Source organism: Euleptes europaea, chromosome 3 (assembly GCF_029931775.1).
Source record: "Euleptes europaea isolate rEulEur1 chromosome 3, rEulEur1.hap1, whole genome shotgun sequence".
NCBI classification, from domain to species: Eukaryota; Metazoa; Chordata; class Lepidosauria; order Squamata; family Sphaerodactylidae; genus Euleptes; species Euleptes europaea.
The window spans coordinates 9,930,341-9,999,830 of NC_079314.1; the positions used below are offsets into that span (position 1 = coordinate 9,930,341).

The 69,490-nt window shown below is 51.4% G+C and overlaps 3 protein-coding genes and 1 long non-coding RNA gene across 5 annotated transcripts; 2 read left to right on the forward strand and 2 right to left on the reverse strand.

Annotated features, from left to right (window-relative positions):
- Window positions 1-792: 792 nt before the first annotated feature.
- On the forward strand, window positions 793-10,170 carry POLR1G (RNA polymerase I subunit G). Its single transcript, XM_056846314.1, has 4 exons — window positions 793-807; window positions 6,703-6,760; window positions 8,117-8,255; window positions 8,490-10,170. The coding sequence occupies exons 1-4, from the start codon at window positions 793-795 to the stop codon at window positions 10,168-10,170; spliced, it is 1,893 nt and encodes a 630-aa protein (XP_056702292.1).
- Window positions 10,171-14,496: 4,326 nt separating this feature from the next.
- On the reverse strand, window positions 14,497-21,953 carry ERCC1 (ERCC excision repair 1, endonuclease non-catalytic subunit). 2 transcript variants are annotated; one of them, XM_056847164.1, is made up of 9 exons: window positions 21,854-21,953; window positions 21,478-21,756; window positions 20,592-20,695; window positions 18,988-19,087; window positions 18,655-18,731; window positions 17,525-17,624; window positions 16,923-16,994; window positions 15,962-16,030; window positions 14,497-14,578 (listed from the first exon to the last, which is right to left on the reverse strand). In XM_056847164.1, exons 1-9 carry the CDS (start codon window positions 21,938-21,940, stop codon window positions 14,525-14,527), a joined length of 942 nt encoding a protein of 313 aa, XP_056703142.1. In that variant the 5' UTR covers window positions 21,941-21,953; the 3' UTR covers window positions 14,497-14,524. The 2 variants fall into 2 exon arrangements, with proteins under 2 accessions (XP_056703142.1, XP_056703143.1); XM_056847165.1 differs by having other exon boundaries at window positions 14,503-14,578; window positions 18,997-19,087; window positions 20,592-20,725.
- A 7,702-nt stretch (window positions 21,954-29,655) lies between these two features.
- LOC130474621 (CLOCK-interacting pacemaker-like) lies at window positions 29,656-32,622 on the reverse strand. Its single transcript, XM_056846315.1, has 3 exons — window positions 32,418-32,622; window positions 30,776-30,957; window positions 29,656-30,531 (listed from the first exon to the last, which is right to left on the reverse strand). The coding sequence occupies exons 1-3, from the start codon at window positions 32,614-32,616 to the stop codon at window positions 29,656-29,658; spliced, it is 1,257 nt and encodes a 418-aa protein (XP_056702293.1). The 5' UTR covers window positions 32,617-32,622.
- A 23,082-nt stretch (window positions 32,623-55,704) lies between these two features.
- On the forward strand, window positions 55,705-57,833 carry LOC130474278 (uncharacterized). Its single transcript, XR_008933228.1, has 3 exons — window positions 55,705-55,975; window positions 57,184-57,217; window positions 57,786-57,833. It is a non-coding gene; the product is annotated as an uncharacterized LOC130474278 (long non-coding RNA).
- Window positions 57,834-69,490: the final 11,657 nt, after the last annotated feature.

Genomic DNA, 69,490 nt, shown 5'->3' on the forward strand with positions numbered 1-69,490 from the left:
GTTAAGCTGAACACACACACACACACACACACACACATGCAGGGCCATGTTCGGGGGATTGGCAGATTCAGGGATCTTGACCGGCATCCCACCGGGAATCTGTGGCAGAGGCAGCAGCTCCGGCCCCCTTTCCTGCAGCTTCTGGCTGGGAAAGGACTACTTTAAGCAGCCCACACCGGGGCTCCCCTTCCTAAAGATCTGTGGTGACACATCTCCGTCCCGGGGAGGACAGACAGCCTTGGGGAAAGAAATACGGCTTTCCTGACTGAACGGGGAAAGAGGGTCTGACGGAGAGGCAGGAAATGCTTAATCGGAATGCGGGTGGCTCTGACGTCGGGACCGATGGGGCAACCAGGCGTGGCAGCCGATGGTGCAGGGCAGAAGTGTGTGTGTGCTGGGGGAGGGGGGGAGGTCATTCTTATGGCTCCATATTTCTTCAAGTGTCAGGAAGTTCCAGAGACGGCCTTTGAGAGGATCCCTTTTCTTGTACAAAACAAACCGTTGAGACCAAGGGTGTTTTTGTCGGATGTACAAAATAGGGAAGCTGGGCACAGAATACAAGGCAAGCCCCCCTTCAGAGTCAGTCCTTAAAGCAACTGCAGCCCCTACCACCACCACCCCCAGTGAAAGGCAGGCTGGCCGGGCAGTCTGTGCTCCCCCTGCCTATCTACTTCTGTCGGCTCCTGTGTGTGGAGGAGGGGGGGAAACAGCCACCATCCATAAATGCTCAGTGCCCCTGACGGAAACCTCTTTCCTGGGGATGCTTCTGGATGCTGGGAACACCCCATGACGATGCAACAACCCCAGGTTTGGAGATGGTTCCCCCGCTCGGGAGGCAACTGCGCTCAGCTCCTGTCTCCAATCGTATTAATTAAATTGGGGGCAGAATCATTGCCAGCAGTATCAGTGCCTGGCTTGGCATAAGTGATGTAACGAAAAGGCGTCAAGCAAACAAATGGATGGGAACCACCAGCAGTGAGCGTGGGCGAAACGGTCGGGCTCATAAGAAGGACTTGGACAGGCCGGCCCAAAATCCTGTGCTGTTTGATCTTGCTTGGCCTTGGCAACTCCTTCACGACCATGACAACTTTTCCCTCTGATCTGGGCAAGGGGGAGAGGGGTCAGAGAAGCCCCGCTTGCTTTACCATCTTCCCCCCCCAAAAAAAACGACACAAAAAGCCACTCCTCTGGCCTAGAGGAAGGGGACAGTCAGCAGAGAGCTGGGAGGGGACCTGGGAACTGGAGAAGGGGTTTGTCAAGGGTTACGTTTAAAAACCGAATTTGGGCGACTCTGTCCTTGGCTCACCCCACAGCCGCAGGGAGGTGCGGAGCTTCCTCCAGGGCAGGCCTCTCACGCCGGGGATGTGTCTCGAAATAGTGCGGGGCTGTTCCTGTTTCCTTGTTTTGTTGTCTCTGGTTCCCAAGCGCGATTGCGGCCTGCAGAGGTTTGGGGCAAGGGGGCTTTCAGGCAGACGGCCTGCTCTGGGGGGGGGGAGGACAGGACACAGCAGCTCTTTCGAGGGGGGAAATCACAGCCCAGGGGGGGAGCACTGGTTGGGAAAGTTGCATGCCAAGGCCAGATGGACAGTGGGCTGGCCACAAACTCCATCAGCGGGTGGGGTTGTCCCCCCCCCACAACGGCAGTGCTGACACTGAACCTATATTAGCTGCAGGTTGGGGGTGGGGAGGCATGCTCTGTTAAGAAATGTGTCTGGATTAGTGCAGAAAAGAGCAACCGAAATGATTAGGGGACTAGAGCAACTGTCCTATGGGGAGCTGTTAAGACGCTTAGGGCTTGGAAAGAAGGCGGCTGAGGGGAGACGTGATAGAGGTCTAAAAAATTATGCATGGTTTGGAGAGAGTGGATAGGGAGACGTTTTTCTCCTTCTCCCATAATACTAGAACACGGGGTCATCTGCTAAAGCTGGAGGGTGAGAGATTCAAAACAGATAAAAGGAAGTATTTTTTCACACAATGCATCGTTAAATTGTGGAACTCCCTGCCCCAGGATGTAGTGATGGCTGCCAGGTTGGAGGGCTTTAAGAAGGGAGGGGACATGTTCATGGAGGAGAGGGGTATTCATGGGTACTAGTAAAAATGGATACTAGTCATGATGCATCCCTATTCTCTCCTGGATCAGAGAAGCGGGCCAAATATATTAGGTGCTGTGAAACACAGGTAGGATAGATGCTGCTGCAGTCATCTTGCTTGTGGGCTTCCTAGAGGCACCTGGTTGGCCACTGTGTGAACAGACTGCTGGACTTGATGGGCCTTGGTCTGACCCAGCAGGGCCTTTCTTATGTTCTTATGTTTAGTCTTGGAGTTATTAGCAGGGCTGCCAACTTTAATTCGCGAGGCCGTCTACTGATCTGGGAGGCAAAAAGTTGGTGGGGCGTTTGTGGGTCTGGCTAATGTCTCCGGAGGGAGCCGAAGGAACATTTCTCGACAGCTGGTCCTTCGAGCCACACGGGAGAGTCCTTGCTGCCCAACTGCCCATTCGCGCACTTCCTTGCATGCCCCAGCAAAGCCCTGATACTGAGATCTGACCCCATCAAACCAAAGGTTGATTCAACCAGCTCCCAGAAAGATCATACCCAGAAATCTTCAGACTCTTCAGTGTGTTCGTTTAATCTCACCTGAGAGTATGAGCGTGAAAGAGAAGCCGACAGGCAAACTCATCCACGGCATCCATGCATGCCCCCTTCCTTCCCCATGTGCCCTCTGGGGGTGAGGATGTGCCCAGAGGCTCAGGCAGCTTGATGCAAGGTCACAGTGCGCACAGACTGCACATCCAGTCACATGAACACATGAAGCTGCTTTCTACTGAATCAGACCCCCCTTGGTCCATCAAAGTCAGTATTGTCTACTCAGACCGGCAGCGGCTCTCCAGGGTCTCAGGCAGAGGTCTTTCACATCACCCACCTGCCTAGTCCCTCTAACTGGAGATGCCAGGGATTGAACCAAGCAGATGCTCTACCACTGAGCCACGATATTCCGTATGACGAGAAAGAAGTGCACCGAAGAGAAATTAAGTTCTCCGCTGCAAATCTCTCCCACCCCATGAATGGTCCTCTCCTTGGCTGGGAGGGGCTGGCCAGCCAAGCCCCATGGCCCAGTGGAGAGCCTGCTGTCTCCAAATGCAGCAAAAGTCCCACAGACCCAGGACAGAATTCCAGGGAAGGGTCAGACGACGACCGGGAGCATGTGGTGAGCTCTCCGTGCCAAACCAAATATGGTGGTCTGCCACCACACCGCAGAGAGGACAGGTCATTGGTGGGGCACCCTAGTGCCCTCCCACAGCTGGCAAAGAGAGCCAGGACAAACATTTTTGTGGGAGAAAAATTACAGGGAAGCTCACAGACCCTGCCCGAAAAAGAGATACTGTCCGGTTCTGAATAAATGCAGCAAAAATGGTCTCTATAAAAATCTGCTTGGCAAAGAATTCACTTAAGGCGTGAATAAATAGACCCAGCAACCAGAATATGAAAAAACTGCAGGCATCCCACGAATCTCTCTCTGTCTCTCCCCTTGTGCCAAAATCATCTCTCCGCAAACTGGCAGAGAAAACTTTTCTAGCAGCACACGGGGTTGCCCAAGGAAATTGTCTGGCAGTTTTCTTTAAGGCAGAGACTAAAGAAAGAACTCTGCAGCCGCTATGGATATGTTGTGAAACTCCCTGCTCCGAGAGGTGAGGTCAGGTGGCTTTAAAAGAGGATTAGGCAAATGCACAACAGAGCCTATCAGCCACCGTAGCCAGAGGTTGCCAGGGTTGGGGGAGCAGCTGCCCACGTCTCGCCCGTGGTTTTTTTTCTGGAGGCTCCCAACTGGCCGCAGCTCTCAGCCTCGGTCTGGGGCGAAATACCTAAAAACAAACCCTGGTTTGTGCAAAATCGCCCAGAAACTCCTGGACTGGTTTCCAAAGCCGACACGTCAGCGACATCTGGTGGCTACTAACGAAATTGCAAGGCAAGACAGCATTAAAGGGGGAGAGCAGAGACCCACTCCAATCAGGGTCGACTACCCCGTTGATGGGAATCGCCAGGCGCCACCCTGGAAAACCCAGCGGCCTGCCTGCTTCTAGTGGAAGAGCAGTGAAGGGTGTCTGGCCATGCACCCCAGCTAAGGGAAGAAAGCAGCCCTCCTCAGTCCCCAAGGTGGCTTACATAGTTCTCCTCTATTCTCTCTTCCTCACAACAACCCTAAGAGGTAGGCTAGAGGCTGAGAATGTGTGACTGTCCCGAGGTCGCCCAATGAACTTCCATGGCAGAGAGGGGATTTGAACCTGGGTCTCCCAGACCCTAACCCAACACTCTAACCACTACACTATGCTGGCACTCATCTGCACTCCTTCCCCCCCCCATGCCACCCTGGCCCTGCAGTTTCCTCCTCTGCACTGGCAAAAGGCCTCCTCCTCCCTTAAACACCTGAGCCAAGGCTCCTGTGCTGCCCCTTGTACCCGGAGCACCGTCCCATGGACCCCCCCCCAAAAAAAGTGGTGTGGTGGTTAAGAGGGGTGGACTCTAATCTGGAAAATCGGGTTTGATTCCCCACTCCTCCACATGAATGGCAGAGGCTAATCTGGTGAGCTGGATTTGTTTCCCCGCTCCTCCACATGAAGCCTACTGGGTGACCTTGGGCTAGTCACAGCTCTCTTAGAGTTCTCTCAGCCCCACCTACCTCATAGGGTGTCTGTTGTGGGGAGGGGAAGGAAAGGTGATTGTAAGCCGGTTTGATTCTCCCTTGAGTAGTAGAGAAAGTTGGCATATAAAAACCAACTCTTTTTCTTCTTCATAGCTGGCTGCCTCCAGCCAGCCATACCCCTCTCAATGAGGAGGGTGCTGGGGGCAGGTGAAGTGTGGCCCCCAAAGCAGGCTGAAGCCACAGTAGCTCTTCTTCTTTTCCACCTCCCCATGGCCAGAGGCATATCTGGCAGGGGTGGAAGTTGGGAAGATCCAACCAGCTGTTAGCCTGTGACTTGCAGCCGGGCCAGGGGGTGGGGGGCTGCATTTGCTAACCCAGAGACTCAAGGCCTGCCTAGGACGTGAAGTTTTTTTTTTTTTGCTTATTTTAATTGCACTGTTTAAATACAACCAGCGTGGTGTCACGGCTAAGAGCAGTAGGCTCTAATCTGGAGAACCGTGTTGGATTCCTTGCTCCTCCACATGCAGCCTGCTGGGGTGACCAGAACCCTCTGAACCCTCTCAGCCCATGCAGAGGAAGGCAGTGGCAAACCATCTCTGAATGTGTCGCTTGCCTTGAAAACCCTATGGGGGTCACCATAAGTCAGCTGTGACTTGACGGCACACACACATACACACACTGTTGGAATTTGTTGGTTTTTGGTTTTTTTTAGAACACTCAGTAAGCTGCTTTGAGTCCCTTCGGGAAGAAAAACACAATAAAGCACCCTAACAAACGAAAGTAGTTTCCCCACTTGCCAGGTGGCTGAAGATTGTGCAACTAACATCTGGACATGAGAGCAACTGCCCTGCTGGATCAGGCCACTGAGGGTCCCTCCAGTCCAGCCCCCGGCCTCACCCCATGGCCAGCCAGTCCCTCTGGGGGGCCCAGCAACAGGGCAGAGAGGCCAAGGCCTTCCCCTGATGTTGCCTCCTGCCACTGGGATTCAGAGGTTGACTGCCTCTGTAGATGGAGGTTCCCCCTAGTCCCTTGACAGATTTCTCCTCCAAAAATCTCTCTAACCCCCCTATAAAGCCACCTGTGCTTATGGCCATCACTATGGCAGAGAATTCTGCTATTTAATTACTCACTGGATAAAAGAGCCAGACTCCAGTAGCACCTTAAAGGCTAACAAAATTTCTGGCAGGGTATGAATTTTCGTGAGCCTGTGTACCCTGCCACAAAAGCTTGCACCCTGCCACAAATGTTGTTAGTCTTTAAGGTGCTACTAGACTCTGGCTCTTTTCTACTGCTAGTGACAGACTAACACGGCTACCCATCGTGACCTATCTCACTGGATAAAGGAGTACTTCCTTTTGTCCGTTCTGAATCGCTTGCCCATCCTCTTCGCTGGGTGGCCCTGAGCTCTGGGACAGGGAGCAAAAGTTCTCTCTGGGCCCTTCCTCCCCCCCGGGCATTTCTAAACCTCTTTCCTGATCCCCACCTTGGGTGCCCCTCCCGGCCCCCCATCATCTCCTGGTGGGGAAGCTGCTCCACATCAGCTTGGCTGCCTTCTTCAGCAACCCCCTCCCCTCGCCAGACTCCATCGTCTACTACCTGAGCAGAGCCTGCGAGCCCTTCAGGGCAGAGACCCCCCCCCCCCAATTTGTTGATGGGGTGTGTGTGTAGCCGCCATCCTGACTCACAGAGGCAGCCCTGCCCCACTCCCCTTCTCTGGCTCCAACCCTAGGGCCGGATCCCAGGGATTCGGGGGAGCTCAGCCCCAAGGACAAGCCCTCCTAGGTCCGAACCCGGCGCTCTAACCACTGCTCCGCATTGCCTCTGCCTGCGTCACCTGTCCTCCCCTCCCCAACGCTCCCTCCGGCTATTCATGGGCAGCCCGGTCTCTCGGGCAGCTCGGCGGGTGTAAAAAAGGCCCGCGTCCCCTTTAAGGCGCCAGACTGTGCCAACTCGAGCAGTCCGAGGGACGTTGGTGACGTCACCCCAGAGGCGTGCTACTCAGAGCGAGGACGGTACCAAGGGGGCGTCCCCCTTGCCCGTCGGTTGAATGGAATTGCCCAGGAGAAGCCGGAAGCGGCGGCGGCGAGGGCGGCGCACGTGGGCATGGAGTCTCCCGAGGGTGAGCGGAGGGCGCGGAGCGCGTTTACTAATAATTCCCAGTGGGTCGCCGTGTTAGTCTGTCTGCAGTAGTAGAAAAGGGCAAGAGTCCAGTAGCACCTGAAAGATTAACAAAAATATTTTCTGGTAGGGTATGAGCTTTCGTGAGCCACAGCTCACTTCTTCAGGTATCTGAAGGTATTCTTCAGGTATCTGAAGAAGTGAGCTGTGGCTCACGAAAGCTCATACCCTACCAGAAAATATTTTTGTTAGTCTTTAAGGTGCTCCTGGACTCTTGCCCTTTTCTACATTTACTAATAGGAGGCGCTTTTCAGAAAAGTGGACCAGAAGGGTGGCTACATGGCCGGGGAGGTAGATCTCCCCTGGGCCGCGGGCTCAGTGAAGCCTCCAGCTTCGGAGGCAGTGTACCTCTGGGTGCAAACATTTTGGGCAGACAGACCGCTTCTGTTGGGGGGTGGAGGGTTATCGAATAGGGAGGAGGGGTGGCAGCCTTGGGTAACAGGCTGCTTAAGGGGCTCGGGGGGGGGGCTTTGTATGCGGTGCCTGCGGTAGGACCCACCCACCCCCCACTGTCGGGAGACTCGGTATAAGGCCGTTTCTGAGAGGGGCCCGCAACAGCCCCGCGAGGTGCCCTTGCCGGTGAAGCGGAGTCCTAGGGACGGTCGTCCAGCTCACTCTTGTCCGCCTGGGCTTGAAGCGGCTCCAGTTTATAAGCAAAGCCATATTTCCCAGGGGTGGGGTGAAGCAGGGCCGTCTTAACAGCATGATAGGCCCCCCCGGGCAAAGCAGTGCCCTGGGGCCCCTACCTACACAACCACTCACAGGAATAAAAATGTAAAGGGTCGATAAAACTAAAGATATATTTATTGGTACTTCCAACAAAATCAGTGTTTCAACATTAAAAAAAAAACATGTGCAGCAAAGTCTAATCAACACAAACGTTTGAACAGTATAACATGATATCTATAGTTTATAATATGTATAGTTTAGTATAGTATTTATTTATTCATTGACAGCAAGTCACAACATACATAGATTAGCATGGGGCCCCTATGCTCTTGGGGCCCATGGGCAACTGCCCAGCGTGCCCATGCGCTAAGACAGCCCTGGGGTGGGGTGGGGTGGAGGCAGAGATCCCATTAGGGAGGGGTCCCCAACCCTCTTTGTTGAGATTCAGTGGCAGGGTTGGGAGGGGCGTTTATTGGCGCTCTAACATGGCATTACTGACCCCCAATGAATGAAATTGCATGTCTGTGGGTCTCTGCCTCCTCACTGGAGACTTGGGGGAGGAAAAGGGGTGGATTGACATGGTGGGGCTCTCCTGTCTGACCTCTCTCCCCATTTTCTCTCTCCACAGGACCTCTGCGCTTCACATGCCCCTCAGATTTCTCAGCCCATCCGGTCTGCCCTGGGTTCCCCTTCTCCCCAGATACACTGCAGGGCCCTTCCAAGGAGCTCTGGTTGATCCGAGCCCCGGACAGCTTCAGCCCGGAGAGGTGGGTTTCTGTGTGCCCTCAGGGCCCTAGACACCCGGGGGGGGGTGGTTTGCGTTCCTCAAAGAAACAGGACTGTAAGTGGTACACGGTGCTCTTTGTAATGGGTGGCCCAGGGGTGGTGGTGGTGGTGGTGGTCTTTGGCTGTTTAGGAGGGAGCCCAGATCCGGCGGGTGGGGGAAGGGGGGAAGCTGTTGCGTGTTGTGCTGCTTGTAATGTTGGGCTGTTTCTCCCCAGCCTCGATGGCCACTCTGTGCCGTTGCTCTGCTCCCGGACTCTGACGGTGACGCAGCCACACCGCAAAAAGATCTGCGTTCAAACGACCCTGGAGCATCTAGCCGGTGCTCAGCTGCTGGTCCCTTCGGGCCACAGAGGCCACCTCACCTGCTCCCTCCCTTTCAGCAACTCCCTGAGCATCTGTGAGAGATATGGGGACCCCAGTGACAACCAGCCCCTTTCCCCAGTGGTGGCCAGAACAGCCCCAGAAAGCCTTAAGCAACGCTTGCTGTCCTTCGAGTACCACCCAGAGAGAGGTCCGCTGCCCGGAGCAGTGGAGGAGCTTCCCAAGAAGAAGAGGAAGATGGCAAAGAACCACCGGCTTGGAAAGGAGGACCCTGAGGAAGAGCTGGCTCTCTTGGGGATGCCTTTGTGGCCAGCTACAGGAGGCGGCAAGGCAGAGGCTGCGCAGCAGCATGAGTGGGACGGGGCAGCCCCGTTGGCAAATGGCTCCCAACCAATCTCCGCAGCTGTTGCTCAAGATGGTCTCCTCTCTTGCGAGGCGGAGGCTGCAAGTCCCGGAAGCAAGAAGAAGAAGAGGAAGAAAAGGAAGGAGGACAGAGAACTGAAGAAGATGGGGGGAGAAGCAGAGGCCGGACGCCAGCACGAGGAGGAGGGGGCTGCCTCGTGGGCAGTCGGCTCCCTCCCAGAGGTCCAGCCAAACTCTGAATTTGCCCAGGATGGTCTCCTCTCTGGCGAGGTGGAGGCTGCAGGTCCCAGAAGCAAGAAGAGGAAGAAGAAAAGGGAGGACCGAGAAGTGAAGGATGAGGTGGAGGCAGGGGCCACACCCTCCCACAAGGAGAACGGATCAACCCCGTGGGCAATCGGCTTCCAGCCAAGCTCTGAACCCATTGCCCAGGACGGTCTCTTCTCTGGCAAGGCAGAGGATCCAACTCCCATAAGCAAGAAGAAGAAGAAGAAGAAAAGGAAGGAGGACCGAGAAGTGAAGGGTGAGACGGAGGCAGAGGCCTCCTGCCCGCTCGAGGAGAATGGGACAACCCCATGGGCAATCACCCCCCAGCCAAGCACTGAACCCATCGCACAGGATGGTCTCTTGTCTGGCAAGGCAGAGGGTCCAGGCCCCATAAGCATAAAGAAGAAGAAAAGGAAGAAGGACCGAGAAGTGAAGGACAAGATAGAGGGAGAGGGACTGCTGGATCTTAGCTCCTGCCAGGGAGGGGGCTCTGAGCCCCATGCAGGAGAGGACAGTCTCCCAGGGATGGAGGAAGTGACCCAGTGCACACACAAGGGAAATAGGAAAGAGAAGGCAGCAGCAGCTGAGGCCGCCTCCAATGAGGAAGAAACTGCTGGGGTGCTGTGGGACTTTAGCAGCCCGGGGGCCACCCCTGCAGGCAGGCTGGTGGCCCAGGAGGAACCCGGGGTGGGCAACTCAAGTCACAAAGCCAAGAAGAAGAGGAAGAAGGAGAAGCTGGAGGAAGGAGCCCAGGAGCTGGGAGGACGGCCCACTCCGCCGGAGGTGGAGGGCTGGGCTCAGCTGGGCACCCCCCTGGGGGCAGGAGGAGGGCAGGAGGCAGAGCCTGGCGTGGAGGAGCTGAGCCAGAGGCCCAAGAAGAAAAAGCATCACAGGCAGGAGGCTGCCAAGCAGGGGCTGGCCAGGGTGACGGAGCAGGGGCACTCCTAGCGGCAGGAGCGTGCTGGCCCAGGCCAGACGCCTCAGTGGGGGGCAAGACTTCACCCCCCTGAGTAGGCCCTCTCCTCTGGTGCACGGAGTCTTCTGTTGACATCAGAGATTCTTAATCGGCTGTGAATTGACTGGGCCCACAGGATCCAACCCCTTGTATTTTAAAAAGAGAACAAAACCTCTTCCTGGGACAACTATCTGGCCAGCTTGCCTGGTTTTTTTTGGGGGGGGGGTGTTTCCAGCTTTATAGTCTCTGTAGAGCTTGTTGAGAGGGTTTGATCCTGCTGGTCTCTGTGCGCCTTCCGGCAGCTGCTCACAACTAGCTCGTGCTGTGCCCTCTGCTGCCGACTGCACTGAAGTCCTTGCCCATAAAACACTGGTTACTAAAGCCACCTGGTCTGTTGTGTCTCGCTGAAGTTCCCGAGGTGGTCCAGCCCCAATCCCCGTGACCCGCTCCAGACTGCCTCCTGCAGAGAATGTTTCTTTTCTCTAGATTTAACAGCCACTGGCTATCCATCAACCACGTCACACTATAAAAAGGGGAGATGAAATTTAATTTTTCCTTGACACTATAAAGAGAAAAGTTGCCACGTCTCTCACGCAATTCACTGATCTATTTGACAGCAGTATCCACTTCTCAGAAAGTGTCTTTAGCTGTATTATCTATTTGTATTTATTTCGTGCAATATTGTTTTGTGGACATGCTAAAACAATGTGGGCTAGGGAGTAGGTTTTTTTTAATCAATTTATTTAAACTTTTAAAGGATACAGAAAGGAAAAAACGGGGAAGGGAAAAAGGAATCCATCTGAAGTATACATAAACAAAAGATGTAATTATTTCAAATAGTAAATTCAAAGAAACTTTTTAAGAGTTTATCAAATTTAAATTTCCATTTACTGCATATAGCATCTTTAACATTGAACATATATTAGTACTGTTATACTGTTAAACTAACTAGTGATTAGTTCTCTTCTTATACTATATTGCATATATGTATAAGTTTGTTGATATATAATCATAAAATAACTTCCATTTTTCATTGAATTGTTCTAGTGTTTCATTTGTAAAGGGATTCATCATAAAAGTCATTTTGGCTATATTAGCATAGTCGAGCAGTTTGTCCTTCCATTCTCCTATATCAGGTATGGCTGTTTGTTTCCAGGATCTTGCCAAAACAATTCTTACTGCCGTTGTAGCATATTTAAAGATTTCTTCCGATCTTGGGGGCAGGTCGGATGGTAATATACTCAATAAAAAATATTTAGGGTCCAACATTAGTTTTGTTCTGGTTATATTCTGAAGTTCATGATAGATTTCCTTCCAGTACGTTTGTACCTTTGGGCACGTCCACCAGACATGAAAATAGGAACCGTCCATCTGCTGACATTTCCAACAAGCCCCTTTTTTCTCTTTCGGATTGGCCATTTGGGAGATCATATTGGGTGTCATATACCATCTGTGGAACGTCTTGTACCAATTTGGCAAGGGAGTAGGTTTGATCCAGATAAAAAGGGCATTTCTGTTTTTCTGCAATAATTTTATTGTATTGCCCTTGTGTCTCGGCTGAGTCTAGGGCATTACATCTTGCTAATAAGAAAGCTTGTCTGAACTTATGAATTTCTGACAAGCAGGAATAATCTGGCAAGGAGAAAGTTCTGTTGAAGGGTGTCTGGAAGAAGCGATTTATGATTTGCGTCCTTTTTACCATTTTATGATTTTACCATTTGCGATTTGTGTCCTTAAACACTAAGGACCAGTCCTCATTTAAGATCTTATTTTATAATTGTTTACAGCTTGCTTTCCGAGTACTATTCCTTGCAGCTTTCAGTCACTCTATTGGGAGGGAAAATCTTTTGTCTAACCTACTAGTCCAGGTGGACACGGAGATATCTGAGATTAACAACTGAAACATGTCAGGAGCAGTCGATGAGAGACTACTGAAATTTAATGACAGATTGATATATAATATATGATAAGTTTGGGAGCCCCAGTTCTAACCATATAGCGGAGGAGGAGATGCATCGCGGAATACCCAGCAAGCTTCTAAAAAATTTAACTTGAAGACTATCAAGATGTTCTATATGGCCAGTGTACCAAACTGGAGCAGCATATCTAACAATTGAATGTATGATTGCTCTATATAGGATTATAAGGGCTGGTACAAATTGCTCTCCTTAGCAAAAGTAGAATTTGTTAAGGAAGATAAATGATGAATATAACTTTTGCATTAACATATGAATATGCAAGTCCCAAGACTGATTGTGTGTAAACATGACCCCGAGGTACTTAAAATTTCTTACTATTTCTATAGAATTTCCCCACAGGGATAAGAAATACACCCTTTTCAGTTTAGATTTAGTGAAGATTAAAACCTTAGGTTTGTCAAAATTTATTTCTAAATATTCTTTAGTGTAATAATCATAAAACTCATTTAAAATTTTCAGAATACCTGGGGGTGTACAGGCTAACAATACTAGATCGTCTGCACATGCTAAGTGTTGTATTGGCTGGCCACTTAGCTGAGGAGAACAGGACCTACAATCTTGGCTAGGCAGAAAGTCATTTATGTATAAACTGAATAGACGTGGGGCCAGAATGCAGCCCTGGCTCACACTTTACCTTGATTGGTTTCGAGAGGGGTAGAACTACCTGGTATAAGAATCTGTATCAGATTTTCAGAATATAAATTCCTAATAAGCATCAATAATCAGCCAGGCAAGCCCATATTAAAGAGTTTTTCCCAAAGTCTAACCAGAGATATGGAATTGAATACACCACAAACATCAATAAATGAAGACTATAGAACACTGCCAGCTGCTCATGTCTTTGTTGGCCAGTGATGATAACATGAAGCAATGGTGCAAACAATAATGTTTTTTTCCTAAATCCATATTGGGCATTGCTTAAGATGTTTTGAGTCCTCCATCCACACTTTCAGCCTATTGGCTAGGTGGCTAGTGTAAAATTGGCCCTGACGGAGTAAGCTTATCAGACAATAAATAGCTGGATCATTTTTTGTTCCCTTTTTGATTGCTAATTTCCATCTATAATTGCTAATTTCCAAATATTTGTTATTTCCCCAGTCTGATTTATCTCAGTAAGTAAAGGTGCCAAAAAGGAAAACCACTAGACTGGATCAAGTGTGAGCAACTCAGGTGGAATATAGTCACATCCTGGAGACTTCCCTGGTTTTACAGCTTTTATTAGACTGACTACCTGGTTGGCCACTGTGTGAACAGACTGCTGGACTTCATGGGCCTTGGTCTGATACAGCAGGGCTTTTCTTATGTTTTTATGTACTTCCCTTTTTGTATCATCTGGCCAGCTTGGAAATGTTGAAATCCTTAAATTAAGTGGGGTTTCTGATTTATTCCTAGCTGTGGCAAAACCTTTTCTGTAATGTTGGTCTCATTTAGAAGAGGGAATTGGAGGTGTAGGATCCACATGGGAACTAAAGATCTCATGTTCATGCCAAAAATCTGTGAGGTTTCTTTCTTTTTGCAAGAATTATCTTGACTATTCTTTCTTGCAAGATTCTTTCTTTTTAGTTTTAAGTATACAGCTGCAATGTTGCCTAATCTGCAGAAACCTTTGATAATTTAAGGGGGTAGGATGTTTCTTAAGTATAGCATAAGATTTCTTAAGCATTCTTTTTTGCAGTCTACAATCCCCATCAAACCAGTGCTTCCTACTGTATCTATCCCTCTTCAAAACTGTTTTGGTCAAAATTGGGGTAAACAATTTAACTCTCGCTTCCAGTTTAAATAAGAGGTTCGCAATGCTGGGTACTTCAGGTGCTATTGCCACAATCTGATTTACTTCTTGCTGCCTCATAATTCCTGCAGAGAATGTTTTGGGGCCTCTGTTCAAGAGCACTTCCTTATTTGTGGGGGTGCATTGCTGGGATCCTCAGGAAGCACTTTGTGGGGAAACTTCTCTGCAGGCCTGCATGGCAGGGAGGGCCAATGGGCTGGTCTGGGGTGACTCCTGTGGTCTGCAGCTGAAGGGGGAGCTGAGAGTGTCGGGTTCAGGGCTGGGATCCCTCGTCCTCTCAGGCATAAGCACCTTCCCCTGCAGGGCTGCCCCTGCCCTCCTTCCCAATAAACAACAAAAGGCTGCCTTGGGGATTTTGCCAATTGTGGTCCTTTTATTGCATGGTGTGATGTGCTTATTTCATCCCTGTCAGCCACGGGCAGAAGGCAGCTTCTCTTCCCTTCCAGGAGCCTGTGCCAGCTGAACCTGTTGGCTTTCCAGAAGACATTGCTGGCGAGGGGCTGCTTAGGCAGGGAGGGAGAACCAGACCTGCCCCCAAGCACACACGCCTTCCACTCGTCTGGTCAGGGAGCCCTCCGCTCATTTGGGGACTTTGAGAAACGGCTCATGAAGGATGTCAAAAAGCCTCTTGGCCTGGAAGGAAAGCAGAAGCAGGGGGAAGAGGGGTAGCATTCCCGCAGGCCTTGAATGCAAGAGGCAGGCAGGGCTGCATCTTTAGCCTGTTTCCCCCCTCTCTTTGGGACCCGGAAGAGACCCCACACACACACATTTGGATGACCCCCCCAGGAATTCTGCTACAACAGACTCAGACTGCTTCTCCTCTGTGGTTGATAAGGGAAACTCGTCCATACTCTAATAGCACCTGGGCATCACCATACTATGTATGGGTGTGAAAGCTGGACAGTGAAGAAAGCTGATAGGAAGAAAATAGATTCCTTTGAAATGTGGTGTTGGAGGAGAGTGTTACGGATACCGTGGACAGCCAACATAACAAATTAGTGGGTTATCGATCAAATCAAGCCTGAACTGACCCTAGAAGAAGCTAAAATGACTAAACTGAGGCTATCGTATTTTGGTCACATGATGAAAAGACAAGAGTCACTGGAAAAGACAGTCATGCTAGGAAAAGTTGAGGGCAGCAGGAAAAGACCCAACAAGACATGGGTTGATTCAATAATGGAAGCCACAGCCCTCAATCTGCAAGATCTGAGCAAGGCTGTCAAGGATAGGACATTTTGGAGGACACTGATTCATAGGGTCACCATGAGTCGGAAGCGACTTGACGGCTCTTCACACACACACATCACCTCTTCTCCCCACAGTACTGCAAGCTTTGGCTCTGGTGTTCATCAGTTGCAAGCCCCTATCAGTCATTGCTGATATTCACCACACGGGTGTGTGTGTGAGAGGTTTAAATCCCCTGGTTCTCAAAGGACCCCCTCCCTCCCAGCTGTTCCGTACCTCCGGGGAAACCTGCAGGCACAGGAGGGGCTGCCTCTGTGTTTCCCCCTGCATGTTTGTGTGAGGGGGAATGGCTGCTTTTCACAAAGGGAAAGAGGGCTGGAGATCCAGCAGTGGATCCTTGGGGGTCTCACTGCATTCAGCAGTGAGTGGAAAGTGCCTCTTCTCCTTCGCTCTTAACCCCCTCAGATTGTTTCCCACCACTGTGAAGCCCCCCCGCAACATCCTCCTACCCATAACCTGTTCAGTTTTTTATCCCCAAATCTCCCCTAGACCCACTGGGAGAACAATCCGATGGTCTGGGCCGTATGGACTATGGCTCCAACAATGGGCTCCAACAATGTTACCACTCAAGGTCTGCCTAGGCTCTGCTCCACGCCCTCCTCTTCCCGTTCACAAATATTCCAGCCTTTTGTTAAGTCCTGGGGGCTGGACCTTGACTGTCATTCCCAGAGGGCTTTGAAAAGCATCCTGGTGAGGAGGGCAACATCTTACCCGGCCTCTGAGAAGGCTGGGTGACGGGGTCAGGAGCCCGAGCACACGTTCCCTCCTTACCTTCTGGGGCCCGATCCCTGGGCAGAGGGACAGCTCTTCCTTGGAAGCTTCACCTATGCTGGCCAGGGACTGCAAGGCAAGAGAGAAGACCTTGAAATTAAGTAGGGCAAGGAGGACAGAACCTGCAGGCACAGTTTGAGGGTTGTGGAGGGTAAAAGGAATGCTGATACTGAGAGGTGGAATAGAGATCGTCCTAAATACATACATAAGGGATAAATGAGAGGAAGAGAGACCTGGAAATGATTGAGATGGGGGCTAAAGCAGGATTTAGTGTGCCACAGGCCTTAGTCCTGACTTGGATGGCCCAGGTGAGCCTGATTGTGTCAGCTCTTGGAAGCTAAGCTAGGCCAGCCTTGGTTAGTATTTAGATGGGAGACCACCAAGGGAGTCCGGGGTTGCTCTGCAGGGACAGGCAATGGCAAACCACCTCTGTTCATCTCTTGCCTTGATCTGGATGGCACAGGCTGGCTTGACCTCATCAGATATGGGAAGCGAAGCAGGGTCGGCCCCGGTTAGTACTTGGATGGGAGACAGCCAAGGAAGTCCAGGGTTGCTACGCAGAGGCAGGCAATGGCAAACCACCTCTGTTCTGTCTCTTGCCTTGAAAATCCCATAAGAAGCTGCCAGAAGTCAGCTGCGACTTGACGGCACTTTCCACCACCAACAGGGCTTAGTCCCAGAACTATTGTAAAGGTGGCAACTTAATCCTAGTGTGTGAAAAACTGAAGCCCCACAGACTGCCTCTGAGTTAACTTGGAATTCTCCCTCCCTTGTTCTGGGCCTCAAAGGAAGGTGGGGTGTGGGGTGAGGATCTTTGGGAATGAAGTAGCAGGGAGGAGAGAGGATGACTCTGAAAGGGGAGGTGCGTGACCTGAACTCTGTCCCTTTATACAAGGCACTCTGAAGGTGGCAGGGGGTCTCCCCTCTATATCCAACCCCAGAAGAAAGAGAAGCTGCTCACTCCAAAAGTGGAGAGGAGGCTCAGCGTGTCGGTCTTGTTCACTGACTTCACGCTGGTCAGGCAGTCGGTCACCTGGAAAAAGAGAGCAGAACCACCTCAGCGCCTGACCTCTGGCAAAGCTTATCTCACTTCGAAAGCTGTTACAACCCTACTGGTTGTGGACTGTAATAATAAAGAACGGAACTGAAAGCTGTTGCAATGCCAAATTCTTGGTAGGAACTCTGGTAGGCCTCAGAGAGGCAGAAAGGCTAAGTTGGATTTTATGGGCCAGTGACTCCACAAAGAAGCCGAACTTGGGAACCCAGGGGTGGGGGGTGGGGCATCAGGCCTTCTGGACACTGAGGCCCATTAGTGACTGTCCTTCCCCTCTCCGGTCAGGAACAGCCACGTAGGCCCATCTTGTGGGAAGTGGTGCCAGATGCCAGGCAAGGTACAACGGAAGTGGTGGAGCTGGGGAGGTCAGAATGGGCCAGGCCCCCGGCTTTCTCGCCACCAGGATTTGAGGTTTGACTGTTTTATTCTGGTCTCATCTGAAATGTTTTTAACTATCATTGTAAGTCGCCATGAGGAAAGGCAGAGGATATCAATAAAGGGGCTCTTACTCGAGACAGGTAATTCTGGTCCACCTTCTCCTTCAGCAGGTCTGCTGGCTTCTGTTCATAGGCCTTGTAAGTTTCAAGGTAGCGGCCAGCTTCCTCGGGGCTACAGATTGTAAAAAGGAGCCAAGGGTGAGAGATCCTCCCCGGGACGCACCACAGTCTTCTGCATAGCTACTCCGAGTCAAGGGTTTCCTGGTGGGGGAACGCGCAGCTCCCCAGAGCCATTTCAGGTTAGGAGAAGAGCATGTGTGAGGGATCAAGTCCCTCTTCCTGCACACCACGGCCCCAGCCAGAACAGGGCTTGTGCAGGCCACTGAGCTGCAGAACGAGGCAGCTCTCCTTCCAAACTTATACAGGCCTCTGAAGTCATGGGTGGGGATCTCTGCTGCACCATATTTAACATCTATCACCTTCTCTAAATACCGATGGGCTTTCTCCAGAGCTCGGTTTAACGCCTTTCCATCAGCCCTGCTTAGTGGAAGATTCCAATGCTGGGCTATGGAGGCATGGTTATGCCCCTGCAGTGCCAATGCGATCGAGTCAATTGCCCATATTTTACTAAACTATGGATTCTATAGGGATGTCAGAAATCGCCTAATCTCGCCTCTGCTGTCCAGGTTCCCTGGATACACTAGCCACTCTAGTCATGATAGTCCCTTCATGGAGAATTTCTACTTGAAGATGAGAATCCCACCATCTCACATAACAGTAGCAAAGTTTGTGAGATGGTGGGATTGCCACCAGAATACGGAGATCGTTGCTGCTATATGAAACAGCTCACTAATTGTACTATTGTATGATTGTGTGCTACTGTGATTGCTCCTTTTAAAATTTTTATTGTTACGCTGTGTTTAATCAATCTAAATCCGCTTGTGCATGCCTGGAAATGGAGTTCATTAATTATGCACAGAACTCACCAGGCAGGCCTGACGGCACAGACCTGGAGAAGATGCGAGGGAAATGTACTGTGTTGCTGAGCCCTGAATTATGGCTCTGATGCCCAGCAAGCAGGATGAGATGGTTCTGGTACAATTCTGCCCCCCTCCCTCGCCACCTCCTGGCCAGTGTAGCTCTTTTATTGGCTGCATGGAGAAAGTCCCCATCGCCATTGCTGCCAGAGTTTTCGCCCTCACCTCCATGCTAAGACCAGGGTGCAGTCCGCCAGGATGCAGATCTTTGCCAGTTCCTTCAGGGCCTGGTGCGGGTCTTTCTAAAGGAGGCAAGGGGGGCAAACTGAGCCATCCGGGTCTGAAGGAGCAGACAGGGGAGAAGAGCTAGGGGAGAGATGGTGGCGGCAGCAGCAGCACAGGGCTACTGCAGTCCGAGGAAGGAGGCCGTGGGCTGAGAATGCAGAAGCCAGACAGGGCAGAGGTCATCTGCACCAGGGGAGCTCCAGCATAGGGCAGGAGTGAGCAGCAAAACCTAAGGGGGGGCAAGCGGGGTTCCCAGGCTCCCCAGTCTCTCACCACGTCAACCTGGATCAGCAGCACCTGCAGCATGTAGGTCTTGCCCAGCGTCTGAAGGCATTCATGAATGTAGTTGGGCTTCAGGTTGTGGTAGCGGAGGCTGTGGGCGGCAGAGAGAGAGAGAGAGAGAGAGAGACGGGCACCAGTCAGGGCATAAGGACATGGTTGAAACTGGCATGCATATCTCATATGGAAGGCTAACACAGCCCAGAAATAGAAAAAGTATTCCATGTCAGTGGGCTCTTTAATTTTACAAATTTGATAGAATATATTGGGCACAAATTGGAATACATCCCTATATACACAGCTGGGTTGTTGTTATTATTTTGCTATAATACAGTTGTAATATGTATTGGTGTGCATAAGTGATGTTGTTAGACAACTGATGAAGGCCAGGTGGTTGAAACGCATTTGGATTGTGGTTTTAGTTTATCAGTATTAGTTGCCATTATGTTTTTAATATAGATATCAGCGCCTTAAAATAAATATATTTCTATGCATAATTGAGTCTTTTCCCACCTAACCTTTGGGTACCCAGCATAAGCAGGAGAAACGGTGCCTGTGTGTGTCAGGATGGCATTTCTGCCAAATGAGGACCAGCTCCATGCAACTCGGCCCCAAAAGTTTCTACGGGCATAATTTCATCTTGACCTGAATGTAAGAGGGCTCCCTCCCCACAACAAAAAAAAGGTTACACATGAGATTTTCTTTTATTACTACACGTACCCGTAACTTACATGCGAACTGAGGAGTGCCTCCTATTTTTCTGGACCACCACCTTGGGGGAAAATCCTAGTCTTCCTTTCAGGTAAACAGTGCACCTGATTCGCCTTTTAAGGTGCCACAAGAGTCTCATTTTGTTCTGTTTGGGGCTTTCACTGCAACAAACTGACTGGGTTTAAGGGAATGACTTTGCTTTTCTCAAAAGGGGGTCAACCATATATCAAGATGGGGCTCCCCAGCGCTCAAGCACCCCCTCCCCCCCAGCTGTTGGATCAGACTGGGGACTCATGCCCTTCCCCCCAAGGCACTAGCCGAATGAGGCCAGGTTGATGGTTCAAGGCAGAGGGCCAAGCTCTTTCATGAGAATGGCTGTCGGCGTGCCCCCCACCCACCATGAAAAATAATCAGGGAGTGACCTCCTCAGAAAAACTCCTGTCTAAATGAATTTATTGGGGCTTTAAGAGCTAATGGATTAAAATCCTGGCTCTCTCCTGTTCTTTGGAACTGGGAATCAATTTTATTTTGATGGTGGGCCCTAGTAGGAATTGCCACTCGCCTAGCTGTAAATTCCACCAGCCATGGGGAAACCACAGCGATGCTGTCATAGAATGTTCACAAACATTCCAATATCAGAGTGCTGAGGCACAGGTTTGACCAGAAAATCCTCACCCAGTGGGAGGGGTTGTGTGCTCTTGGCAGGGAAGGAGGCAGTGAGGAAGAGCGATGAAGGTTGTGGGCTAAAGAGGCCAGGAGCATTGAATTTCACATTATTTCAGTGGAAACCAAGCAAGTCTTATTCTAGAGAGGCAGCCAAATGACTCTGGAACAGGGATAGCTGCTTGTATGTGTGTGTTTGTGAGACACTGTGCGTGAATTATCACCTCAGGAAAAGGGCGCAGGTGCTCTGGCCTAGGACATAATCTGGGACAATCTCACCAAACTCCCAAGGCACGTTGCGGATAAACTTCAGGATGGGGTTGCCCCTCTGAGGAAAGAAAGAAAGCCCAGTCAGGGTCTGATGGGGAACAAGGGAGATGGGAGAGACCACCTAGCGCTAACTCCCCTGGCCACCGCATCAGGATCACCCAAGGGGAGAAAAACCTGCAGGAGAGGGAGGTAAAGTGTGGCCTAGTTATCTGTGTTTGGCCTGGTGACACTTTCCTCAGGAACTGGGACTTTGCTGGAATATTTATAACATTCCCTCTACAACCAGGAGGCTGAAAAACTCAAGCTTAGCCTGGCCCAGATGAACCACCGGCAAAGATAAGATGACCTCTGATCACATGCAGAGTGCCTTCTGCTCATTGTCAAGATGCCAAAAGGCACCCTTGCTAAGGGATAGTTTCAGAGGGTAGCCATGTTGGTCTGCAGTAGAACAGCTAGATCTGAGCCCCGTAGCACCTGAGGGACAAACAAGGTTTTTGGGGTACGGGCTTTCGAGAGTTAAAGCTCTTGACTCTTGAAATCTTATACCCCCAAAATCTTGTTGGTCTCTAAGGGGCCACCAGACTCAAATCTAGCCATGCGAAGGGCTGGATGATTTTCAAGCAACTATAGCCCTGGGCTTGAAGCTCAGCCTTGTCATGAGCTCTGAGGTTCAGCCCCCATCCCACATTTGAGAACTAGCTTTCAACCCTGGGACCTCTCGCCACTAATAACCACTTGGCTGGGGAGGCGAAGCCAGCTTTCTTTCTACACCTTCGCCAGGAATGTCTGAGCCGGAGGTCGGGCAGGCCATTCCTTCTGTGCTGCCCTGTCCTCTCTCACCTGGCGAGGACTGACAATGATGGAGTTGTGCTTGGCTCCTGGTTTGGGTGCCGGGTTCAGGGGTGGTTCTTTGTCTTCGGGGCTGGTCTGCACAGCCAAGGAGCTCTGAGGTTTGGTTACTGCTGCAGTCACAGCTGCTGCTGGCTTTGACTGGGGGGCCAAGGAGACATCTGCTTGTCCTACAATGTAGTCGGCATAGGTGGCCCCCACTGGCCCTGCTGGAGCCTTGGGGGCTGGGGAGGGGCTTGAAGGACAGGAGGGCTTGAAAAGCAGCTGCGCCTGGAAACAGGAGAACAGAATTCAAAGGGTGTCTGGATGCAAATTGAGGAGCTCAGAGACCCCAGATAGACAGCATCCCAACTCCTCCCCCGTATACCGGGGCCACATTGTAATCTTCATCCTGTGTCTTCACAGTGAACTTCTTCCTCCCTCCAGAGGTGGTCCCAGCTGCTGGAGGCTCCATCTCTACAGTTCCTGGAAAGAGTCAAGAAGAAATCTCTCAGAACTGCCGTCCATCTTGCTCCCCACAGCTCCCCACGTAACTCTGTGCCAGCCATATAAAGTTGGCTTCTTTTGAGTCAGACCCTCGGTCCCTCTAGCTCAGGACTGTCTGTTCTGACTGACAGCGGCTCTCTGGGGTCTTAGACAGGGAAAGGCATTTCTCAACGTATGTTGAAGAGCTGTTACCCTTTGACTGGAGATGCCGAGGCTTGAACCTACTGGTATCTTCAGACTATGACCCTGCCCTGTGTGCTTTCTGGATTGGGGTGGGGGAATGTACACAGGCAAACTAGGCAATGGCAAACCACCTCTGAATGTCTCTTGCCCTGAAAACCCTACATGGTTGCCATACATCGGCTGTGACTTGACGACACTTTCCTCCACCACCAGAACTGCACAGGTGCATGCTTCCTGACCTGTCTCAGAATGCTCCTTTCCCGACAAAAGGTAATCACAACAGCTGACATTACAGTATACTTAGGAGCACTCTGTCTACTGAAAAGAGAAACTGCCAATAATAAAACATTGACAGTGCAACTTTGGTAAGGCAAAAGGTCAGCTTAGGTACAAAAAAACAAATTCTGGGTCAAGCCAAGGAGGGAAGAAGAGGATAAGCAGGAGGATGTTGAGAGCAGAGGATCAGGTAGCTATGGAAGAAAGAATGCGGAAGGAAGGACGCCAAAAAGGCAGTGATGGAGCTGAATGCATGTCAGCTGCTAACTGGTATTGTGATATTTTAACAGTTTTTCAATATAAGAGTTATCTTTCTTGGAGATCTTTTGTTTAAAGCAAGATATAACCATTATTTGATATAGTTGACCTTGTCATGCTGATTCAAAGCAGTAACTTCCAGACTTGACTAATGCAGTGTGCTCTACATGGGGCTGCCCTTGAAGATGGGAGCTTCAAGTGGTGTCCAATGTGTCTCCCCCTCTTATATCTGCGTCAGAGTACGAGGATCATATTTAGCCTGGATTACTGCAGATGCACTGGCTAGCAATCTGCTCTGTGGTTCAGCTGAAGGACGCTGGACCCTAACCTGCCCCCTGCCTCTCGTGCTCAGCTCCACAATCTTTATGGGCGGTCTCCTGACATCAGCTCAGACCTGCAGCTTCACAAACACCTGCCTTAGGGAATCTTCTTCCAAAGCTCATAAGGAGCCTTGACTCTAGAAAGCTCATGCCCCCCTAAAACTCATGCTGGTCTCCAAGATGCTACTGAACTCAAATCTAGCTGAACTTCCACACCAGTTATTTACTTTATTTAGCTTTATTTACCTTCTGTAAAAATGGCAGGATATATCTTTTAAAGCCAGGTTTTACTCTATGAAGGGAGTGATGTAACATTTACATCAAGCATTTCCTGGCTGGCATTTTATTTTTGTAACCATTAATGTTCAATGCTTGATAATAAGTTGCCTATTTTTTATTGAAAAGTATCTTTCACTGTGATGTTGCAGTAAAACGGGTTCGCGGGGGAGAGGGAGACCCAAGATTGTTATCAAGAAAACAGTTTATTTGCAGCTGCTGACTCAGAGGCCCTAATGGGCAGAAATCTCTGAGTCCCGATTATACTGGGGAAGAGATATTTATCCAAATTCAAGTTATGACGATACATCAACAAGTGATGCATATCTGATTGTATTACAGACAGAAAGGCGACTCAGTACAGTTGCAGTTTAATCCAGTTTCTCCTATCATTGTTTATCGTTCAAGAAAACAGTTTATTTGCAGCTGCTGACTCAGAGGCCCTAATGGGCAGAAATCTCTGAGTCTCGATTATACTGGGGAAGAGATATTTATCCAAATTCAAGCTACGACGATACATCAACAAGTGATGCATATCTGATTGTATTACAGACAGAAAGGCGACTCAGTACAGTTGCAGTTTCATCCAGTTTCTCCTATCCTTGTTTATCGTTCACTCTGACACTCCATGACTCTTAGCCCTGTTACCCAGTGCACAGAGCAGGCTTGTAGCTAGGCAGAAACTCCTTCCCTGGCAGTCCGGAAGCCAATTATTACCGGGGGATCTCTGGGGTACTGTCACGGTGACAAAAAGACCCTTCAGCCTAAAGGAACATGGGATACAAATTCTCAAATTAATGAATTTCATTGGTTCTTGCAGGTTATCCGGGCTGTGTAACCGTGGTCTTGGCCCGGATAACCTACAAGAACCAATGAACTCTGACCGTGAACGCCTTCGACAATATAATGAACTTCGTTTTACAAAAAGCAAATGTATTTAAGCTTAAACCAATATTTGCCTATGTGACTACTGTCACTACTTCCCAGCAGGGTGCCTCTTCTTGGCAAAAGGAGGGGGGGGGTCTCAACCTACTTAGGGATGCAGAAAAATATGACTTGGTCAGCTAACCACAGGATAAACCAACCACCACTCCCCAACTGACTGCACATGGACTAGGAGGCGCTGAGAGTCATTATGGGGTGGCAATTGCAATTTCCACCCCCCCTTTCGTGCTATTGAGCTCTCCATTGCTATGGAGATGGTCTCCGCCTCCTTCTTCCTTATTGACATACTATCTGTTTCCCGATTGGCTGTTGCTCGGCCAATGGCGAAGGCTCACCGGCACCTGGAGCATGCGCACCAGCTCCCGCAGGAAGAACCACCTAAGGCAGCGGCACCATAGAGTTGGCCACGCGGAGCCCAGAGCGGCCAAGACTTCTTCCGCCGCCCGATTCAGAGGCGCGGAGCGAGAGAGGCCAGGGCCGCCGCCCCGGGGGTCCTAGCAGAGCCCTGACATGCCGTCTCCTCTAGGCATCGCAATTCTTTGGTCTTCCTCCCGTTTCCATGGTTGCGAAGTCAGAAAAGACCTTTTTTCGTTTCTATAGTCACGGAGGAATACCCGGCCCCGCCTCTATGGCTCTCGAGTCCGCGTTGTGCGCCTCTCTTGGACGGGGGAGTGAGATAAAGGGCCGTCCTTTCCTGTCTCGTAAGAGCCGCGCGTTGCTGCTCTAGCCAGCATTCTCTGTGGCGCCCCCTGACTTCCTGGCCGGAACAGGAAGCGCCTCTGCAGAGCGACCCCTGCGGAGGGGAGGCGCGTTGCACCCACCTGTTTGGCCCTGAGAAAGTTATCATCTCTGGGTTGGAAAATGCCATAGACGGCATCCTCCCAAGTAGCCATCCCGCCCCTCCCGGGAGAACTGATCTCTGTCATCTGTTGAGCCAGTGTAATTCCAGAACTCCAGGCCTCACCTGGAAATTGGCAACCCTATGTGGGGCCCTTCTTTCACTGGAAAAGCCACGGGGCAACCATGGCTACCGGAACCCCTAAGCTCCCTGCACTGTGCAGCAACATCGAGTCTAGACTACTGTAATGCACTTTGCATTGGTCTCCCCTGAAAATCAACTTGGGAGCTAGACAGAGCATGCCCATTACTCCCATTCTGCAGACTCTCCATTGGTGTAGTGCCTGTGTCATAATATTAATTTCGAATTAATATAACACAGTGGGAGGTTGATAGTTCAAAGCAGTAGTTTTATTGAGCTCAATATACATACCGGATGAAACTGCCCTAATGCGCAGGACAGTCTTCATACAGAACAAAGGATTGCTACCCCAGTTATAACTTCTGGTTAGGGATGTTCCAATTACGTCGACTTACTAAACATTGGTTGTCTGCCTTTCTTTAATTAACATAGTATACAGAGATTGGTAGAAGCTGTCTCTAAGCAAGCACTTGGTCTTGTGATTCACATTCCTAACAGTGAAGGTAAGACACTGTGTTTCTCTACAGGGGAAAGCCTGTACCAGGCAATGTGTTTTGTTGGCCTCTTATAGTTATGGATGCCAACGTTCCCAAAGTTTCCATGTGTGGGTAGAATATATCTGCCTGATGCTATGCTCTATTCTTGAGCATAGCACCTCATGAACCTATGAATGTTTATACATATGAAAGAATATATGTTTTTCTATAAATGAAGTTTATAGGCACTTCATTGGCTGCCCATCTGTTACGGGGCTGTTTTAAGATATCGACTGTCACATATGAAGCCCTCTGTGGCCTTCACCCCTTTTATTTGTGGGACCACCTCTCTCCCCATGTCCCGGCAGGACAACTTTGCTCAAGTCAGCAGGGGCTTCTGCAGGCGCAATCCTGCAAATGGGCAAAATCAACAACTGCACACACACCTGCTTTCTCCATTGTGGCCCCTGCCTTGTGGGACGGGCCTCCCTGAGGAAGTCTGGAAGGCTCCCACCCTCCCGCAAACCATGCAAAACTGAACTATCCAAGAGGGCTTTTCTGGGCAAGTAAAATGGTTGCACTGCCAAAAATGGTATTACAAACTTGCCTGAATCCATGATTAAGCCTGTGGTCTGTGCATAGCTTATTTTAAGTAAGATCCTATTTATGTAATTTCTGTACTGCTTGATGTGTCATGTGATTACTCATACTATGCTTCAGTTTTTTCTGGCGGTTACTCATACTATGCTTCAGTTTTTTCTGGTGGTTACTCATACTATGCTTCAGTTTTTTCTGGTGGTTCCAGACTTCTAAAATCCGAATGCATTCGTTATTGAATGTCCCATTTTTGTGATTGTACTATGTGTAATCTCCCTTGAGACCCTGTGAGAAAGGCAGGCTATAAGTAGTGTTAATGATAATAATAATTCTCCCTTAAAACATCCCCAGGGTTGCCAACCTATAGGTGGCACCTGGAGAGCACCTGCTATTACAGTTGATCCAGATGAAGATCAGTTTCCCTGGGGAAAATGGCTGGTTTGGAGGGTGGATTCTATTGGCATTATATCCTGCTGCGGTTCCTCCCCCCAAAAAATCTCCAGGTATTTCCCAACCTACAGCTGGCAACCCTATTCCCATGCCAGAGAGTTGGGGAGGGGGATTCCTATCCAGCATGACTATATACTTTGCAAGACCTTTCCTTCAGCAATTGCTTACAGGCCACAACAGGATGCAACCCCTGTGGTCCAAACTGTTGCGGGGCAGACATAAGAGCATAAGACAGGCCCTGCTGGATCAGACCAAGGCCCGTCAAGTCCAGCAGTCTGTTCACACAGTGGCCAACCAGGTGCCTCCAGGAAGCCCACAAACAAGATGACTGCAGCAGCATTGTCCTGCCTGTGTTCCACAGCACCTCATATAATAGGCACGGTCTTCTGATCCTGGAGAGAATAGGTATGCCTCATAACTAGTATTCATTTTGACTAGTAGCCATGGATAGCTCTCTCCTCCAGAAACATGTCCATGCTCCTTAAAGCCTTCCAAGTTGGCAGCCATCACCACATCCTGGGGCAGGGAGTTCCTCATTTTATGTATGCGTTGTGTGAAGTCAAGACATCTATGTAGTCAGGGAGGTCTTCCACTCGGAATCGCCATCATTCATCCAGGTTGCGGAGCAGTGAACCCAACCAGTGGTATTAGAAACTTACTGAAAGCCTTCGCATTTATTTTATACATTAATTAGCCACCTTCCTTCCTTATGGAGCTCAAAACATCTTGGCTTACAACACAGATAAAATTTGCTCCTTTTCTCCCATCTTGGGTCAGGTCCATCTCTTAAAACATAAAACATCACTGCAACATGGGACCGGGCCTCGACACGTACACGCCCCTCCCGCCCCAGGCACAGTGCCTTCTGCCCACTTGCCCTCCACTTCTCCCATCTGCCTCCAGTGTAACTCATTACTCCCCATTCCCAGCCACATTAGTGAATCATTCAGTCCTGGGGACGAGCGGTGTGGGTAGGGGAGGAGAGACACTGGCATGCCACATTTCACATTGCAGCAAAATTTGCTGTCTTCTATTGTTCTCATCTGCGGCATTAAAGGAAACCTTTAGGGAGATGCTTTCGAGAACAGGGGTTGTTTCTGAGCAAACATATAGGATGTTGCCAGCTGCGAGGACCACAGCTGTATTTCAGGGGGACGCACAACCTCAGTTTCAGCGGCTGACGCTAATCTGGTGAACCGGATTGGTTTCCCCACTCGTCCACAGGAAGCCTGCTGGGTGAGCTTGGGCTAGTCACAGCTCTCTCAGAACTCTCTTAGCCCCACACCTACCTCACAAGGTGCCTGTTGTGGGGAGGGGAAGGGAAGGTGGTTGTAAACTGCTTTGAGACTCCTTAAAGGTAGAGAAAAGCAGGGTATAAAAACCAACTCTTCTTTTTGCCAACTGCAGAAGAGCAATCTAGCAGCATAAAACTATGGTCGTGCAGCTTGTGCCCAAGTTTAGAACATCTCTTAGACGACCTGCATGGGGGGAGGGGGGCATGGCCTACACAGCCAAGCCTCATGTATGCCAGTTGGGGAAAACTCCCGAAGGGGGCTGATCCTCCCGGCAGAGGGATCCAGCCTGGCCCACGAAGACAGTCCTCACTCAGCTGCAAAGGTCGTTGTCGTTTTAGAGAAGTCATCTACAACTTAATTCCCTACTTGTAAAATGGAAACACTGATGCTGCACCTCTCCAGGCTTCTCAAAGTGAAAACGTGTTAATACTTCAGAGAATACAAAACACTTATTGAAACTACAAGTACCTGTACGCCGGTTGTTAAAAATAGGTGGGGGAGGGAGAGAAGCCTTCTGTCATCAAATCTGTTTGGACTGAGAAGCCTCCACAATTCTGAGAAAAGGAAAATGGCTTAAAAGGGACCACTGCTTTGAACAGGCAAAACAGGTGCTGCCCGCACCAAAAGCTTCCAGCCTGAGCCCCCCCCCCCCACTCCTTTCACTCCCTAGGGAACACGTCCCCCCAGCAAGGCACCAAATTATTTAAAGGGGTGGATTTTTCCTTTTTAAAAGTCATCCACTGCGCGGCCAACATCCAGTAGGCACTGGCCCTTCCAAAACAGGGAAGAGAAGAGCCACATTTGGGGTTCATCCTGAAAACCAGACAGCCAGTTATTCCAAAATAGGCTGATTATTAAAAGACACCCCACACAGACCCAACCACCAACCACGACGAGTCACAATAAAGTAGCCGGATGATATCATTTTATTGGACCATCTTTGGTCGGCAGCAGCGTAGGCAAGCTTTTCCAGATAGGCAGAACTCTTCCCCAGGCAGAGAGAGCGGCACAAATTCACCCTTCAGCTCCTACTGGCAGGGGGCCATCCTCTTCCCCCAGCACTGGAAAACAGAGCCTGCAGGCAGACGGGTGGAGGGAAAGAGGCTGGCTTCTTCACAGCCAGGAGGCCCCTGAACAGCCAAGGCAGGAGAGATTGGAGCTGTGAGCCCCAGTCAGGCTGGAAGGTCTCTGGAAAGCCCTGGTCAAGTCCTGTTCAAGACAGAGCTACACGGAAGGAAGGCTGTGATGCCATCAATACAAAAGCCGCTCGCCTTTCCCAACCTGCCCCCTTTTCCTTCTGCCCATAGGAACACAATCCACCAAGCTACCCCCCCCCCCACACACACACACCACCACCAATAATCTAGCTCCCAGCTCGGGACAGCAGGGCTCAGCCCGATTCTCCAGCATCTGAAGGCATCCCCTCCCCTTAGAGCCCGTCCGCAAGCGCACAGCGGGCCTCCGCAACCGTCCAAGTCCCGAGGGGCCTGCAGTCCAGGTCGGAGAGCGCCAGCCTGGCCTCCCACTCAGGGCTCCCACGAGAAGCTGAGGGTTGGGCCGAACGCCCATTCCTTCCAGAGAGGTTTCTTTCAGAGCACACCCTTTGCTCAGGAAGAAAGCGGGGAGGGCTAAGGCAGCGCTAGGTCCGCCAAAGTGTGAGGCGCGATGGACAAATTTATGGGTGAACTGGGGGGAGATCCCCCAGCCTCAGCCGCCAGGATCTGCCCCCCTTGTGGTGGGCAGGAAGTGGCACCCTTGCTAGCCCAGTAATCCGCAGAGCGGCTTACGGCCTCCTGGAGGCGAGTCCAGGCGAGGGCATCATTACTCTGGACGGCCTCGCAGAGGAGCTGGGCCTGTTCCCGCAGGTCAGCCAAGTCCCGCTGCGTGCTGCTGTTCTGCCGGATCAGCTCTTTGGTCCTCAGCGTGATGCCCAGCAGCCCCGACTTCCGGAGGATCTCGACCGTGTTGTGAAAACGGCGCTGCTTGCCCAGGCTGCTGAAGCCCAGCTTCTTGGAGGCTCTGGAGATCATCCGCACCTCCGCCTGGTCCAAGTCAGCCGTCCCGGAGCCGGTGGACGAGGTGACGACATTCTGGGAGAGGGCCTCCAGGCCAACAGCAGCAGGTGCTGGCTGGTCCAAGGGAGACGGCAGCGGCTCCCTTCCCTGCTTCTCCCCACCGTGTTTTGGTGCCACGGGTTCGGAAGACGACACCCAGATCTCTTCCAGGCAGAAGCGCTTGTTCTTGCTGATGTTTCCTGCCGCAGAGGCCACTGGTCCTGCCTTGGCCTGCCGGTCCCGGCTGGGATGAGGGGCGATTTTGGGATAGGTGCTGAGGCTGGGTGGGCAGGTTTCCTTGGCAGCTGGTTTCTGGCTAGGAAGCAGGGGCTTCAAGGCGGCCAATGGCTGCTGTATGAAGAGCACGCGGGCAGGAGAGCCCTGGAGGCTGTTGAGGGGGTGCTGGCTGCTCCACGCCAGGAACTGGGTCGGGGCGGACGGACCCAGGGGCTGCGGAAAGAAGGAGCAAGACCGGGCATTAGCTAGCAACGAACAGATGCTGCCTACTGGGAGGCCGCAGGGCATCAGAGGACGGGCTGCCCACCGCTGTCCCCTAACCCTTCCTTCTCAGGGTGGAAAGGGGGGGCCCACACCTGTGGCAGGACGGCAAGCCCCCTGCCCAGAGGGAAGGTGGGGAGTGGCTCTCGATGGCCATAGCACTGAGCGGGCAATGCCCAGGTCTCACAAGGGCTACCTGTTTGAGGGCAACATTTTTGACAATGTACATGGGCGCAAGGCCAGTGAAGGTGCTGCCAGGGAGGGCCCCGGATGCCTTTAGCGGCGCCCTCTGCAGCTTGACGGGGCGGCGAAGCGAGGAGGCGGGCTGGTCTTCCGTGTCGGTCTGCTCCACGGTGCTCAGGTACTCCGAGCTCACATCTGCACAGAGGGGTACAAAAGGTGGTGGTGGGGGAGGCAAAAAAGGAAGAGACAGCAAAACACTCCCCCCCCCATCGAAGGGCCCCAACTAGGGCTGCCAGGTCCCTCTTCGACACCGGCGGGAGGTTTTTGGGGCGGAGCCTGAGGAGAATGGGGTTTGGGGAGGGACTTCAGTGCCATAGAGTCCAATTGCCAAAGCGGCCATTTTCTCCAGGTGAACTGATCTCTATCGGCTGGAGATCACTTGTAATAGCAGATCTCCAGCTAGTACTTGGAGGTTGGCAACCCTAGCCCCAACTCTATTCGCTTAACAGCACCAATGGTGCCCTGCTGTAAACCCCGGTCCCACTCCCCTCCCCCACAGAGAGATGGAGCAAGGGGGGAGCAAAGATGCAGTGCAAAGGAAAATGGAGGGAGCTCCGCACATGACTGTGTGGGCGGCACAGTCCACAGAGGAAGGGTCCCCAAAGCCTTGCCTCCTCCCCCCCTTTTGATTTCCAAAGCCCTGCCCACTCTCCCAGTCTCTGGTGCCCCAAGGACAGAAGATGAATGTGTCTGAGAATGCCCAGCTGGCCACCGTGCAGGAGACTCTTCCCTCGGCCTTTGGTCATCTGTTTCCAAGCACAAAGCGCTCCTGGCTGAGGTCAGACCCCAGCCAAGAAGAGACTTGCAGGGCAACCATGGCCAGCCCCTCTCCGCTGCAATCCAAACTGGAAAAGCCTCACCAACTCACCAGTTTCCGGTCTTCAACAGAAACCGGGGTCCACAGGAAGTTGGGGAGGGGTTAAGGGCACTCCCAACATCTTTTTATTCCAAGAAACTCTGCACATGCTCTGAAGAACCTGCTACAGCCTAGGTAACGTGAGTTTAGCTGAGTTAGTTAAACTGTATTGTTTTTATTAGTGTGTCTCTGCACTGTGTGCCTCTTTCTCTGGGTTTTGTTTTACACTTTTCCAATTTTTAAAATCCAACCACCCCTTTTATAATAAACCCTCTTCATAAATCCATTATTTTGCTTCACTTAGTACAATTTACTTCTCTGCAATATTTCTGTGTCTCTCTTCCTCACATGCTAGATTAGTTGGCTAGAAGGCATTTTCGTTATTGCTCTCAAACTGCGCTAGAAGAATAAATTCTCAGTGGGTCAGGCTAGATGTTCTCAGGCGGCCCTGAGCAGTGGGGGCTGGTTACCAGGGTGTTCTCCAGGGAACCCTTGGTCAAGGAAGGAAAGACACCATTTCCCTCTTGCTACTGTAATAACTGACTGCTCCTGAGAGCGCTGGAAGGGGATGACTTGCATCTCCACACACCAAGGCCCAGAGGGTGGGGAAGCCATGCTCTCCTGCAGACCTCAAAGCATTGGATTGGGGGTGGGGATGCATGTTAATTGGCAGATGCATTTCCTGAAGGAGCCACTTCCCATATGCTCACCTCCAGTGCCCTGTCTGCCGGCTCCCTACCTGAAAACCCAGAGTCCTTCTCCACTTCACTGGACGAATGATGGGACTTCCCGCTGGAATCGAGGCCCGCCGTCGCCTTCTTGGCCTGCCCTGGGCAGCCCTCTGAGCTGAGGCTCTCTGGCTTCGAGGACCGGCCCAGGGTAGTCTTTTTCCCAGGCTTGGGTGGATGACTAGGCGGGGATGGCTGGTCGGAAGGCATGGTGGCTCTCTCTCTTGCTCCTGGGGGAGGAGGGTCAAAAGGATTGTGGGGAGATTGTGGGGGGGGGGAGTGAGGAGTTTACTGGTCAAACATCACCACAACTTTAACACCCCACAGGCCTCTGAGAACAGGGCATGCCCCCACCCTACTTGCGGCAAAACCCCAGGAGCACGTTTCTCCAATCACCTGGCTACTAAGAGACCTCACCACGAGCCAAGATCCTCTGGGTGCCCACGTAACCCATACAAAGCCCAGGATGCAAGACAGTCACCTACCGCAGACCTTCTACTGGCAATGACCTCTTTCCTCAGGTCCACCTCTGGGGCAGTTATAAGAACAAGACGTGTCCAGAGAGATTTCCCTGTTGCTGCCATTCTGAGGAACTGAAAGACCCTTCTCAGCCACCAAAATGGCCAGGTGGGCAGCCCTTCCCAAGCACTTGTCCCCACCCCCAGGTGCTTCTTTCTCCACCCCCTGGCTCCCTGGGCAGCCGGCATCACCAGCAGCCAGATTTGGCCCAGGCCTGGCTGACCATCCCAATGGACCTTTAGCCCACTTACCCAGGATGAGGAGCGGTGCTTGGCCCCCCGCCCAGTGATTTTCTTGCTACCAAACTCACCCAAACTGGCCACAAACTCAATTCCCTTATGGCATTACTAACCCCCCCACACACACACCAGCATAGCATCCCCACACAACTGTGGTGGACGCAAGATAAACATAGCTGCTTTTTACTGAGTCAGAACCTTGGCCCATTAAGGTTGGTCTTGTCTACTCTGACTGGCAGCGGCTCTCAGGCAGAGGTCTTTCACATCACCTCCTACCTGGTCCTTTTAACTGGAGATGCCAGGGATTGAACCCGGGACACTCCGCATGCCAAGCAGAGGCTCTACCACCGAGCCACAGCCCCTCCCCAAAGTTGCTCTTGCATCAAACAAAGCCATCTACTTTCCTGTTCATCTTACCCAGTACCCAGTACTACTCAGAGTATGCAGTCGAGCAGAACTTCAGCCCCGGCCTCCCTCTCTAACCACTAGGCGCACCACCATGCCTCGCAAGATACTTAAATGACAACCAACGTTAGAGACATTGCCGGGGAAGGGGGGGGGGCTCACCACTCTCAGAAACGTGTTGCCGGTTTTTGCTCACAGCTGCGGCTGCGACTCCCACAACATCTGGGGCTGCCAGGGCGCAAGTCAGGCAGACGCCTCTACCCCTCCTCCCCCCCAGCCCTGGCAGTCCAGGGCCGCCACTTGCGAGGGCCTAGGCCCCCCTTCCCTTTCAGAAGAAGGGCGCCGGACAAGCAGTAACCTCTGTGGCACAGAGCGGGCCCCCTCTCTGCCGCCGCCGGGGTGAGGCTTCCGAGTCTCCCTGCAATTACATAACCAGACCGGCTGCCTCCCTGCCTGCCCGCCTGCCTCGCAGGGCCCAGCCCCATCACCGTGCTCAGCTCCAGGCAGGGAGGAGCCAGCTGGGCCAGCAGCCGCCCCTCCTCCTCCTCTGCAGCCTGCCTTTGGCCGCAAGCAGGGAGGCAGGGCGGTGCCGCCCGGCAGCTGTTTGCAACACATGGCCGTGCAAGAGCCCCAGAGACACGTTGCACGCCACGAGCTCCCTGGCCCGGCCCACCTCCCGCACGATGCCAGGCAGCCACAGGTGGCCCTCCGGCTGCCAGGCGCACACGGGGAGCGGTGTGGGAGGATCGCTCCTCCCTGCCACGGAGGAAGGGGCACGTGTGCGTCAGACGGTAGCCAAGGGTGGGCTTCTGGGCTAGACTGCACTGAGCCAAGGCGGGCCGGGAACAAAGCTCCTGGACAGACCCGGTTCCCTACGTGCGCAGCCCCGACGGCACAACTGTCTTGCTTCAGCGACACAACGCCAAGGCAGCAGCTTCCCCAGGATTTGTTTCAAGTGGTGGGGAGTTCCCCAGCGGACACCGAGATCATCTTCCCAGCCCTCCCTTCCTCACAATGTTCTTTTAGATGTTCTTAACTCCACGCACAGAGGCCCACCCCAGACATCCACCAGACAGGACGACACAGGTGGAGCTGCCTTCCGTTGAGCCCGACCCTCAACAAGACCGTCTCCTCTGACTGGCAGCGGCTCTCTAGGGTCCCAGCTGGAAAAGGGGTTTCCCTGTCACCTACTGCCCAGCCTCTGACTGGAAATGCTGGAGAGCAAACCCAGGACCTTCCGCACACCAAGAACGTGGTCAGCCACTGAACCGCAGCCTCTCCCTCTAGCCCGATGCTCCCCTCTGACCGTAAGGGACTCTCTCCAGGGTCTCAGGTGGAGAAGGAGCCTTTCCTAACACCTGTCAGCAGAGATCCTTCAACTGGGCCTTCTGCATGCAAAGCGGATGCTCTGCCCACGAGCCACAGACAGGATGCAAAAAAGGGACCTGTTGACCATCTCAGTCCCCCAACTCATTCCCTCGTTGCAGAGGGTCAGCCTTCAAGTCCTCTGCAGGCTGCCATTCTAGCAGGCACCAGAATTCACCTCCAGGCATCCTTCCCAAGCAATACATTTTTGCTAGAGTCTATAGAATTCCTTCAGCCAGCAAATTAAAAACAAAACCCCTGAATTGGTCAGTTTATTATATCATTAAAAAAAAATTGGATGCAAAACACAAAGAGAGAGAATTGCACGTCCCAATGAATTTCACATCCGGAACATCAACAGACACCCATCAGTATTCTGATTTCCGAGTAACTTGGCAGGGCGGTCAGGCAGCCTGGTACGCGACGGTGTCACCGGGGATGAGGAAGAATCGACCCCATCCCAGCCCCCCTCGTGAAACACTGCAGCCTGACAGCCCGCCTTTCGGACAGAGGAGCAGAGCAGAAGAGAGGGAGGGAGAGACTCATCAAAGCATCCTCCCCAAACTACAATTCCCAGAAAACATAGGGGTAAGCCACAACAGACTGACACTGGAAGGAGGACACGGCTTTGGCCAAAAATCCCGCCTGAAACCAGAAGCAAGAGTCCACACTCAAGGCCTTCTTCTCCAAGGGAAAAATGGCCTCCAACCTTCATCGCGAAACCCAAAGTTGCAAGATGCCCTTCCCAAAGAGAAGCTTCGGTACAGGAAGAGGTTCGAATGGGAACGGCGTCCCCAAATGTAGAAAAGAGCAAGAGTCCAGTAGCGCCTTAAAGACTAACAAAATTTCTGGCAGGGTAGGAGTGGAAGAAGTGAGCTGTGGCTCACGAAAGCTCATATCCTGCCAGAAATGTTGTTAGTCTTTAAGGTGTTACTGGACTCTTGCTCTCTTCTACTGTTAGTGACAGACTAACATGGCTACCCATCGTGATCTATCAATGTTCCTAAATGTGCACAAGGGGGGGACGGGACAACTCTGCACAGGTAGCTCAGAGGCAGCTCCAAAGAAGGGGGGCCGCTGCAAACCCGCCCAGCAGCAACCAGTTTTAAACACCTGATGCAAGGGCACCACAGGTAGCATTTCCATCTTCCTGACAACGCATCCCATGAAACAGGAAGCGCTTTCAGTGGCACGCGTGACAGTTGCCAACTCCGGGCTGGGAAATTCCTGGAGATTTGGGTGGTGGTGGAGCAGTTTGGGAAGGGGAGGGACCTCAGTAGGGTATCATGCCATACAGTCCAAAACTGCCATTTTCTTCAGGGGAATCGACCTCTGAATCCTGGAGTTCAGTTGTAACTCCAGGAGGTCTCCAGGCGCCATCCGCAGGTTGGCAACCCTACAAGTGCCAGGCCTCAGGCAGCTATCTGGGGAGGGGGAGCAAGAATGGGCGAAAAGAAGGGAAAAAGCAAACCATTTCCAGCCCCCTCCCAATCCTGAAATTCCTCACCGCCGATGGGGGGGGGGGGAAGAGAGACAGCCTTCTTCCCTCTCTGCTGCCCCCCCCCCATAGCAGCCAGGCTCTCAGCCCAGGCTTAGCCCTATTCAGCAGCTGAAAGCTGGAGTCAGTGGGACTGCCATGTGCGTCTGTTGACACCACGCCTACTCCAAGTGAGGGGGGGGAGAGGAGGGGGGGAGAGGAGGGGGGGCGGCAGAGGCAGATTACGTCATGGCACAGAGTGTTCCCAGCACCCTGAGAGGCGCACGCTCCCAGCCGCGCGCACACAAGCACACACCCCTTTGGCCACATGTTGCAGACACAGAGAACGGGGAGGAGGACCCTACCAGGATGGGGTGTGTGTGTGTGTGTGAGAGAGAGAGAGAGAGAAAACGTTCACTTTCATGCTTTGAACTTCTGCAAAGTTTAGTCCACTTCACCATCCAAGTACAACTTTTGCACCAACCCCCCTTCACTCCAAGTCAGGGTTGCCAACTCCAGGTTAGGAGGTTCCTGGAGATGTGGGGAAGGAGCCTGGGTAGGGACCTCAATGGGGAAGTGATGCCCCGGAGTCCACCTGCCGAAGCTGCCATTTCCTCCAGGGGAACCGATCGCTGGAGATCAGCTGTGATTCTGGGTGAATTCCAGGCCTCCCCTGGAGGTTGGCAACCCGACTCCCCGTTGTCTCCTTCCCCTTGCTTGGACCTGTGCCTTCTGGTCCAGGAGATCCTGCCATCCTCCCCCCCCCACACACATACACAGACAGCCACGCAGAAGCAGAGCTTGTTTAATCCCAGAGGCAGCCGACACCAGCGTTGCCCGGCCCACCATTTTGCCACTAGGAAACTGGCCAGTCACGGTGACATGGGGAACAGACTCACACCCCAGACCCACCTGCTTGGAACAGCCCAGAGGAACAAGCAGTTCGCAGCCACACATCCCATGCCCCCTGGGCCAAGGAGGCTCCTGGCCACGGTGCACATGGAGAAGAACCACCGCGGAAAGCGCGGCCGCACACTTCCGGGGGGCAGCAGCCCACTGCCCCATTTGGGACCAGAAGTAGCCCTCCCAGGCCAGTCAAGCGCCCACCCCCCAGCCCCCAACCACCACTCCACAGCTAAGGGGAGAAAAGAAAAGAGGTCTTCCGCAACCCTCAATCCCTGCAGCCCCCTGGGATGCCAAACTGGGGGCAATTCGGCCACTGTTTGAGGGGGACAGACCCAAACCCTGGGGAACTGCGGGAGGACAGGAGGGCCTGATGCACGTTCGGCCAACGCGCCTGGTAGCGACCTCTGGAGATAATAATAAATATAATAATAATAATAATAATAATAATAATAATAATAATAATAATAATAAAGAAACTGTTTACGAATGTCAGAACCAGAGCGACCACATCTAAGTCTCTAGGCCTCTTGTATAGAAGTTTGAAAACTGGTGTACGGTGGTGTCTGAGGTTTCAGATGAAAAAGCGGGGGGGGGGGGCACCTGGCAATGTGGGAGATGGGCTTAAGAACATAAGAAAGGCCCCGCTGGATCAGACCAAGGCCCATCAAGTCCAGCAGTCTGTTCACACCGTGGCCAACCAGGTGCCTCTAGGAAGCCACAAACAAGACGACTGCAGCAGCCTTGTCCTGCCTGTGTTCCCCAGCACCTAATATAATAGGCATGCTCCTCTGATACTAGAGAGAATAGGTATGCAGCATGACTAGTATCCATTCTAACTAACAGCCATGAATACCCCTCTCCTCCGTGAATATGTCCACTCCCCTCTTAAAGCCCTCCAAGCTGGCAGCCATCACCACATCCTGGGGCAGGGAGTTCCACAATTTAACTATGAGTTGTGTGAAAAAATACTTCCTTTTATCTGTTTTCAATCTCTCACCCTCCAGCTTAAGCAGATGACCCCGTGTTCTAGTATTATGGGAGAGGGAGAAAAACCTCTCCCTGTCCACTCTCTCCATACCATGCATAATTTTATAGACCGCTATCATGTCTCCCCTCAGCTGCCTTCTTTCCAAGCTAAACAGCCCTAAGCGTCTTACCGCTCCCCATAGGACAGTTGCTCTAGTCCCCTAATCATTTTGGTTGCTCTTTTCTGCACCTTTTCAAGCTCTGTAATATCTTTTTAGGTGTGGTGACCAGAACTGTACACAGTATTCCAAGTGTGGTCTCACCATAGATTTGTACAAGGGCAGTATGATAGCAGCAGTTTTATTCTCTATTCCTCGTCTAATTATGGCCAGCATGGAATTTGCCTTTTTTACAGCAGCCGCACACTGGGTTGACATCTTCATTGAGCTATCCACTACCACCCCAAGATCCCTTTCTTGGTCTGTCGCTGCCAGCACAGATCCCATCAGTGTATATGTGAAGCTGGGATTTTTTGTCCCAATATGCATCACTTTACACTTACTCACATTGAATCTCATTTGCCATTTTAATGCCCATTCTTCCAGTAAGCAGAGATCCTTCTGGAGCTTTTCACAGTCCGATTTTGTTTTAACCACCCTAAATAATTTGGTGTCATCTGCAAACTTGGCTACTTTACTGTTTAACCCCAACTCCAGGTCATTGATGAACAGGTTGAAAAGCACCGGTCCCAACACAGATCCCTGAGGCACCCCACTGCTCACATCCCGCCATTGGCTTCTGTGGCTGGCGAGCACCGTAGCTCTTTTGGCTAGCTGTGTGTGTGTGTGTGTATGTGTATGTGTGTGTATGTGTGTGAGAGAGAGAGTGTGAGGGTCTCTGTCTTTGTGTCTCTGCTTTCCATCACCTGCTTTCCATCACCTTTCCATCCAGACCTCCAACATTGGGCCTTCATGCAAGGGAACCCCCCGGATGTGGAAGGTTGGGTTCGCCATGCTGCTGACATCGAGAATCGCAAACAACTCCTGAACTTGTCCAAGCAACGGATTGGGCGAGACCCCAGACCCCGGGGTGACCGTGGCCGGGAACTCCGGCAAGGGGGTGGCGGGGTCCTCTCGGCCGCGGAACGCCGCAAGCGGTTCGAGGCCGGCGTCTGCCTGATCTGCGGGGGAAAGGGTCACTTTGCATCGCAATGCCCCTCTCGCTCAGGCCGTCCGACCCCTCCCCGCCAAACCCAGGCCGAGCCGACGAAACCGGCCGCCGACAGCCAGCCTCGCCGCAGAAGTGGACCACTGAGCCGGCGCTCCGGCGCACCCTCCGCTCTCCACGCACGTCCCCAGGATGGGGCATCCGACTCTACGGTCCCATCGGGGTCCCGGATTACAAATACCGTCTTTGATTCGGACGGCTCCCCGGAGGCCACTACCCCGTCCCCCTCTTCCAGCGAGGAGGAAGAGTGGGAACAGCCGGCAAAAAACGCCGTCGGTCTACTGTAGAGGGGGCTCCGCAGCAGACCGTCCCTATCGTTGTGCAAGGAGCTCCACCGATGGTAAGCGCCCAAGAGGACAATGTATTTGTGCGTGTCCATCTGTCCCTACCCAAAGGGGGCCCCCCGTTAGAGGTCCCCGCGTTGGTCGACTCGGGGTGTGCCCGCACCATGATAAATGAGGAAACTGCCAAGAAGTTGGGTGTCCGGCGCAAGCGGCTTCCGGGACCCCTCCGTTTTTCCCAAATGGACGGGAGTGACTTTAAACGGGGCCCGGTGACCCACAGAACTGCAGCCGTGATTATGTCCGTGGGGGAACATTGGGAACGGTTGTATTTCACTATCGCCCCTATTGTAACCCCTGTGGTGTTAGGGATGAACTGGTTAAGGGGGCACAATCCCTCCATTGATTGGGTTAAACGGGTGCTTTCCTTCCCCGAAAACCCCTGTGGGTTGCATGACAAGGAACGGGTACTCAGGACTCCAGCCGCCGCACTGGTAGGGTCCCCCGCCCCAGTCTCTCCTCAATTACCCTCTGAGTACTCGCAATTTACTGATGTTTTTGATGTTAGAGAGTGCGACGAACTGCCTCCCCACAGAGAAACGGACTGTGCCATCGAGATTGTAGGGGAAGGCAAACTGTCTAAGGGAAAGGTTTACCCCATGAGCCCTAGTGAAAAGACAGTGTTGCGAGACTATCTGGATGTCAATCTGGCGAGGGGTTTCATACGCCCCTCCAAGGCTCCTTATTCAGCCCCAGCTTTCTTTGTAAAGAAAAAGACGGGAGATTTAAGACTGTGTATTGACTTTCGCAGACTGAACGCAGTCACCCAGTCTAATGCTTACCCCCTCCCTCTTATTCCTGACCTTCTAGCACAATTAAAGGAGGGCCGAATCTTCACCAAACTGGACTTGGTAGAAGCCTACCACCGCATTCGCATCAAAGAAGGAGACGAACCCAAAACGGCCTTTTCCAGTTGTTTTGGGATGTTTGAGTACCTAGTCATGCCGTTCGGACTTTCGGGGGCTCCGAGTGTCTTTATGCAATTAATTAATGAGGTTTTGCATGATTTGCTGTTTCGGGGGGTGGTGGTATTTCTCGATGACATCCTTATTTACTCTGAAACCATGGAAGACCATGTGCGCCTAGTGCGAGAGGTGCTCCAGCGGCTGCGGGAGCACAAACTGTATGCTAAGGTGTCCAAATGTGAATTCCACCAACCCTCCATTACGTTTCTGGGGTATGTGATCTCCCACCAAGGGTTGGAAATGGACCCCGCCAAGGTCCAGGCAGTGCGGGACTGGGAACCCCCCACTACCCGCCGCCAACTTCAGCAGTTTTTGGGGTTTGCCAATTTTTACCGGAACTTCATTCCTAACTTTGCCCAAGTTGCGCTTCCCCTCACTGCCCTGTTGCGTACCAAGGACAAGGGGGCTAGCGCCGCGCTTCCCTCAGCCCGTTTGCAATGGTCCCCCCAGTGCCAGCTAGCTTTTGAACGTTTGAAGCTACTTTTTTCATCCGAACCCGTTTTGGCTCACCCAGATTGCACCAAGCCTTTTGTGGTGCAAGTGGATGCCTCGGATGTAGCCATGGGCGGGGCCCTATTGCAGAGGGATGAGGGGGGACGGTTGAGACCATGCGCCTACTTCTCCAAGAAGTTTTCCCAGTCTGAAATCAACTGGGCCATTTGGGAGAAGGAGGCAGCAGCGGTCAAACATGCCCTTACCATATGGCGACACTTCTTGGAAGGGGCCGAACTGCCATTCGAAGTGTGTACCGATCACAAGAATCTTGAGGCCCTCAAGGGGGCTAGAAAACTCAATGCCAAACAGGTTCGGTGGGCCCAATTTTTCGCTAAGTTCCGGTTCACTCTCAGACATGTCCCTGGCAAAGAAAATGCCCTAGCCGACGCTTTGTCACGACTTCCCCAGTATCGCAACGATTTCGATCGCCCAGTCGACTCCCTGTTCACTCCCGAGCAGCGAGGGGAAGTTCCTAGCTTAGCCGTCACCACCCGGTCCCAAGCCCGACCACCGGAGACCCCCCCTACACTCAAAGGCATCCCGGAAGCCTTCCAACAGCGACTCCGGGACGCCTCCTTGCAGGAGGAGGAGCATCATCTCCTCCCCACTGGTCTGGAACGTACCAACACTTGGTGGGTGCAAGGGGGGAAACTGTACGTCCCCTCCTCTCTTCGCAAGGAAGTATTGGGACTTGTACATGGTGCCAGGCTAGCGGGTCATTTTGGTTTCATAAAAACGCTTCACCTGGTTCGAAGACAATTCTGGTGGCCCGGTATGAGATCTGATGTAGAGTTGTATGTGCGCAGCTGCCCCACCTGCGCCACAGCCAAGAAACGGATGGGAAAACCCCCAGGGCTTCTCAAACCGCTTGAGAGCCCCTCCCGTCCCTGGGAAGTCATCGCCATGGATTTTATCACCGACCTACCTCCGAGTCGGGGAAAAACGGTTCTTTGGGTTATCACAGACCTCTTTTCCAAACAGGTTCACTTCGTTCCATGTGCAGGCCTTCCTTCAGCCCAGGGCTTAGCTAAACTGTTCATCACACACGTCCTCAGGCTACACTCGATCCCGAGGAAGGTCCTCTCCGACCGGGGGGTCCAGTTTGTTGCCAAATTCTGGCGGGCCTTCCTAAAGTTAATGGGAGTGGAAGAGCAGGGCCTTTCTTCCGCCTATCACCCCCAAACGGATGGTCAAACAGAACGAGTAAATGCGGTGGTAGAATGTTATTTGCGTTGCTATGTAAATTTCCACCAGGACGACTGGGTCGACCTGCTGCCATTTGCCGAATATGCGTATAACAATGCGCCTCATTCCTCTACCGGCTTTAGTCCCTTCCAAGTTATATACGGGACGGATTTCGGCCCTTTCGGTTCTGCCCCCGTCTCGCCAGAGCTCCAGTCTACCCCTGACCTTCAGGAGTGGATTCAGGTGGTTAAATCCACCTGGCCATGGTTGCTCAAAAATCTGGAAAGGGCAAAAAGCAAGTACAAGGAACAAGCAGACAAACACCGGTCTCCGGGATGGGAACTCAAGGTGGGGGAGCAAGTCTATCTGTCCACCAAAAACCTCCGCTCTCTTCGCCCCTGCAAAAAACTGAGCGACCGTTATGTGGGACCTTTCCCCATTACCAGAGTAATCAACGAGGTTACTGTGGAACTGGACCTCCCAAAAACTCTGAAAGGAGTCCATCCAGTCTTTCATATAAGCCTCCTCAAACCCTATGTGGCAGCCCCCCAGTTCCACCCCCCTCCCGCACACGAGATTCCTACCGTAGTAGGAGGGGACACCCATTTGGAAATATCCAAGGTTTTAGACTCCAAATGGAAGAAAGGGAAACTGTTTTACTTTGTTCGCTGGAAAAACCTTGGCTCCGCTCATGACGAATGGGTGGCCGCACCCCACATGGCGGCTCCTCGCTTAGTCCGGGAATTCCACCTTGCTTATCCCGATAAGCCTCGTCCTCTCGGGGACCCCGGGGGGGGGCCTTAAGGGGGGCAGAATGTGAGGGTCTCTGTCTTTGTGTCTCTGCTTTCCATCACCTGCTGTGTTATCAGTGAACTCGTAAAAGCAGTTCACACCTTCTGGTCTCAGGCGCCAGGCCTGATGGCCCATGTATCTTCCCCCCCCCGCTGTTCTTCCTGCCAGTACTCCCTCAGGCCGATGCGGCCTTGGAAGTGTGATAGCCGCCCAGACTTCCTGGGATCTGTCTGATGTTTTGTATTATGCCAAGCTTGTAACTTCCCATAACAATAAGTGTGAACCCCAGTGCCCCAGTGCCCTGGAGTCAATATATTCTGTAAACCCGTATAGCCCCTCACTTGCAACTTTCTACCTGTGCCTGTCTCATCTCCTGAAGGCTTCAATAAATCGATTGTTTCTGTATCAACGTCTGAGCAACTGATTTGGAGAAGCAAACTCAGAGAGGGGGATCTCTCACAGAGAGAGTCTGTGTGTGTGAGAGAGTTTTAACTTGCAAAGATTCTTTGCAGCTTTTACTACCCTGTGAAATAGGAGGCTTCTGTACCCACATCAAGAAAGAGAGAGAGAGAGAGAGAGAATCTGTCCAACGCAACGTCATCAGACTCCAGCAAAATGAATCGAACCCTCGTCTCCCTCACCCAAGTGGAACCATTTACACACTTGATCCGAGTCCCTGCTTTCTCCCCGCCCCCCCAAAACAATTTCTCACAAAGCCTGTGGAAATTACTAAAAAGGGGCAAACACTCTAAGCAGCACAGCAGGTGTCATTAACGTTTGCAGACAACCAGCTACCAACACCCCCTTACAATCAGTCCCATCTACTCCCAGTTTGCAAACAGCCCACGACCCCTCCTCCACATACCTACTCCAAGGGGCTTTGATCCTGCTGCCAGAGGCAGGAGGGATCTCAAAAGGACACCTCCATCTCCAGCTGTCTCTGCAATTCCCCAGTCAGATTCCCTCTCCAGCACAGATCGGAAGAAAGCCACCACAAGTGGATGCAAAGCGACAGAGAGAGGAAAGCCGAGGTGTGTGTGTGTGTGGGGGTGTGTGCCCACCCTCTCCTGCGCGCGCACATGGATTGCTGAAGGAAGACACCACCGACTCGCCACTCGCATGGCCCGTTGGGAGCTGGCCGGCTAAAAATGGAAGGGGCTTACAAGCGCAGCTCCATCACATGGAGCGACACATTGATGAGGACGGGAAATGGAGAGGGGACCACTCTGCGCACCCCACGCGCCAGAGGGAGGGTGCTAAAGCCACTCACGTGCGCGGCTGCAGGCAGAGAAGACCCAAGACCATTTCCCTGGTTTTGTTGTTTCGTTTACAGACAAAGGCCAGAGGAACCAGCTCATTCGTCCCTGCTCGATAGGCGGCAGACAATGGGGCAGAAGGAAACTGGCAACCCCACGCTGAGGCAAAACCTCCCTCAAGCTAGTTTCAACTCTCCAAAAAAAAGCAACAGGCTGAGAAAAGGAAGTTTTTCTTTCCTTCCACTTGGAATTGAACGAAGGCGAGATATGAGCAAGCAGGAGATTGGCAGACCCACAAGCTGCAGATTTAGCCTGCCCCAATGCCACACACCTTCTCGGGAAGAAGAAGAGGAGTTGGTTTTTATACCCCGCTTTTCTCTACCAGAGTTTGCGTGGTGCAGTGGTTAAGAGCGGTAGGTAGTTTGGAGCGGTGGACTCTGATCTGGAGAACCGGGTTTTGTTTCCCCACTCCTCCACTTGAGCAGAGGCTAATATGGTGAACTGGATTTGTTTCTCCACTCCTACACACGAAGCCAGCTGGGTGACCTTGGGCTAGTCACACTCTCTCAGCCCCACCTACCTGACAGGGTGTCTGTTGTGGGGAGGGAAAGAGAAGGTGGTTGCAAGCCGGTTTGATTCTTCCTTAAGTGGTTAAGTCAGCATATAAAAACCAACTCTTCTTCTTCTTCTACCTATAAGGAGTCTCAAAACAGCTTACAATTACCTTCCCTCCCCACAAAAGGCACCTTGTGAGGTAGGTGGGGTTGAGAGATTTCTAAGAGAACTGCAACTGGCACAAAGTCACCCAGAAGGCTGCATGTGGAGGAGTGGGGAATTGAACCTGGTTCTCCAGATCAGAGTCCACCACTCCCAACCACCACACCACACTGGCTCTGATCTTGGACAGGTACCCTTGCCTGATCCAAAAGCAGGTCCAAATTCTAAAATCTGCTGGGATGGAAAAGCCATTTCAAAGGATTACTGCCTGCAGCACACTTCTGAAGTGCCGTGAGGAATGTTTAAAAGGCCACAATATCTTTTTAGGTGTAAAAAAGCCAACGTTTTAGAGAAAGAAGCACTTAAGGGCCCAGGACTTTGCCAGCCCTGGTTACCGGGTTGGAGGTGCACCTTTATGGAGGGGATCCCCCTTGCCAGAAAGAACCCCCCCCCCAAGATGAACAAGATCAACAATGGCAGGATCCCCAGAATCAGAGAGTCCCGCCTTGCCCAGAATCTTGGATTCTGTCTCCAGGAATTTTCATTTCAGGCATGACCAGTCCGAGACAGTCCCCACAATAACGCGGTGGGTGGGGGTCAAATGCTGAGCTGGGGCCTTCAGCCCATTCCACCCTCTGAACAAACTTCCTGGGTGGGCATCTTGCTGCATTTAATAATAAAAAGGAAGAATAATTTGCAGCGCTTTCTAGTTCCCAACTATTCCCAGAGCAAGAGGAGGATTTCAGCTGGCGCTGACCTCGCGCCACGTTCCAGGAAGCGCTGGAGTTTATCCAGCCCATTCCCAGGTCCACCAAGACGTGCAGTTGTGGGCAAAACGGACATTGATTCCTTGGCAGCCGCTCAGCAGAAGCTAAACATTCGGGACTGGGAAAGCCACCCTTTATATGCAGCATTCAGATAAAGGGTTGATAAGGATTATTCGGTACTTCCAATTAGAAAGATATTTTTCAGTCTTTATAGTTTGCCCTTGTAACTTCTCTAAAAAGGTGCATTAATGCTATCTGAGGTTTACAGATGGGAAATTGAGGAGGAAATGACTTGCAACAGACAAGGTGAGAAACTCAGGCCACACTGGGGCAGGATTTGAACCTATGCTTTCCAAGCAGCATAGCCGTCAGCAGTACACATGAACACATGAAGCTGCCTTATACTGAATCAGACACTTTGTCCATCAAAGTCAGTATTGCCTACTCAGACCAGCAGCGTCTCTCCAGGGTCTCAGGCAGGGGTCTTTCACATCACCTACTTGCCTAGTCCCTTTAACTGGAGATGCCGGGGATTGAACCTGGGACCTTCTGCATGCCAACCAGATGCTCTACCACTGAGCCACGGCCCCTCTAGTAGAACAGCCAGATTCAAGTGCAGGAGCACCTTAGAGACCAACATGATTCTCAGGGTATGAGCTTTAGAGAATCAAAGCTCTATTCATCAGATAAATAAATATAAATAAAGAAAATACTCATTTGGTGTTCCCCAACACTAAGCCATGTGATTTTATCATCCCCTTTCCAGTCCAGAGCAGCTGGGGATTCAGGTTGAAGCGATGCTCATTTTGGGGGATGTGGCCATGCTCCTCGAATAAGCAGCCTCCCTGTGCAACGACACACGATCCAAACAAGAAAAGATCCCACAGCAGACCAACACTCGGGGCCCAGTCACTGGCTGCGTTTCACAAGCAAGAGGAGCCACTCAGAGGCCATTCACACATTCACTCGCAAGTCAAGCTGAGAAGCAAGCTGCCCTTACAGTGGGGCTGTTTCCCACAGCTGTTTCAGCTTGGGAAAACCACATAAGAGGGAAGGCTGAAACTCCTTCACCGCACACCCCATTCCTGAATTGGGCCCTGGAGCGCTTGAGAATGCCATTTCCCCAAAGTTACGTGTCTGCAAGTTAGGTTGAGGGTCCCGTTACCCCGAGTCCCACATACCGTTTCGTTGAGCCTTAAGGCTGCACCATCTCATAACTGAGCCCCACTCCAAGATAGGGAGATGATTCACAAGGGATCCTTTGGGAGGGACCGTGGCTCAGTGGTAGAGCATCTGCTTGGCAGGTTCAATCCCCGGCATCTCCAGTTAAAGGGACTAGGCAAGTAGGTGATGTGAAAGAACTTTCTCCCTGAGACCCTGGAGAGCCACTGCTGGTCTCAGTAGACAATACTGACTTTGATGGACAAGGGGTCTGATTCAGTATAAGGCAGCTTCATGTGTTCATGTATGTGCGTACCACACCCGAAGCTCAGGGATTCCTTTGTTCTTATGAGGAGAGGGCTATCCATGGCTACTAGTCAAAATGGCTACTAGTCATGATGCATACCTATTCTCTCCAGGATCAGAGGAGCATGCCTATTATATGAGGTGCAGTGGAACACAGGCAGGATGCTGCTGCAGTTGTCTTGTTTATGGGCTTCCTAGAGGCACCTGGTTGGTCACTGTGTGAACAGACTGCTGCACTTGATGGGCCTTGGTCTGATCCAGCAGGGCCGTTCTTATGTTCTTTTGGTTTGGTGACAGGGCAAAGAGCTGACCTGTGACCACTCAAAAGCTTCTCGCAATATGTTTTAGAATGGTGGCTCTCTTCCCTCTGAGAAATGTGCAGATACAGAGTCCCTGGAGCACCACGGGCTCAGTCTCGGAGTCTGCACTCATGACAACTGCTGCAACATCTGGGGAAAAACCAGCCATGGTCACGAGAGCTAGCCCTCAACATGGGATACAGCAGCGATGGGGGTGAGACAAGAACATCAAGAGACAGTTGAACATGCAGCGGCATCGCCACGCCCTCCAAGGGCTGGCACCCATCTGGCCTCAGGAAGATGGCTTTGACCACCCAGGGATTTGTCTTGCTTTGCAGGAAAGGGGAGGAAAACGTAGACCTTCCCGGTCTTGTCTCATTCCCACAACTTTCCCCTTAGTCTTCCTCTCCTTGGGTTTCTACATTGGCACGCTCATGCTCATCCCTGCCCTGAAGGCACTCGCTGGCACAACTGGTTCCACCGTGCGACACCCAACCTCAGCAAAGAGCAGACAGCTTGCCACCCATGCAAGAGACTCCTGGAGGTGTTTCGGGGGGGGGGCAGAGGCCAACTGGCAGAGCCAGGGAACTCCTCCATCAGATCTGTGGCATGTCTGTGGTGAAAGAGCCACAATAGGCCCGGCACGAGGAAGAATGCGTGACTGACTTCCACTCCCTCGAAATACCAGTCCCCAAAACTCAACGGAGACGCCTTCGTCTGGGAGGAATTGTGAACCAACTCCAACTTCCACGTTCCTCACTTTGATGACACCAAGCGTCCACTGGCATGTGTGAATGGGCCATTCCAGGCGGAACATCCATCTCGTCACCTCTAAAATAATGCACCGTGGTTGGGATGGCTCACACACTCAGCAGCTGTCCGTTGCATAAGCAACACTGGCATGTTTATACCAGACCTGTACAGCACCCAATACCATGGAAACCCTCCATGCCTTCCCCAAGCTCAGAATTCCCTAGCAAATCTGCAAAAATCCATAGTCCACCCAAAACCATCCTCCCCAGACCCAAAGTGCCCCCTACCCACCCGCTACATCACCCTCTTTCCCACAGCCCCCCTCCCAGCTGGCAGACTCCAAACAGAAGCAGCTCACAGAGGAGCAAGCAGAACACGCTGGAAAACCCTTTGCTGCAGTTTAAAAGACTCAGGTTGTTCCAGAACCTAAGACTGACAAGAGGCCGAACATATGCGAGATCCAGGTGCACCTCTAGCAATCTGAAAGCTCGCAGGAATACGCACCCAAGTCCTATGCCAAGAGCGAGCTGCCAAGGACACCCCCTGCTCCCCCCAATAAACTCAACAATACAGAACCCCCCTGCAAGACCAGTGCTTGTTGCAGCACAAATGTAGGACGAGAGCTGCACATGGGAACAGAGTCCCTGGAGCACCTCTCCAGGGACCTCTCCTCTTTGGACCCTTCCTGAATACTTGATAGTCACATGCGAGGCCCCGTATATCTCAGCCCCCGGCAGAGGATCTGCACAGGGTCAAATGTGAATCCAGGGTGACCAAAAGGAAAGACGGGAAGCAGACCTGGGTCCCTAATACCCATGGAGAAAACGCCAGGCAGGGAGGGGCAGGCAGGATCTTCCACTGACCGGGAAAGTTCCCGGAGGACTGCCAGAGTCCAAGAGTGAGCCAAGCCCCAGGGGTCGCGCTGCCTGGATCTGGACAGTCACAGTAACAACGGGCAGGGGCTCACCTGTCGCCTCCTCCCGCAACCACCTGCGCAATATCACTGCACTGCCTGGCTCCAAGCTGGCATCCTCACCTGCAGCCAGGGGCAGCACCAACACCAGCGCATGTGCCAACCGGACCCACCCCAGCTTACTTCCCTGGCACCCAGATGCCTCTCTCCACCTTCGGCCTCTTCCCGGGGCCCCAGCCTGGCACCTGCATCCACCCGGTTCTGTAGAGCCCCTAGCAAGCAGCTGAGGCTAAAGGAGCATCCAAGGAAAAAGACGGACGGGAGAAACGCCCCCCTCTGCTTGGGGTTAATTCACAGTGGGCAGCCGCGTTAGTCTGTCTGCAGTAGTAGAAAAGGGCAAGAGTCCAGTAGCACCTTAAAGACGAACAAAAATTGGTTCTTGTAGGTTATCCGGGCCGTGTAACCGTGGTCTTTCCAAGACCACGGTTACACAGCCCGGATAACCTACAAGAACCAATGAACTCTGACCGTGAAAGCCTTCGACAATATTACTAACAAAAATATTTTCAGATATCTGAAGAAGTGAGCTGCGGCTCACGAAAGCTCCTACCCTACCAGAAAATACTTTTGTGAGTCTTCAAGGTGCTACTGGACTCTTGTCCTTTTCTACCTCTGCTTGGGGTGTTTTCCTTCCCCTCCCTGGCTGGGTGGAAGGAACCGGGCTGATGAAAGGAAGGAAGGAAGCACATACTCCCCACCCAGCTGTTGGCAATCCCCACCCTGCGCGCGCCCATGCTGATGCACCTGTGGCAAAGTGGGAGCCAGCGCAGCCCCGCCCACTCCGCACACCTGCACTTCCACGAACTTTGAAACCAAAGACCACAGTATAACAGACCCCCCCCTCCCGCCCTCCCCAAATCTAGGTGGAGCATCCCAGCGGAAGCCGGCCTCTCCCCCCCCCGTCGCCTGCGCTCTCCAGGTGGGTGCCCGGCCAGGTGAGAGCGGCTTCTCAGGTCTGGGAGCGACGCCCTCCCCTGGGCAAAAGAGGGAGCGCGGCAGACCCCACCCTCCTGGCTCGAGGGGAGCAGTCCGGGGGCGGCGGGGACACGTGTCCCCGGCAGGCAAGGGGCATCGTGCCTGCAAGGGGCCCCCTGGTTAAGGGAGCGGGGAGGAGGACTCGGCAATCTCGGGCAGCGGGGAAATAAACCAACCCTGCAGAGGGGGTCTCCGGTCTTCGTGGAGGCTGCTGGGCTGGAACCGCGACGCTCCCAGCCCTCAGAGGGGAGGGGGCTGCCGCAGGGGCGCCCCTCGCAGGGTGGAGGGGGCGGGCTGCCCTCTCCGCTGGGCCGGCGGCCCCTCCCGCCGCACAAAGGCGCACCTGGCCCCTCCCCTCTGCCTCGGAGCGACGTCCGCCGCGGCCAATGGGCGCTTCCCCCGCAGAGCGCTTGGGCGGCCACGTGCGGAGGGCGGCCATGTGAGGGGGCGGGGACAGAACGTTGAGACATGTGAGGGGGCGGGGACAGAACGTTGAGACATGTGAGGGGGCGGGGACAGGGAGGGGTCGTGCCGAACGCACGTGGTGGGGATCCCGGGCCGGCCGGGAAGCGCGGGCGGCCCTTCATTGTCCTTAGGTTGGGGGCGGCTTGGGTTGGTAGACTCCTGGGAATTTGGGGGTGGGGGGAGCTCAGCGGGGGTGCGAGGTCACCTCTAGGGCTTCAGTTTCTCCGAGACGACGGTGCATCGTGGAGTCTGCCCTCCAGAGATGCTGTTTCCTCCCGCGGGGAGGAAGCCTGGAGATCAGTTATGAGACAGCAGGTAGACTTCCCTTGACTATGGAAGATCCACTGATTTAGCCATTTGTAATGTGACAGCAGGTAGACTTCCCCTGACTATGGAAGATCCACTGATTTAGCAATTTGTAATAATCTCTTTTCCTTTCTGTAAAATGTATTAGGACAGCCAGGGAATGGCTTGTTGCTGGGCAGAATATCCCTGTATGTCTGTGTGCTAAGGAAGTGGGTTAAGAGTCATGGAGAGTCAGAGTGAACTATAAACATTGATAGGAGAAACTGGATAGAACTGAACTGTACTGCGCTGCCTCTATGTCTGGAGTGCTGTCAGCCTACCCTGAATGTTGATGGGTTGTCATATTTTGAATTTGGATAAATATCCCTTCCTCAGTATGATCGGGGCTCAGAGATTTTTACTCGGTAGAGTGCTCTGGGTCGCAGCTGCCAGAATAAACTGTTTTCTTGAATATTGATCTCAGGTCTCTCTCTCCCCCCACGAACACTTGTTTGCCGTATCAGTAATAATCTCTTTTTGGAAGATCCACTGATTTAGCCATTTGTAATAATCTCTTTTCCTTTCTGTAAATGTATTAGGACAGCAAGGGAATAGCTTGGTGCTGGGAAGGGGTATCTCTGTGTGTCTGTGTGCTAGTAACTGGGGCAAGAGTCACGGAGGGTTACAGTGAACCATAACAAGAACTGGGTGAAACTGTTACTTTACTGCTGCCTCTATGTCTGTAGTGCTATCAGCTTGACCCTGAATGTTGATGGGTTGTCATATCTTGAATTTGGATAAATATCTCTCCCTCAGTACAATCGGGACTCAGAGATCTGCCCATTAGGGCCTCTGGGTCGCAGCTGCTCCAAATAAATAACTGTTTCTTGAAACAATGGTCTTGGGTCTCTTCCCCCCCCCCCTCAACCCCCGGTTTTGTCACAACAGTTATAATCCTGGGAGGTCTCCGGGCCCCACCTGGAGGTTGGCAACCGAGTCTGTTGCCGTCAGAGGGGCCAAGGCCCACGTGGTGTGTGGGGGGGGTGCCAGCAGAAGAAAGACAGTCGGCCCCCCGGGCGGCTGAGCCCCCCCTCCCTTCCCTCCTTGCAGCCAGCAATATGGGAGGGCACTTCTTACCAGCCCCCTCGGTTGCTTCCCGGGGGTGGGGAGTGGGCGTCTGGCCCAGCCCCAGAGGCCTCCCCCAAGGGAGGACCCGGCCGGCCTTGCGCTGGGGAAGGATGCTCTGGCCAGCTGGCCTCTGATTGGCTGGAAGGGATGCTGGTGCTGGGCTCTCTCTCCCCCCCAGGGATTAGCCCTGCCTTCCGGAACATCTGCTGCCCTCCAGAACCGGCCCCCCTCTCCCTCCTACTCGTCTCTCATGGAAGGGTCCAGGCAGGATGAGCTCTTCGGGAATACATCGGGGTTATCTGCGCAAATATGGTGAGCCACCAAAACTGCCTGTCTCTCTCTTCCCCCTTTGGAGCCCTGAACGCAGCCGGGGGTGGGGGTGGTATGCATTCAGCCGGTCAGCTACTTCTTTTTAGGCTGCCTTCCTATGAACGGGTGCTGCAAGGCAAATCTTTATGGGGAACCTGAAGGAAGTGGGTATGTTCAGCCTAGACTGGGGAGGGGGACCGTGGGCCGACCTCCAAATATATAAAAGCATACAGCGTTTAACCTCTCGTCCTTGAAACTCTGTCTATATCCCAAAAGCTGGCGATGAGCGGTCTGGTTGCAATTGCTCAGTACTGAGTGTATGGCACTTTGTGCATGCTCAAAAGTACCCTCTTCCCATGTTCCAGGGTCGAATAGTGAAGCCACAGGGAGGTTCCAGAGCTCATTTTTCTAGGGGACTCTGGCTGAAATTATACCTGCCCTGCCCCAGGGCCAATCCTGCCTCAGGGCCCAGCTAAGGGCAGCTGTCATCTCCACGGGATGGGATGTTTGCCTCAATTCAACTCTTGCAGTTAGTGGCTCCATGACAGGGAGAAATAAAACAACTGAATCTGAAGACTGGCATCAGGACATCTGCGGGGTTAGGATTGCCAACAGCTGGGAGGAAAATAATGTCCTTTCCCGTTCATAGAGGCTGAACAGATAGAAATGGGCAGCGGAAGCTTTTCATGACATGGAGATAAGTAACATCCCATTAAGCCTCTGTTTGAGGGGCAGGATGTTTTTTTCTCCAGGTTTTTGGCAATCCCCATGCATTTAAGCTTTGGTTGCTGAAGCTGTTGTGGGTTAACCTCACACTGTGGAACTCCCTGCCCCAGGATGTGGTGATGCCTGCCAACTTGGAATGCTTTAAGAGGAAAGTGGACATATTCCTGGAGGACAGGGCTATCCATAGTCCAGATGGATACTAGTCATGATGCATACCTATTCTCTCCAGGATTAGAGGGGCATGCCTATTATATTAGGTGCTGTGGAACACAGGCAGGACAATGCTGCTGCAGTCTCCCTGTTTGTGGGCTTCCTAGAGGCACCTGGTTGGCCCCTGTGTGAACAGACTGCTGGACTTGATGGGCCTGGGTCTGATTCAGCAGGGCTTTTCTTATGTTTTTATGTTCACTTTTGTCCATCTCAGTTTGTAGCCCCACATCTATGTGAAGATATGAAGAAGCTACTAGGGAAGGACTACTCCTTCCCCAATAGCAAGCCTATTAATCCATGCAAATTGAACATGCTCACACATGACTAAGATATGAAGTGTGAGGAAAATAGGACGGTCAACTTTCTACTGGCAACTCTGCCTTTAATTGAAACTCGATGGCCGTGCTTAACTCTGTGCACCAAAAAACCTCACCTATTAATCTCTGCATGTGAAGGTGCTTTCTGGGGCACAAGAGCCAGCCAGGCAGTTTCTTCCTGATTAGTTGGCAACACTATTTTAAGACCCCATTTATTAATTGGCCTTCTCAAATTTTTCTTTTCAAGCTCCTTCACTCACACAATTGGCTTTTCTTCCACCCCATACTTTGAACACCCTCTGTTTGAGTGGCTGAAGGGGGACTTCACCGGACCCCCTTGGAGGTCTGTGATGCATTGCAGAATGCCCCCCCATTCCATAATGCCCTGGGGATTATAGCCGCAGCATTTGAATGATCTCTAATCCCAGGGCGGCCAAGAGAGAATGTAATCATCGTTTTAATCTGTAGGCTGCCGTGTGCGACGCTTGTCAGGCCGTGGCGGATTGATGGAAATAGCGTGTCTTTAGTGGCAAATTACTCTTGGGGATCAAGGAGGCATCCGTCCACTCAGAAATAGGAGGGCCTCAAAGACACTGCAAAGATAAGACACATGAAAACGCAGCAGATGTGGGCTACTCAGAGGCCTCCTGGGCTGGCCACCATTTCAGGTGAAGAGCCAAGCAGTGTTCTGGCCCCACAGTGGGTGGATGTGAACAGGATGCAATTCAACAAGGATAAGTGCCGAGTTCTACATCTGGATAACAGAAATGAGGGACGTGCATACTGGATGGGCAGCAGTGTGTGTGAACAATATCTTGGGGGTACGGGTGGACCGGAAGTTAAATATAAGCTGCCAGTGTGATGCGGTGAAAAAAAAAAGCTAATGCGATCTTGGGATGCATCAACAGAGGCATAACATCCAAATCACACGATGTCATAGTCCTGCTGTACACAGCATTGGTCAGGCCACAGCTGGAGTACAGTGTGCAGTTCTGGAGGCCTCACTTCAAAAAGGATGGGGACAGAATGGAGCAGGTGCAGAGGAGAGCGACGAGGATGATCAGGGCCCTGGAGACCAAGCCCTGAGAGGAAAGGCTGAGGGAGCTGGGAATGTTTAGTCCAAAAAAGAGGAGGCTGAGGGGGGACAGGATTGCTCTCTTTAAGTATTTGAAGGGCTGTCACTTAGAAGAGGGCAGGGAGCTGTTCCTGTTGGCAGCAGAGGATAAGACTCGCAAGAACGGGTTTAAATTGTGGGTGGAAAGGTTCTGGCTTGATATTAGGAAAAAGAATTTTACAGTAAGAGTTGTTCGACAGTGGAATCAGCTGCCTAGGGAGGTGGTGAGCTCCCCCTCACTGGCAGTCTTTAAGCAGAGGCTGGGCAATCACTTGTCAGGGATGCTCTAGGCTGATCCTGCACTGAGCAGGGGGTTGGACTAGATGGCCTGTATGGCCCCTTCCAACTTTATGATTCTATGAGTACAGATCTGTTGGCCAAGGGCTGTAGAGCTCCGGGCATGGGCCAAGTGTTTCCGGCAGAGCTGTTTGCGCTCCACTCTCAGGTTCTCCCTGCCCCTGGGATCAGTAGTGGATTGGAAAGGGGCTGGGGCTTGAAGCCCGATACATCGTGCCCTCTGCTGTGGAAACCACTTCCCATCATCCCAGCAGTGCTGGGTCCAGTTGCAAGCCCTCGTTACTGAGCTCGAGTCACTCTTCGCGGCCTCAGGCTTCTTCCACACAGCAGTTCCTCCGCCAAACACTGGTCTGAAATGTGTCCTTTGCAGGAGGCTTCCTTTTTAAGCAATGGAAAGAGAAGTTCCTCACCCTCTCACCAGACGGGAGCTTGCTCGTCTGCCCAAATGCAGGAAGCCCTGCTGAGCTGGGCATCTCCCTGGGCACCAGCTGCGATGCCATCCTGGAGGGGAGCGAGATCTGCGACCTGCCACGCCTTCCCCTGGGCGCCCAGCGGGACAGCTGCCTCGGACTGAGCCTCAACGATGGGCGGTTCCTGCTTTTTCTTGCGCCCAACAACCAAGAGTGCAGGTATAGCTCTCCAAGAGGGAACCTCTTCCCGTGCCAGGTCTGACCCCCTGGTTCTCTCCCACTGAGCAGCGGGGGGGGGGGCATCACACTGGACTTCCAGGCAAAATTCAGATCGGTTTCTCCCTGGACCAAGGGCCCTGTGGCTCTGTAGAGGAGCATATGCTTGGCACACAGAAGGTCCCGGGTTCAATCGCCAGCAGCAGCTCCGGTGAAAAGGGTCAGGTCTTAGAGGATGGGAACAACCTCCACCTGAGACCCTGGAGAGCTGGTGGTGGTCAGAGGAGGTAATATTGACCTCGATGGACCGAAGGTCAGACTCAGTAGAAAGTGGCTCTGTATGTGTTAATGTGGGCTGTGGCAGCTTCCATATAAGTCACAGGAGCTTGTTTTTAGATAAGGTTTTGATTTTAAAAAAATTAGTATCCCTTTTAGCTTTTGTTGGCGTGGCAGGGGGGCAATCTTCAGTGTGCGGGCTGAATACTCCCCTGCCGTCCCTGCCCCCTACTTCACCCCACTGAAGGCTGATTCGTGGGCCAGTTTGCAGCTCCCTCTTTCCAAAGGTTGTTGCCCCTGGCCACAATATGCCGTTCAGAGAATGGTGTTGAGGGGCAGGTGGAGGGGTCGTTTTATGTGATAAGGTGCAAAGCTTGGAAAGAAGGCGACTAAGGGGAGACATGATAGAGGTCTATAAAATTATGCATGGTTTGGAGAGAGTGGACAGGAAGACGCTTTTCTCCCTCTCTCATAATACTAGAATACGGGGTCATCTGCTGAAGCTGGAGGGTGACATATTCAAAACTAATAAAAGGAAGTATTTCTTCACACAATGCATAGTTAAATTGTGGAACTCCCTGCCCCAGGATGTGGTGATGGCTGCCAACTTGGAGGGCTTTAAGAGGGGAGGGGACATGTTCATGGAGGAGAGGGGTATTCATGGGTACTAGAAAAAAGGATACTAGTCATGGTGCATCCCTATTCTCTCCAGGATCAGAGGAGCGTGCCAAATATATTAGGTGCTGTGAAACACAGGCAGGATGGATGTTGCTGCAGTCATCTTGCCTGTGGGCTTCCTAGAGGCACCTGGTTGGCCACTGTGTGAACAGACTGCTGGCCTTGATGGACCTTGGCCTGATCCAGCAGGGTCTTTCTTATGTTCTAATGTTAAAGGCGTGTGGTGATGATGTTTCTTTTTCCTCGCCCTTCTGCAGGCAGTGGCTGAACATCTTAAGAAAAGTCAAAGAGGTAAGAACCACCGAGTGGAGATAAGCATAAAGGGTGCTAAGGTTTGGTAGCAGATATCCAGGGAAAGAGTGTTGTTTGCTGTCAGGATACTAATGGAGAAGTGGGTTTAAAAACAAACCATAAACTTCCAAAGGTCTTCTCTTTGTTTGGACACAAACTCAATAATGCTGCATTTTTTTTAAAAATTGATTTTTTGTAAGATTTTTCTTTGAAAAAACTCAGAAAATTTGAAGTTCCTTTTAAAGCATGGTAAATGCACAGATGACTCTCGAGAAAGCTTAAGTAAAAATATTGTTAAAGATTACTTATGGAGCCAAGCAGATGAAAGTTCTCTGTCTAGATAAAGTCTACTTTAGAAATTACCTTGCCTGTTACCAGATAAAATGAGCCTGTCAATCAGGTGTTCTCCTGTGAATGCCCTCTGTTAATTCCAAATGTGCAACCCTAGTTTTCTCTGGCTTGAGGTTAAGCCCCAGTTTACCTCCCCCTCAGCCCCCCCCCAAAAAAGGGGGTTTCCGGCAGGTGGCCAGAAACTACGGGTGCCTCTCCCTTTTGTTTTGGTCTCCAGAGCTTCTCCCAGGGGTCTCCCTCCAGTTGCAAGGCCCACATCAACTCGTCAGCTAGAAAATGTTGCCGGAAAGGAGGAGCGGGCGCTGGCACGAGCAGCAAGGGGTCACCCGGCATGGAGAGGAGAGAAGGTATTTGGTCTGGTCCCTGCTCTGGGTTGCTTGAGTCCGGTTGTCCAAGCTTTAAATGGCAGTCATGCAGCTGCCCTGATTTGGATTGGGGTCACCGTGCTGGGAGAGGAGGGGGTTTGAACTCTGTGCCCCGATATGTTGTTTTCATGGTTTGAAACACACAGACACATACTTGGGGCTCTTATTTGCCCTATGGAAGGCATAATATCGATACGTACGTAAGTGCTGTTAAATCGCAACCAACTTACAGTGACCCCTGCAAGGGGCTTTCAAAGCAAGTGAGAAAAAGAGGTGGGGTTCACCATTGCCATCCTCTGCAGAGCCTTCCTTGGTGGTCTCCCATCCAAGTGTGTATACGTAAAATGCTGTCATGTTGCGGCTGACTTAACGGCGACTCCAGCAAAGGGCTTGCAAGGCAAGTGATAGACAGTGGTGAGGTTTGCCATTGCCTGCCTCTGCAGAGCCTTCCATGATGGCCAATCCAACTACCAATCCTCCTTAGCTTCCAAAAACTGACGAGCTCAGGCTATGCCATGGCTGCCTTCCCTCCAATTCTATAGGTACCTGAATAGAAAATTATGCAGGGCCAATCAGTTAACCTCCATCCCACAACCTGATCCCAGTTGAGGCCCTGAATGTTTGAGGCTTGCAGGCTCCCCAAAAGCATCACATTTCATTTGGCCCTGAGAATCTGGAGTTCTTTGGGGGCAGCCGTGAGAGTTTCTATGTTGCGTAGCCAAACCCTCGTCCAGTATCTGTCGCTTCTCCTCAGCCTTCCAGTCATGTCAGCTCTCCCCTGGGAGGGCTGGGCTATCCTCCTGCCCCCTCCCTAAGTGGCATGGTTGAGGTTGAACCCACGGGCCTTTCGCTTCCTAGTTGGTGACATCAGTCCCCTTGCTCTTCTCTGCAGCTGCCCGGACCAGCCTGTGCCAAGAACCATGCCTGCGCCACAGCTCCCTGGCACGTGCCCGAGTGCAAGCCGCTTGCCTCTTGGTGGGGGGAGCTGCAGCTGGCCCCACTATGGGCTACATGGTCACTTCTGCTAACGCCGGACAATCTGTGGAGTCGCACCCGCCAGACTTCAAGGAATTGGGATACCACCCGTCGGCCTGTGAGACGGAATCACAGTACGAAGCCCTGGATTACGAGGGCATGGACCAGGACTTTGATGTGCTGGAGTTTGGGGGCTTTGCCTTCTAGGCTCGCTCATCACCTGGCCCCAAATACCAACTTCTAAGGGCTAAGGAAAAAGCCTTCCCCCAGCTATCAAAGGGGCACCCTTTCCTCATGCCGCGGGGCAGCCCTCGCAGACCCACACGGAGACCTCTGACGCACCTGTTTTCCTCCTTTCATTTTACTTTGTGTGTGTTTTTGGAAAAAAAGTGTTAACATGTTAGCAGGGTATAGAATTTGGTTCCTCTCTTGCTTGAGGGAGCCAGCATCAGCATCTGTTCCTGTCAGCTGTCGACCTTGTCCTTTCTCTCTTTGCATTAAAATAGTGACTTCCTCTCTTTTCAACTGCTGATCTTGGGGATCATGAATGACTCACAGGTGCCAGAAAGGCATAGTTGGGGGAGGGCCACGGTGGTTTAGCTAAGGCAGAGAGGCTGTATGCCATCCCTCATCTGCCTCGAGGGCCCTGGACTCAGTCTGAGATGCGGAAAGAATCATAGATTCGTGGAAGGGGCCAGACAGCCCATCTAGTCCAACCCCCTGCTTAATGCAGGATCAGCCTAGAGCATCCTTTACCAGTGAGGGAGAGCTCACCACCTCCCAAGTAGCTGATTCCACTGTCGAACAACTCTTACTGTAAAACATTTTCCCTAATATTCAGCTGGTACCTTTCCACCCATAATTTAAACTCATAATTGCGAGTCCTATCATCTGCTGCCAGCAGGAACAGCTCCCTGCCCTCCTCTTGAGTGACAGCCCTTCAAATACTTAAAGGGAGCCATCATGTCCCCCTCAACCTCCTCTTCTCTAGACTAAACATTCCCAACTCCCTCAGCCTTTCCTCGTAGGGCTTGGTCTCCTGGCCCCTGATCAACCTCGTCACTCTCCTCTGCACTGAAGAGTTGGTTTTTGTATGCCGAGTTTTTCTACCACTTAAGGAAGAATCAAACTGGCTTACAGTCACCTTCCCTTCCCCACAAGTGATACCCTGTGAGGTAGGCGAGGCTGAAAGAGCTTTAAGAGCTGTGACTAGCCCAAGGTCACTTAGCTGGCTGCATGTGTAGGAGCGGGGAAACCAATCCGGTTCACCAGATTAGAGTCCACCCCTCCAAACCACCGCTCTTAACCACTACACCACGCTGGAAAGCAAAATCTGAGCTTGATATCTAGGGTTGTCAGCTTCCAGGTGAGGCCTGGCATTCTGCTGGAATTGCAACTGACTACAGAGATCCGTTCCTCTGGAGGAAAGGGCTTTGGAGGACAGATTCTATGGCATCGCCTCCCCACTGAGCTCCCTCCCCAAACCCCGTCCACCCCAGGCAAGGCCCCCAAATCTCCAGGAATTCCCCAAGCTGAAGCTGCAAACCCTAAGCACCTCCCTTATTTTTCTGCAGACCAGGAGAAAGGCAAGCCCCTGTGCAGCTCTTGCAAAACGTTTTCCTGCGCCAGGCCAGGAAGTTGCTGCCCACCTGTTTGTTCAGGTTTTGTTTCCGAAAGATGTGGGAGCAACACAGAATGTACAGTCCAGCCTCTTGACTGCGCTTCCTGTGTTGTTTTCCCTTGACTGGGAGAGATCCTTTTGGCACGCTTCTCTCTCTCCCCACCCCGCAACACCATCTTTGCCTCTCGTTCCTCACCAGCTGTCTCCAGACCTGCTCCTCCACCCTGTCTTTTGCCCTTTCTGGGTGGCAGCAGCATTGCTGCAGGGCTTACGCTGTCCTATCTTATGGAGGTAATTTAATGAGGGTCAATTTCCGGCGAGAGAGAGCGCTTTGCTCTTGAAACAGGACAGTTGTATGCCTTGAAACGCATTGTGTTAAGAGTAGGGAGCCCTGAACGTAATCTGTCCCTGAGCTTTCCATCCTCAAGGATACTGTATGTCATTATGGATTGAAGTTTTCCCCTTCCCTCCTTTTTCTTTCTTTTACAGATTTTGGTCATCAGTGTTGCACAATTTCTGGAATTCCGTGAGCGTGACCCATCCTTGTCCTTTCCCTCCTTTTTTTCCTTCTGCCGTTCTTTTCTCTCCTGGGGTGGGGGGATTGCAGTGTCCCCAAACCAAAGCACCCTACTGTGCCTTTGTAAATTGGAAAGTCGAAGCGACCCAGATGGGCACGCCTCCTCCTCCTCTTTCATTTAAAGGAATGGAGTGGAATCTGCAGGAGCAGGTAGAGTGGAGTGGTTAAGGCACTAGGCTGTGAGCCAGAAAGGCCCCCAGTTCAGCCTCCATGGAGCTGTGGACTTGCCAGGTGCCCTTGGGGAACACATTCATTCCCTCTCTCTTGTGTGGACTTTCCTGACAAAAGTCGTGCATGACCACCCAGTGCTTTGAGACATCCAAGAAGTTTTAAGCAAGTCATTTCCTGGATGGAAGTAAGACCTATAAGTTTTCCTGCCATTTTTGGAGGTGATACACATTCTCTGTTAGGATGAAAATGGAAAGGAGGAAGGAACTGGAGGACTGGACCTTGGAAGGATCTTTGGGGTGGGGGGAAGAACATTTAACAAGTGGTAATAACCGCATGCTGAGCAGTACCGAGTAAGCCTCTTTCTCTCCCAGGGAGAAGGGCTTTTCCTGGGGAAGGTTTGTGCCACATAGAGGTCTTCTCATTCCTCACAAAGTTTTTACAAAGCTTATTTTATTTTATTTATTTTTAAAATACTTATAGTGTCATTTATAGTCCTCCTTTCTCGCTGAGTCTCAAGGTGGATTGCATAGTGTGTAAGTCAAATACAACCAACAGGATGGGACATCCAATGAACATCTCAATAGTGTTTGGACTTCAGAAATCTGAAAAACAATCTCAAACACAGCTGAAACAAAGCAGGAGCATTTAAACACGATATGTTCAATGGTGTAGAAACAACCTCATCTGAAGTACAGTATATGTACTGTGACAGGCCGCTGTACAGTCTATCCAATAGGCCATGGTCCCTGTCCCTTTACCGATGCAATTTCCTGACCATTTCATTACAGTACTGTTTTATTTACTTCTGCAAACAAAGCCCTCTTGAATAATTGTTTTGCATAGTTTGCAGAAAGCCAGGAGCGTGGGAGCCTTCCTACTCTTGCCTGGGAGGCCCTTCACATGAAAACATGAACACATGAAGCTGGTCCATGAAAATCAGTATTGTCTACTCAGACCAGCAGAGGCTCTCCAGGGTCTCAGTAGAGGTCTTTCACATCACCTACTTGCCCAGTCCCTTTAACTGGAGATGCTGGGGGTTGAACCTGGGACCTTCTGCATACCAAGCAGATGCTCTGCCACTGAGCCACAGCCCCTCCCCTTCCATAAGGTGGGGGCCACAGCAGAGAAGGCACGACTATGGGCTGTTATCAGTTTTGCCCATTTGCAGGATGGCCCCCGCAGAAGGCCCTGTTGGGGTGAGCGAAGCTGTTGTGGTGGAGCACAGGGGGAGAGGCCGGCCTGCAGGCATGAGGGACCGCAGCCGTGGAGGGCTTTGTATGCGATGGTCAGTACTTTGAATGTAGCCTGGTAATTGATGGGCAACCAATGGAGTGACTGCAGAATGGGAGTGATATGCATGATCCTCCGGGCTCCCAATAATAACCAAGCTAGTCAGTCTACCCGAGGCAAGTAACAAATCCCAGTTCTTGTGTCAGTGCTAGTTTCTCTTGTGCCCAAAAGGACTGCTCAAGGAACTATGCAACACTTAGTAAAAACCCCAGTTGTTGATTCATTTTTTCGAATCTGTCCAAGCTCCTTCACTTTTGCACGACTGACCTTTCTTCTGCCCCCATCCTTTGAATTACATGAGGTGGCCGAATACAGACTTCACCGGACCCTCTTGGACGTCTGTGCTGCATTGCAGAATGCTGCCCCCCTCCCCATAATGCTCTGGGGATTATAGCTGCCGGCATTTGCATGATCTCTAATCCCAGGGTGGCCAAGAGAGAATTTAATCATCATTTTAATCTGCCGTGTGTGATGCTTGCCAGGTGTGTGGCAGATTGATGGAAACAGCATGTCTTTAGTAGCAAATTACTCTTGGGGATCAAGGAAGCATCCGTCCACTCAGGAATGAGAGGGCCTTGCAAGCCGCTCCTGCAGAAAGTGAGGGTGCAGGGTGGCTACATTATAGGGTTGCCGATCTCCCAAGTAGGGCCTGGAGATCTGGAAGTACAATTGATCTCCAAATGGTGGAGATCAGTTTCCCTGGAGAAAATGGCTGCTTTGGAGGTGGATTCTATGGTTTTATAACCCTGCTGAGGTATCTCCCTCCACCAAACCCTGCCCTCTCTAGGCTCTGCCCCCAAATCTCTAGGAATTTCCTGACCTTGTGAATTAGTGGAAATGGCTCAGCAATGGAAGAAGAAGAGATGGTTTTTATATGCCGACTTTCTCTACCACTTAAGGAAGACTCAAACTGGCTTACAATCACCTTCCCGTCCCCTCTCCACAACAGACACCCTGTGAGGTAGGTGGGGCTGAGAGAGCTCTAAGAGAGCTGTGACTAGCCCAAGGTCACCAGGAAAGCTTCATGTGTAGGGGTGGGGAAACAAATCCAGTTCACCTGATTAGCCTCTGCCGCTCGTGTAGGAGTGGGGAATCAAACCTGGTTCTCCAGATCAGAGTCCACTGCTCCAAACCACCACTCTTAACCACTACACCACGCTGGAGCAGAAATTTCACATGTGCAACCACCATCTCGTTCATTCCCTGGAATCTCTGCTGAAAGCGTAGCAGGTCTTGAGAAACACCATTCGTTGGCTGAGGCTCTGGGGTGGGCAATTCAGGGCTAGCTGGACCAACAGTCTCACTTGGCATCAGGTATCTTCAACGAGGAAGGGCTTGAGCACCTGGTTAGCATGCAGAAGGTACCAGATTTAATTTCTGCCATCTTAGATAGCAGGATTTGGGGAGATCCGGATGAACTGCTGCCAGTTGGAGGACACAGTACGGAGCTAGGTGGACCAGGGGCTTGATTCAGAATGGATCAGCTCCTATCCTTGTGTCCAGCCCACCACTTAAGAGCTTGCTCCTAAGATTGGGCCTCCTTGCCCCTCTCCCACATCCAGCTTTCAAAAGTAAGGCGGGTGGCAGCCAAAGGCAGGGTCTTTTCAGTGGTGTCCCATCACCTTTGGAACGCCGTCCCCCTTAAGACTTGCCTGGCACCTACCTTTCTTTCTGTTGGGCTCCAGGCCAAAGAAATTCTCTTTACCCAGGTTTTTAACAAGGAGTTTTATCTTTTTAAAGTTATTTCATGGTCTGTCTGAGGACTGCTTTGTCAATATTATTTTAGACCGTTCTGTTTGTTTTATACTGCTTTTATCCCCTGGCAGGTTTTTATTGACCCACTTTATTGGGTTGCCATTTTTAATTGACTTATTTTGTTTTATTGTTTTAGTTGTGAGCTGCCTCAGGCAGGTTCTGGAGAGGCAGCATACAAATTCTCTAAATAAGTGGAAAAAAACAATTGCTGATATGTTTATCCGGTGCTAAGAGTTTGATGGTCACAGGCTGTTGACCATTTATTGTTTGGCCGGAAAAGGTGGGTGTGGTGTAGAGATTAAAGTGTTGGAATAGGACCAGGGATAACTGGGTTCGAATCCCTTGCTCAGCCATGTCTCTCAGCTTAACTTACTCTCACAAGGTTGTTGTTATGAGAATTAAGCGGAGGAGATGGGAATGGTGTGAAAAGCCACTTGGAGTTCCAGGTCATGGAGAAAAGCAAGATATAAGTAAGCATAAAATAAAAATAAAGGAAGATCTTCCCAGCACACCTTATCACTAGGGTTGCCAGGTCCCTATTTGCCACCAGCAGAAGGTTTTTGGGGTGGAGCCTGAGGAGGGCGGGGTTTGGGGAGGGGACAGACTTCAATGCCATATAGTCCAATTGCCAAAGCAGCCATTTTCCCCTGGTAAACTTATATCCTGACTTATATAAGTCTTACAACAGAAGCAGGAGCAACCAATAAATCAACAGGATAATACCTGTTGTAAAAGTAAGATTTATTGGTTGCACCTGCTTATGTTGTAAGACTTATATAAGTCAGGATGTAATTTTCATGAGTCACATGACTTACAAGTCTGACTCCATGAACCGCAAGATTGTGGTCAGGTAAGAAATAATTGCATAAATAATAAGGATTTGAATTATGACAAGAAATTTTGTATCCATATGGATGATAACAATATTATGTAGATTTTTTATTATTGTTATAGATGGAAGAAATAGATTAAGTCTGAAGAAGCATTCAGATACCAGCGAAACAAGATATAAACCGGGGTCTTGCTACATCGTTATATTTACAGCACATCGTTATATTTTAGCCTTGTGCTGACGGCAGCTACGTGCATCGAGGTTGCAATACATAAGCAGTGGCTACTGCACATATAAGGGTTAACAGCACAGTTTCTACATAGTGGAAAAGAGCAAGAGTCCAGTAGCACCTTAAAGACTAACAAAAATATTTTCTAGCAGGGTATGAACTTTCGTGAGCCACAGCTCACTTCTTCTGAAGAAGTGAGCTGTGGCTCACGAAAGCTCATACCCTGCCAGAAAATATTTTTGTTAATCTTTAAGGTGCTACTGGACTCTTGCTCTTTTCTACTACTGCAGACAGACTAACACAGCTACCCACTGTGAATTAGTTTCTATATAGAAAGGATTCATTGGTCAGCTGGGATCAGCTGACTACGGGAAGCAAGGATACTTTCAACGCGGCACGGAGAATTTCAGCGGCCGGTTTGTTTCATTTCCATTCCCTGGCGAAAACTACAATACGGTGGAAAAATATATTGTTGTGAGATTGATGATGGACTTTATGGCAACTCCTTAACAACGATTTTGGACTCTTAGGAAGTCTTGGTGTTGTTATATAATTGGTTAAAGTATAAATCATTGTCTGCAAGAATTTCACTGTACTATTATTTTATAAGTTGGGTATGATTAGAAACTGTATTGATTAAGCATATAAGAAGACAAATATAGAACATTGAGTGAATAGTGAAAAAGTGGTTGCGTGTTGATATATTTATTTCCTAACAGGAGATTTACCCAGTACTTGGAGGTTGGCAACCCTACTTATCATAAATACACTTAGCATATATGTTTGAATGTGGTTGAAACCAGATGCCCGATGCCATGTGGGGGCCTTGATGCCCACTGAGACCACAATATGGGGGGGCATTAAGCCTCCCCTGCTGCACCATTTTCCCAAGACAAAATGACCCTATTTGGGGGCAAATCCTCTAGACCTGTTCCAGCACCCACAGGCTTGAGGCAAACGTAAACCTCATGGGGTCATTTTGGGTAGGGAAGACGGTGACAGTCTGGTGGGGAAACTTAAACTCCCCTTCCACTGTGCCGTGGCCCTAGTTCAAATTGGGATCCTACCCAAAAGGTATTTTAAACAGGATATAATAAAACCTGGGAATACATGGAACTCCCTGCATCTGGTTTGGCGCTAAAAAGGAATGACAGGAGTGCTTGACACAAAGGAACGGCTCGATTCGAGTCCACTGGCATCTGAGAAACCAACACGATTTTCAGAGTACACGTTTACGCGAGTCAAAGCTCCTTTTGCCAAACATAAAGGAAATGCCACGCGCAGAAGCCAGTCAACAGCTCAGATTAATCTCAAGGGAGTTGGGGAGGAAATGTTGCTTTGCAACTGACTGTAGTGAGAAAAAAGTCCCCCCCCCCAACCCAATTGCTGCATAAAAAGGCAATCGGATGACCAAGTTGAAAGGAAATATTCTGGTGGGAGAGCAAAGACCCCCCCTCCAATTGACCTGTTACGATTGGTCAGAGGTCGGCCACAGGGTGTCGCAGTGTCCCCACCCAACAAGAGATTTATTGACTCTGTAAAGGAAGCCAGAGCCCTCAGTTTGCAAGACTGGAGCAAGGCTGTTAAAGACTGGACATTTTGGAGGACCTTGATTCACAGGGTTGCCATGAGTAGGAAGTGATTTGAAGGCCCTTAACACACACAATGCCACAGGGAAAGGAAGGGCAAGACCGCAACCCACGGGAGGAGGGAGATTAAAGGGGGACGGCCGACACCTGGGTGATGGGGGTGAAGGAAGAGCCAGAGGATTTGGGCTGGTGAAGGGATAAAAGGAAAAGAGTGCAGCTGAGGAGGAGGCTGGACAGTTGCCTGGAGACCACAGAGAGAGCAATAGTGGAACATGCAAAAGACCAAGAGCAAGACACCCAGAGGTTCTCCGAGCGCCGCTGCCATTCTGGGCTGTCCCAGACCCCGAGGGAGGCTCGCCAGGATGGAGGCTGCAGGGAAGAACCCTGAGGGTCGAGGCCAGGCGCACAATTTTGCAATCCTTCCCCTGTTCTACTGAGTTTGTAAATGCATGTTGCTCTGACTTGCCTCAGGCGTATTCCCTTCTTCAGTTTCCTGCCTTTTTCATAATTTCTCCCTCCCCAGACCTCAAAGACCTCCATCCCTGCAGTTAAAGAAGTTATCTGTGAAAGGTTCTGAGGAAAGTGTTTCAGAGAGAGGGGCTTGAAAAGAAAACTAGCGTAGCAGGACTTAGCTGTTAAGCACAAGAGAGGGGAAATGAGGGGGAGAAAAAGAAATGCACATGGGTATTTTCACTCACATTTGCCCCCGGTCTGTCTCAGTTGTTCCTTGGAGTTCTGCACTAGTTTTCCGTCCATTAGAGATGACCTTGCTGCCAGCCCTCGTAATGTCCGGCTCTTCCCCTGCCTCTGTTAACCCAACTCTTCCCTCTCCCCTGAGCTCAGCCCAGGTGAAATCCCTGTGCATAAGGCAAAGTGCGGGACACACAAGCTTGGTTTCTCTCAAAGCCAATTACAAAGCAGCGTGTAAAGAGGAGGGGATTCAAATGCTTCTTGCTTCTTTGGAGCTCATTCTGCGCAGAAGAAAGGCTTTTTAAAACCGAGGCTTGGGTTTCTTCCCAAGAGGGGCTGTGGCTCAGTGGCAGAGCATCTGCTTGGCATGCAGAAGGTCCCAGGTTCAATCCCTGGCCTCTCCAGTTAAAGGGACTAAGCAAATAGGTGATGTGAAAGACCTCTGCCTGAGACCCCAGAGAGACACTGCTGGTCAGAGTAGACAATACTGACTTTGATGGACCAATTCAGTAGAAGGCAGCTTCATGTTTTCAGATTGCTCCGTTTTTTGTTTCATGTTCTTAAACTGCCTTTTTATGCGGCAATTGGGTTGGGGGGGGACTTTTCTCTCACTACAGTCAGTTACAAAGCAACATTTCAAGGGGCGGGGATTCAAATACTTCCTGGTTTGAGCTTGGAGACTGCTGGTGCATAGACTCCCAACAGGGAAGTGTGGGTCCAGCGAGCAAAGAACCTCAGGTACAACTCCCAGGCATAAACGACCTGAGTCACAGCAGCCGTGCTGGTCCCAGAAAAGAGGAAGGAATCAACACGCTTGTCTTTGCGGCTTAATGTCTCTGGAGTTCTTGTCTGTCTGGAAACGGCACCATCTGATCAGGGACTGAGGCCCTCTCGCCCAGCACAGCCTGTCACAAAACCCAGCCCCGACTGGCTGTCATTTTAGGTTGCTCAAGCTGATTGAACTCTATTTTGTTTCTGCTCTCAAAACTCCCCCCCCCCTTGAGATTAATGTGAGCTGTTGACTGGCTTCTGCGCGTGGCATTTCCTTTATGTTTGGCAAAAGGAGCTTTGACTTGAGTAAACGTATGGCTAGGTATCTAGATAACCTAGAGATACCTTCTCATCGCCGCACTTTTCTATTAGCTAGGGTTAACGCATTCCCATCTAGGATGCTCTTAGGCCGATACCTTCAGATCCCTAGACACGAACGCCTATGCACGTGCGGTTTAAATTTGTTGGATACAATTGACCACATCGTTTTAGATTGCCCCTTCTATGTGACTTTGCGGGATAAACTGCTATTTACTTTGCTCCAGTATAAGAGTTACAGGAGTAATGAAGTGAAATGCAAATTTCTTTTAAGTGATCATGATCCTAAAATTACGGCTACCATGGCTGAATTTCTTACAGGAGTTCTTAAAGAACAAGAAAAGTTTTATTAACCTGACTTGTAACCTATATGTATTGCCCTTTGGAGGTATATTGTTGTTGTTTTTTATCTCTGTCTTTTGGTATGCCAATAAAGGTTAATGAAATGAAATGAAATGACTCGCGTAAACGTATACTCTGAAAATCGTGTTGGTTTCTCAGATGCCAGTGGACTCGAATCGAGCCGTTCCTTTGTGTCAAACACTCCTAACATTCCTTTTTAGCGCCAAACCAGATGCAGGGATTCCATGTATTCCCGGGTTTTATTATATCCTGTTTTAAATACCTTTTGTGTAGGATCCCAATTTGAACCAGGGCCACGGCACAGGGCCAATTTGAACCAGGGCCACGGCACAGTGGAAGGGGAGTTTAAGTTTCCCCACCAGACTGTCACCGTGTT

Bases quoted from the DNA above. Each gene is read 5' to 3' on its own strand.
- ERCC1 (XM_056847165.1), bottom strand. From the start codon at position 21,940: ATGGAGCCTCCAGCAGCTGGGACCACCTCTGGAGGGAGGAAGAAGTTC. The intron at 17,625-18,654 runs GTGAGGGCGAAA...TACAATCTGTAG, and splicing joins ACCCTGGTCTTAGCATGGAG to CCCCGAGGAAGCTGGCCGCT. The intron at 16,031-16,922 runs GTGAGCAGCTTC...CTTGCCTTGCAG, and splicing joins GCCTCCTCTCCACTTTTGGA to TCCCTGGCCAGCATAGGTGA.
- LOC130474621 (XM_056846315.1), bottom strand. From the start codon at position 32,616: ATGCCTTCCGACCAGCCATCCCCGCCTAGTCATCCACCCAAGCCTGGG. The intron at 30,958-32,417 runs GTAGGGAGCCGG...CCCTCTGTGCAG, and splicing joins GAAGGACTCTGGGTTTTCAG to ATGTGAGCTCGGAGTACCTG. The intron at 30,532-30,775 runs GTAGCCCTTGTG...TTCTTTCCGCAG, and splicing joins AAAATGTTGCCCTCAAACAG to CCCCTGGGTCCGTCCGCCCC.
- POLR1G (XM_056846314.1), top strand. The intron at 6,761-8,116 runs GTGAGCGGAGGG...CTCTCTCCACAG, and splicing joins GGGCATGGAGTCTCCCGAGG to GACCTCTGCGCTTCACATGC. The intron at 8,256-8,489 runs GTGGGTTTCTGT...GTTTCTCCCCAG, and splicing joins GACAGCTTCAGCCCGGAGAG to CCTCGATGGCCACTCTGTGC.